The sequence below is a fragment of the Ambystoma mexicanum genome, chromosome 2q (assembly GCF_040938575.1).
Source record: "Ambystoma mexicanum isolate Mex_15411 chromosome 2q, UKY_AmexF1_1, whole genome shotgun sequence".
Classification (NCBI taxonomy): domain Eukaryota; kingdom Metazoa; phylum Chordata; class Amphibia; order Caudata; family Ambystomatidae; genus Ambystoma; species Ambystoma mexicanum.
Window position 1 is genome coordinate 709,163,306 of NC_090924.1, and position 72,089 is coordinate 709,235,394.

A 72,089-nucleotide genomic window follows, 5' to 3' on the forward strand; every position below is an offset into this window, starting at 1 on the left:
AAGCAGATTTTTTATTTTTATTTGGGGGGGCCCTCCCCAAACCCCCCATTTCTACTGCCATTTTACCCTCCCCTTAGTATCCCCATCCCTTTTAATCCCTTAACCCACAGCATATATACTTTTACTTTAAAATTAGACTTTTGACGTTATTTAGGTGTCGTTTTTAAAGTATGTCATATTTTCTTCCCCTTATAAACGCTGGATACCGACCCAAGAAGCATTGGGGGGAATGTGAAAACCAATACAGCTCGAGCCCGGCTGAAGGAAGCATACAAAGGGAATGATAAGAGAGTAATAATGGTCAGAGTGGGCAGCCTGGGGTTCACACAAAAGTCCTCGCCCACTCAAAAGTTTCTGACCCAACCAATAGTGGAAGGCCAAGCGGCTCGAGCCCGACAGGCGTAAGAGCCCTGAGAAAGGTTTGAGCCCGATGGAGGGGAACCTTATGTGATAATAGAACTGTGTGAAGCCTGACTGGGGGCTTAAGAAAAGGCCTGACTGGTTGCTTAAGGGAAAGCCTGACTGGGACTGATACCCATACTTGAGTAATGGAAGAACCTAAGGGGTCTAGAATTATTTTCTTGTTGAACTGTGTTAAAATGGCAATGTGAACCCGACGGAGGGATGCCAGGAGAACGCTAAGAGAAGTGAATCCCGCAGTGTGAGAAAACAAAGTGACCAGTGTTATTTTGGCAAATGTGAACCCGGCTGAGGGATGCCTGTGAATTAGGGTGAAGAGTAATACAACCGTGAACATTGTGATGATAAACGTGAACCCGACCGAGGGATGTCCACAGTGAATTGTTGGTCTTAGGCCGACTGAGGGAGGCTAATGTTGAGAGAAGAATCGAAGCTCAGCAGGGGGATCCGAGGGTGAAGAGTAATTGGCTGACATGAAGATTAGTAGAAGGAACTTTTATTTTGTTTTTATGGCACACCAGGCCCTCTAAAGCAAGAGACCCTGCATGAAAGAGACTTGGGTCAGACGGCCCTGATATTGAGAAAAGGAACTGTATCCTAGTGTCAGAAAAGCCCAAGAGTGTTCTGTGTTCAAGAGTCCTGTTTTGTCCTATGCTCAAGGAGAGATCCCAGGCTTAACATCCTAACTTATTATTTTGTGAACATCTCTTTCTTTTCTTGTGAACATTACCCCACAATAATTTGTAGCATATCGGTAAGGATTGGTAAACGTTTTTATTAGTATAGGCCCTTTTTTATTTGACTAGGCTCCACTAGGACTGTATTATTATGATTTGGTGATCATAGATTGCTCCCACCTTAGATTTAGGTGTAGATTGGGCGTTTACCTCACCCATTTTACAGTTTAATAAACACCCATGAGCTGTTATCACTTGTCTCTGTCTTAATTTGATACCATGCCTTCCTTACAATACACGCATTGACATTTTGTTACTCTCAGCATACTTAATAAAAACAGTTGCTTTATTACCACAAATGTGTCATCAATGATGTTAAAACATAATATCAGTTTACAAAACCTACGGGGAATGGGTTTAGGTTAGGTTAGTGGGTTTGGTTAGATATATATTCCATATGTTTTAAACATTTTCATTGGGTTACACATATTTGACGGCTCCAACTGGAAGTACCCCTACATTGATAAAGGTTAGACTACAACACCTTCACGGCAAGGGGTTTGATGGCATACTACTTGATGAGCAACATGTCTCTAAGGATTTTGATAGGTTGGCACATTGCTTACCAACCTTGGACACATGGCAGGTTTTTTGTTTATGAAACAGACATAGGCCTTCATTACACGTTAGCCGGTCCGGAAATAACGGTGCCAGTAAAACTGTATTGGCACCATTTTCTGGACCGGCTAACTACAAGTTCTGTGGCCGTGTGGTGTTACACCCGCAAGGTCTGACCTGGTGGGCGTAACGCCACTGGCCGCAGACGGACACGGAAACACTGGCACCATTACCACATGGTGCCAATGTTTCCACTTCCCCATTCCCGTGGAGTCCTATCAGGACTCCACGGGAATGGGGAAGTATAGAATGCCGGCTCTGGAATTACCGGACCACCGGGGCTGTAATGCCCCGGTGATTCCGGCAAGTCGGGAGCTGGTAAATCCCCACGGGTCCGGCAGCAGCCAGCCGGTTTTACGGGCACGGCTACCGCCGGACTCATAATGAGTGTCATAGAGTGGGGGGAGAGAGGCCATTTGAACATTCTTCCTTCAATTAAAAGTTACCATCCCTCATTCTCAGGCCATGCGACCAGGCAATTCCTTTGTACATGGCCTTGTTTGGCACCTCATGCCTATGTGTGCATTTGGGGATTACGGCAGGTGTCCTATGTGTGTTTGCTTCTAATGAATGACCAGTGTTTTCTAATTATGGGTCACGTGTGTGAGGGAGAATTTTCATTTCTGTGCTAATTCTCTTCAACCTTGGAGACCCCCAGCTCTTTTGCTTGTGACTTTTTCCACCTGAGAAAGTGGGACCTTTTTCTCACTCTCTCCTGTGTTTTTCCTGACTAGGATTTTTGTGCTTTACTGTTTTCTGGAAAACTCAATAGGCATCTGTTTTTGTATATAGTGACACAGAGCACTTTAGGTGCGGTGCCACTGAAATGTTTAAATACATTTTTCTTGGATGAACTACCATTTCCAAGAATAGTAAGATGACCCCTGTCTTTACTTTTCTCTTTGTGGGACCAGCACACGCCACCCTATGAGGAGTGCAGGGGGGTTACCTAGTGATTCCTATCCCAATTCTCATGTAACATTTTTTGTTACACTAACCTACTTTAAATGGATGGTGGCTGTGGTTTAATTTTACTACCAGTGTGCATTTACACGGCAGGCTGAACCTGCAGCTGCAGTACAGCACCGATGGGTGTCCATTTTCCCAAAAGGACCCCTGTCTGATTTTTTCACCATTTTCTGTTTGTTAGTTTCTTCTTGGATTTTACTCTGTTAGTTCATGCAGGCTTCTGCCCTGAAACACACCCAGGCTCCAGTGTGTCTGGAAAGGCAGTAAGTGAGGGAAGGTCCCGAAACTTCCCTGTCCTGTGTCTCTAGGTGTGCCTGAGTGAAACTAGTCCTGAATTGGCTGACTGACTGTCGTGAAAGGGCAGTCACCCTGCTGTGTGATTGACAGCATAGGCTGTGAATGAATGTGAAATAACATACAAAGCAAGGTTTTTGGGACTAGAGGCAGAGTTGACCACTGGAAAGGAACATCCGAAGAAGAAGACATGACAAGACGCCAGCAGCACCCTCCTGGACCACGAAGTGCCTGGTGGAGCCCTGCAGCTGTGCTGACCCTGTTTTCATATCGAATGTGAAGACCCGTTGATGTGACCAACTAGCCTCAAGGCATGCTTCCATTTGGCACATCCCCCCAACTTGCAGTGCCTCACCAGAGCTGCAGAAGCTTAATGCCAGGGCTTCTGTAACCATTGACGAGTGCATCAATTGCAAAGTCAGAACCCAGCCAAATCTTCATGGGCATCCCGAGGACCCTACAAAGACAGGAAATCTTGATCCAGAGACCCCTCATCAGAGTCCTGGACCAAAGGAGCAAGCTTCCTCCAACCAGACATATTCGTTCTTCATTGACACTCAGGAAAAGGTGCCAAAACACAGAAGTGCTGCTGAAACAAAGGAGTTCCGTAGCTGAGGAGTCCCTCTCCTGAGTACTGCTGTAGGAGCCCACCAGATGTCCTTCCTTTCATCACCACGACCAATGTCCAGGAACAAGTGTCTGCCATGCTAAAGCAAGGAGGAATCCAGTTGGAATCATTTTCTTCGAATCACAGGTACAGTGGGGCTTGGGGTGTTCACCTTTTAACCATAAGTTGTGCTTCCTATCTTGGGAAGGGGTTTTGTTCCACTTTAGAGTTGATACCAACTCTCCTGCAATGGCCTGAACAGCTTGTGCTCTCTACAAAGTAACTCGCTTGAATTACTGTGATTTATGCTGAAGTTACTAGTTTTGTCAAGACTTTACCTAAGAAGAAATGCATCAGAGCTATTGACTGACTGAATTGGTAACTGAAAATAAGTGCAATACTGACTTTAACTAAAGTCACATCCGTGTGCCGGAAAATGTGTTAGCATAAAGTATTTACCAACTGTTATTGTCTTTTACAAACTGAATCCAAACTTTGATTGAATGTTACTAGTGGATAAAACCTTTTAAACAATACTTATTTAAACCTTGTGTATATTATAAATACATATTTATATATAACTTTAAGTGTGTAAGTGCTACTTGGCTACTTGTACTTACTGATTTCAATTGTACAGCTCTACAGCTCACATTACCCCTTTTAAGATAAGCCTTGCTGCTCAGTCACACCACCAACTTGATTAGTACAGGCCTATATTAAAAGGTGGGTTACCTAATACTAAGCAGATACGTCTTGGGTAGTCCTCAACAGTTGGACTGCATTCATTCCTACCTAAAAACATGCGATGGGACCGTTTGTAATACATTTACCTTTTATTTATTGAGATTTCAGCCAATAGTAATGTGTGTGTTGTGTTCTATATTTACCACTGGGGACACTCTTGAGTTACTCTTCATGATGTCTTTTGGCTTACTGTTTTGTTGCACCTGGCTAACAAAGACTGGTTGTGCTCTTATAAAACTTTTATTAATCTGGGATTATACTGCTTGCATCATGGGAATTGCTATCTCGTGCCTTCATTCAGCTGTACCGATCCTCCCTAATTTTACTTCAACCCTGGCATTAGTTGTTAGCAACTCGCTGAGCTCTGCACGGATATGTGTTTCAGTGAATTCAGCTTTTTGAGTTTTCCTGAGGTGCTGAGGCCTGAACTCATTCAGAGACGTGCTACGGCTTCCATTCTTAATAACATGGGTGCCCAACTACACTCTTGCTTCTATGTTAGCAAGCTATTATTCGCATGTCGTTCATGTTGTATTTACCTTATACATTGATCATGTTAGTTTTCTTCATGTCTGTGGATGTTATGTTAATTTGCTTAATTTCTGAATGCATCTGTTACCTATTGTTCATGTTCTTCATGTGTAGTGCATATTTGCTTCGTGTCTAGTGCATGCTTTTCTACTGTTGCAATATTTTATTATTATTATTATTATTATCATTACTATTATTATGGTATTTATTGAGTGCGGTTTTAGCTTCAAGAATAGAACAATACAGATGCATAAAGGAGTGCTTTTCAGAGGTAACAATAGAAGATATATACAGCGGGGGGTAGGATACAGAGGGGCACAAAGGAGGGTTACAGTTGTACAGGGTGGCAGGGAGGTGAGGAGCAGATGGCGTCTAGCGAGTCAGGTGGCATGAGTGCCAGGCAATGGCCTAGGTGTTGAGGATGAGAGACTCTTTGAAGAGGTGGTTCTTCAGTTCTTTTCTACATTGAAAGCGCGTGGGGGCAAGTCTGATGCTGATGGAGAGGAGGTTCCATTGTCTTGGGGCGTATGCAGAGAAGGCTTGTTTTCTGGTCCTTTCCTTTTTGTAGCAGTGGATTTTAAGTCTACACATTTCCTGGCTTCAGGTGGTGCACTATCCACCAGACATGCCGAGTTTCTCTTCAAGGTAGCTGGGAGACTTCAGGGCAATTACCTTGTAGATGATGCAGCAAGACTTGAAGGTGATTCATGCATGCAGTGGGGACTAGTGAAGCTCAATGAGGGCCAGGGTGATGTGGTCGTATCTGCCTAGGACCTTGATGAGGCATGCAACTTCCGTGTATGACACTTCTTAGGGGCACAAAGGAGGATAACAGGAGGCCTTCTAGGAGGGTATTACCCCAATGTCAGACGGGATAGGACCAGTGCTTGAACAGTGGATATGAAGCTGTCAGGAGGGAGGAAGGGCTTGACCTTTTGCAGGAGGGAGAGCTGATACCAAGCTTTCTCAGTTTTATTAGCTATGTGTGTCTTGAAGTAGAGATGTTTGTTGATGTGGCACCCAAGGGACTCGGCACAGGAGATGAGCTCAGGTGTGAATCCCTCACAGTTCACGGTTGATATCCAGGCCTGCATGTCTGGGTACTCAGTGTTGTTGGTGAGGAGTAGGAATTCAGTCTTGGAGGGGTTGAGCTGCAAGTATGCACTGGTCATCCAAGACTGGATCAGCGAGAGGCAGGGTTTTAGCCTGTGGATGTCCTTTATGGAGTCGATCTTGAGGTAAAGCTGTGTGTCATTGGTGTATTGTTGGATGTGGATGTTTTGTGTGGCTAGGAGGGCTCCCAGCAGCTCCATGGAAAGGTTGAAGATCACTGGGGAGAGGATGGGACCCTACAGGACACCACATGTGACTGGTAAAATTAGTGACCTAGAGGAGTCCATCTCAACAAACTGCTGACTGTTGGCGAGGTAGGAAAAATTAGTTTTAATGCTTTTGCCATCTTCAGCTGACATTGTTCCCAAACCATGCTGTACCTGTGGGGGATAAGGACGGAACGACTTTCTCAGTAAGTAACATCTCTCAACTTTGTAGTGTTGATGCGAGGGAGGGGCAGACGCTGTGGATGATGTATTCATCTTCCTCTTAACACTGCCCCCTCTGGTCGAGTCCTCAACCACACTCATTCTTCAGCTCTCCCCCAAATAGGGCACTTTGGGTACCCATATTTTACTCACCCACCTCAAGCTACCTCCACGTCTCACATGTTTGTCTGGACTCCAGGTCATTTAGCAGCATCCCCCTCAGATTCAATATACATCCAGTGTTCTGTGTAATTGTGGGGGCCCGAGGATAGGAGAATGTTGACCCAGGAGGTGCAATAGGGCTCTCCATTCTATGGCTATGAAGGAATTCCTCTGTTTCTGCTTACTCATGCACATGAGTATCCAAGTCCATCCCTATTTCCATTCCTACTGCCTTTTTGGCAGTATTTTTGCATTGGTGTGTTGCTATTCTCAAGACACAGAAAGCTAGTAGTACTAGTACCAGTATGGCCACTAGTTTTTGAACGTGTTAGCCAACCAGGTGGGTGTCCATAAGAACAGGCATGTAAACCAGTCATCATCTATCTCCATCATATTTGTGTGAAATTCTTTTAAGGTGGTTATCACCTCTATGAGGGTCCCATTTTCCTTGTTGGGGGCAGGTTGGTACGTGCAGCAAGACAGTCCAATATATGAACACACTCCACCTTCCATGGCCATAATGAGGTCAAGGACATGACTGCTCTTAGCTCTTCCCTTATGGCATTAAAGTCTTTCACATTGGTATTTATTGTCTGTAGCAGTTCCCACTGTATTATTTGCATCCAGATGGCATTAGCATGTGCTTGCAAGCCGGCAGTAAAGAAGGATGAAAAGATTGTCTGGTATGGCATCATACGCATTGGATGCTTTTACTGAGGAATAGTTATCCTTCTTTGTACGTTTAAGGTTGAGGGACCTCTTATTTCTTGGGTTTTCTTTCAATCACGGGAAATTCCCAATTTGCACCTTACTCTGGGGAACTAGTAGGGATGGTGCACTTATTACAACTAGGGAGCATATGCCTCCCCAATTCAGAGAGAGCTGCATGTAGGTAGGCCCTGGAACCACAAGCCCAATAATGGTCCATTAATACTGCCATGCCTACTTTCGTTCCAGGCAAAATGAAAATGCATTTACACCCTTTATTGTCCCCTATTTTTACTGCACCCATATTTTTTATGCAATGAGTGGCATTTTTCAAGGGGACTATGTTTTTGTGGCCCTGCTTCATCCTCTACCCACATTAGCACTTTAGTATATTCAGTCCATCCTTTGAGGCACTCATTTACCTTTTGCACAACCACTCGCAGTTGCTCTACAAGCACCTCTGCTTTATAGCTGATCAGTCCTTCGGTCCAATCTTTTGTGGTAAATACCTCTCCTTATATCTGTAACTGACCTCTTTCCCAAAATGCAGGAATTTCTCATCCCCGTTTGTCAGTGTATTTCAGAAATTGTTGGTCTTCTATTATTATTTCCCCTCTTCTTGGGCCTGATATATATAATGTATTGCCTCGTGTTGTGTTTTGACATCACTCATCACGGATACTTCTTTTATGAAATGATCCTCATGTGGGGAATCTTCTTTTGTTACCCAGTACATGCAGGCACTTCTGCGCTGAAATTGCCATCTGGTCATGCATTCTGCAAGGTGGGTTAGGCAGTGTGCTACGTGTGTGGGTCTTCTGTGGGTATGAATATTCAGCAGGAACTCATGGCATAGAGTATAAGGGAACACACAAAACAGTTCTCATCAGACGTCTCTCTCGCTCTGCTCATATACACATACCACATATTATTCAAGACATGAGCAATATTATCAACATTGTGTCCCATAAAGTGTCGATCATCAATTTCACTTCTTTTTGCCTTCCTCCCTGGAGTGCTATGTTTGGGATTTATCTCAAGGGTTGTTTCATTTGGCATTACTATACGTATTGTAATGGTGTTAATATCATGGAGAATCTGAACGTCTGGTCCTTCCTTGCTGTACATGCTATAGTGTTGCACTGCTAACCAGTAAATAAAGTACAGACACAAAAAGGAGAACAATGTTGCTCCTATCATGATTGCAGGGGTATCTACATTTTGCAGATACCTATGGGTATATGATCTTCTAGGTGCTAATAGAAATGTTTCACGTCGTTCAAGGGATGCATCTTTCTATTAAGGGAAAGGTTTCTTTTGTTTTTTAAAAACACCAGTATCTAGAAGAAGAACCTTGCTAAGAATGAGAGAAAGTATGTTTTTAGAACTATACACATCTTGATGTTAGATAAAAAAAACTGTCAGGCAGATGTTCCAGGTGCCTAGAAAGTGATAAGGGTTCACAAAAAACAACAGGACAAGGAGAAATAGGATGGCTATGGGGAGCATTTGTCATTTCTCTTTTACTTCAGAAGGGCCATGCTTTATTTTTTAAATGAGCCCTTTTAAGAATTTTGGAACAGCTGTTCTTGTATTCACAGACAGGGGGGGTCTCAAATCTATACGGTTTCAGGTCACTGAGGTGGATCCACGCACATCTGCCTTTCACTTTAACTTCAGAGAGAGTGACAGCTTTTACAGTAAAATGGCCCTGAAAAAGTGTGGTCCGTTGTCAGAATGTAGCACTTTGCATACTCCCCACCTTGAAAAAACCTCATGTACAAGGAATTTTGCAGCTGATGTGGCATCTGGGTGGGTGCATGGACTGTGTTCAATCCATTGGGAAACAGGGCATACGACTACTATCATATACTTATAGCTGTTGCAAATTTGAAGTATATCCATTTAGTCGATGTGCAAATGCTGTAATGGTCTAGTATGACAGAGTATTGCTCCTCTCACTGTTCTCAAAGTGTGGCCAGCAGGGAACCTTTGACATACAAGACAATTTATAATCACATGTGCAATGTGTTCATTTAAGTTAGGGACAAACCACTCCTACGAAATCACCACTGCAAGACATTACCTTATTGTGTGTGCTAGGTAATGCAACTGTTCTAGTGCTACTTTAAGCCGCTTTAGGGAAATAACAGGCTTCCTGATGCTGTCCTGCTGCCACATTCCTTTTGTGGGTGACAATGAACACCCTCTCCTTTTCCATAATTCCTGTTCTACTGGTGGTGCCTTTCCCTGCAACTCAATAATTTGCACTATGGGTAATGTATTAAAACCCTCCTTCACCACTATGTTGCATGTATGTGTGTATTTTGTTTGGGGCAATTCCAATGTCAGATACGTCTGGGAAATATGCTGCTGTTTATGCTTCTCAATCAGCAGCCTCGTTGCCATGAGAAATAATAACTGAACCTGTTGTGTGTGCCGAGCACTTTATCACTGCGATAGCAGATGGAAGTTCAAGTGTGTCTACGAGCCTTTCCAACGTTCTAGTAATGATGCGTACTGTACTGGAGTATCGTTGGCTGGCAGGAAGCCCCTCTTTTTCCACCATGACAGCTCCGCGTGTTCTGTTGATGTCACGCAGGCTGTGTCAGAATACACCATTATAGGCTCATCCTCATGCACTTCAAGTGCCAAAATCAAAGCTACAAAGTCTGCCGCTTGTGCTGAAAAATACACTGGCAGTCTTGTGCTTGTTACTAGTTCAAAGCTGTCATTCTCTGCTGCCTTTACTACTGCTATTCCACTGTGCCTTTAACCAGAGCTCTTATCTATCATTGATGACCCATCAATGAAGAGAATTACCCCCCTCCTAGGGCATTTCTTTAACATGAGGTACATCATGATCATGTTCAGTGTAGGTAGTACAATCATGCACATAATCTCCCACCTTTGCTGAATGTGGCTGGGTTCACTACTCGACACCTGACAATTTTAATGAATGAATTTGATATAATGACTTCATAGCTTCAGGCTCTCTGTGTCGTCAATTAATTTTTGGGCATTACAAGGATGGCGAATCAAACATGTTCAACAACATATAACGTGACTGAACAGCACATAGTTATGCTGGCCGATCTCTCAATTGCAAAATATGCTGCAACAAATGCTTGCGAGGACAGCTATCATCACTACTCCACTGAATGGGAAAACAGAAAAAGTCTTCTTTGTACTCAGGTATCCCTAACACTGGAGCTGTGCTAATTGCTAGTTTCAACTCATCCAAGGCATCTATCATCTCGCCTGTTCAGGTTATATCACTTGTGTGTTTCTTGTAGTCCTTTTACGAGTGACCTGGCATATGTGCTGCAATCAAAGAACCATGCCCTACAATAATTGCAAATGTCTAGAAATTGCTGTAATTCGTTCATTGTCTCTGGCCTGCATGTTTTCATATTTGTTTCCTCTCTTTCGGGTGTCACTTTCCTCCCTTCTTTTGATATTAGCTGGCCTAAGTGTAGGACCTCTTCCTGACAATATTGTAGTTTATCTTTGTCCACTTTGTACCCTTTTTTCTACTAGTTCTGTCAACAATTTCACTGAGTCTTTCCTCTGTGGTGCTGCAGACTAAGATGTCATCAACACATTGGATGACCACACTGCCAAGTTGTACATTTTCTAGGTCTATCTGAAGCACCCTGTTGAAGACTGAGGGTGATTCAAAGTACCCCTGAGGTAAACAAGAATGTTGCAATTGGATCCCTTGATAAATGAACATGGTGAAATATTGTGATTCTTCATGTAAGGGAATTAAAAAAAAGAATTCTTTAAATCATTCACTGTAAAAAATTTAGCTGTGGACTGGATATTATATCATATTGTGGCTGGATTAGGCACTAATGGAAATTCTGCCTCAACAACATTTTTTAGGTGGCATAGATCCAGTATAAATCTCCAAGACCCCTTTGTCGTCTTCTTAATCGGGTACACTGCTGTGTTGCATGACTGTTCTGAAGGCACTTATATTCTCTGCTGCACTAGGGCAGTGTGGTTTCATAGAAACACTCATCAGCTTCTTTTGACATGGGATTTCCTCACTAGTGACATCCTCTGGGGGTTCTCCCTGTCCTTAATTTGCAACTGATATGTGAGACTGATCTTCACCTCATCATCTGAATCCTCATCTGTAAACAATTCTTCATCTGTCAAGTCAGTCAGTTTGTTTACTGAGTTGAGCGTTATTGCTGTGTGCCAATTCACCCTTCATCATCTAGTCCATGTAAAATCACTTTGTCCTCTCTTACGATTGCTGCTTCTAGCTCAGTTGCAATTATTTGCCCTTCCATCTTGTCTGTGGGTACTTCTGGTCTGAAGAGAAAACCCTGCTGGTAACCTCAATTCTTTGTCTCGTATTCGTGGAAGACATGCCAATAGCACATGTACTCCATAAAGGAATACTTCTGGATTTAGTGACGCCTCTCTCTGTGCTCTCTTATTTTAAAATGCTGTTATTAATTATTGTGCAATTACATAACAGATCCCTGGGGTAGAATCCCCTTTTCAGTAAATGAGATTGTGATGTTTAGTTTACTCAAGTCTCTCCCGAATACATTAACTGGTGTCTTGTGAGAATATAACAATGGCATAGACATGTTGTGTTCTCATATGGTGATAGGTCATTTGTCTGTAAAAGGTACTGCAGTCATTGCCACAGAAAATGCATGTAAATGCCTGACACTGGGAATTTTTTAACATAAGATCAAGTTAACCCTCTGTCTACTAGAAAGGAACATGCCTTGTCACCTATGGTCACCTTGCAACTCAGTTCCTCTTGGGCCTCTGGTGTAATCAATAGGATGGAGCAGATCAGGGTTTTCTGTAGGCTGTCCTATTGTGGATACGTATTCAATCCTGTAGCAGTGAAAGGATTCCTTCATAGCCCCTATTTTAGGCATAGGTGTCTGCAGTAATATGTTTGCCTCCCACGGTTCACCTGTGTTCTGTTATGCTGGTACCTGTGCCTGCACTGTGCTTGCTGTGTCTGAGGTTCCATTGCCTTTTTCATCTGCTGTATTCATGGTGCTGGTGTCTGATACTGCGTGTTACCTTGGGGATAATATTTCTGTGGTGCTGTGCTATATGGTGGGGCATGCTGGCCCCCTTCTTGGATCTACTGGTTGGCAATTCTGTCACATTTCTCCCCTACTTCTCCATATACTTGAAATGTGCCCCATATCCCGACATGTCCATCACTGTTGTGGGGGTTCTCCAAATTGTGGTTGCCCTCCATTAAACCCTACTGCTTGAGGAGCTTGGAATCCAAACCCTCTTCCTCTGGGTGCAAACCCCGATTCCCAGGGATAATAATGATACTCTCCTCTTCCTACAAGTGTTCTGTTCATTCCTGTCTGTGCTTGTTGTGCTCCTTGTGCTTTATAACTTTCTCACCCCCTTGTCAACACTGCTCCTTCGTCTGGTAAATTCGCTCTGAACCAACTTTTCTTCCTCAATCTTTCTGTCTTGCACTTTCTTACTATCCATCTCTTGCTTTAGCTGACAATGGCGAACAATAGTCAGTTGTATTTCTGCACATGCTTTTGCTTCCATTCCCACCATTTATCTCAGCTGTCTCTGCACTTCTTCAGGAAGTCCTTGACATAAAATGCAGTAAAACTTAGTTATATTTTTCTCACACGGTTCACTAGTCTCTAGTTTCCATTTCTCTTGAATGTGCTGTGAAATTCGTCTGGTCCCATTTTACGGATCATAATTGTGCTGTTATCTGATGAATCTGCATAGTGTACCCTAAGTGCTCCCCATATGTGACCTTCACAATTATTGAAAAGCACTCTGTCATGTTTGGTATTTTGTGCAGTCACCCCAGTATACCATGCTTGCCTCCAAATGTCGTCTGATTGCCCTCCCAATATGGCAGCAAACAGGCTTTGCATGTTGCCTATGGCTAATGTCATCCCAGCAGTCATCCTTTCCAACTCATGAATCTATTTGCCTGCTCCTGATGTGAGTGATGGTAGCTTCCAAATTAAATTATTTGTATCATTTGTGGCCATTGGATATATTGTGGCAGTCTTCCCCCTTTCTCTAAAAAGGGGAATTGGATAACCTGGTGCTGCATCCAAGCCCTGCTGCCCCCTTTGTCTTTGTGATCACATCTGTCATGCTAACTCTCTTGCGCCCTGGTAGATTTCTCATTCTATTCACATTTGGGCGTCTTCTGGCCGTATTGCTGGTTCCTCCATCTCTGCCCATGCTATGTCTTTCCCCATCTGTGTACACATGGATTGTGCCACCTCCTCCTCAATCACCTCTCCCTCTTTGTCTTCAAACATTTTATCCTCACTGTCTTCATCCTCTTCATCCTCTCTATCCTCAAAGTCCACTCATTACTTCTTCCAATACCCCTGCCTTCATCTGGCGGGACCCTTATCCTACTCTCCCTTATGTTGGTTCCATTTCTACTACTCCTGTAAAACATTTTGAGCCTCCTTTGTATAGTTCCTTCCTCTTCGCGGTGTGGAAGCGTATGTTTGTTAATAATGTCATCAATTTACTTTCGGCACCTCTCCCTACTTCTTTCCTCATCTCATTGGCTCTTTCTCTGCCTTTCTTCTTCTTCTTTTCTTTCTGTTTCCCTCTCTGCATCTCTTCATTTATTTCTTTTCCTTTCTTCTTCTCCTCTCTTCTCCCTCTCGTCTCTTTTCCTTCTCTGTTTCTTCTTCATTCATTTTCTCCTTCTCTCTTTCTTCTCTTCTTTACTCTTTCTCTTTCCTCCTCCACCACTTTCTCTTCTTCTTTCTCTTTTCTTTCTCTGACATCCCTTCATTTCTCTCTAGAATCATTGATGCCTTTTCCATCGAGTTTGACCATTATTTGCCCTCCTATTCATTCATTTGACACAATTGCTGTCTCATTCCTGTTGTCTTGCCTGCCTCTTTCTCTCTCAAACCGTTCCTCGTCTTCTGTTAACTTCGCTTGTAAGCCGTAGTGCTTGTCATATTCTACGTGTGTGGAATTTGGTTGTTGTTTGCTTATTTTCTTTCCACTTATAATGTCTTCACTGCCGTATGTGGGGGGGGGGCACATCCGTGGGATTCCTGTACCCTACATCTGCTTTTAATGCTTGTAATGGATACAATCTTTGTGTAGTTGAGGACCGAGTGTTCTGTGGAGGAGGAGGAGCAGTGTGTGTCATAAACCCTTCATCATGCTGGTGGAGCATCCATACTTTGATATCTGGTTCACCATATCTTCCTGAACATTTCCATATCTATGGGGTCATTACGACCCAGGCGGTAAGTACACCAACTTTACCACAATGGTGTAAACTATGTTTACACCATGGTGGATGGCGGATTTACCGCCCCATTCCAAGGTGAGTGGGGCGGTAAATCCCCATTTCCCATTTACCCTTCCCCATTCCCATTTTTGCCCCATAGGGCATAATGGGAGTGGGGAAGGCGCTAATTACGGCACCGTAAATTACGGTGCCGTAATTAACACCAAGGCGGTTTAGCGCCATGGATTTTAACGCCTGCTAAAAGCAGCCATTGAAATTGGAATCAGGCGTTAAGGGTTAACGACGGCGTTAACCCTTAACGCCTGAGTTGTAATGAGGCCCCTAGTCTATTCTTTAACTGTTTGCCCTTATAAGCAGCATGTACAAAGGTGCACATGTTGCAGTACTGTCTTTGAATGAGTGCCTTCTTGTGGCCACGGAGCAAACACTTTGTGTCTTTAACCCATTCTGTATGGTACTTAACTATTTTCTCCTTATATTGGGGCAATGACTTGCATAATGAATGATTGGGGTGTCTCCCATGATAATAACTCAAAAACACAATTTACAATTGAGCACCAAACTTCAATTTTCGCTCACCTTTTTTTTACTCCTTTGAGCATCCTTACTGACAATATTTCCCCACTAATTAACACAACCTTTGTCTCCAAGACCATGCCTCCTGCTTCTCTCAACCCTTCTGAATGATACCACAAATGCCACTCATGCTCAGAGCAGCCCAACCTCGCTGCTACCACACCGGACCACACTCCTCGGTCCATACCACCACATGACATCTGCCACAATTTCAAAGAAAATCACGTATATAATCCTAAACTATCTCACAACATATTTATTTTATTTATTTATTGTGCATTCGTTAGGCGCTTATACAGTAAGTCAATTCTGTTTCAAAGCGCCCACATTACAGCAGGGAGCGAACATGGGATTGAAATTAATGATTACAGTGGAAGATAAAAGACGGACCTACTATGCCTTGTGAGTATTCAGAACATGCATGTGCAGTATGAAGAGGGGAACTGGGCGCACTGGGGTGATTGGGTAAGGGAGGCCAGGTCCCCGAAGGGATACATAAGGGCCCAGGCCACCAATCACAGTGACTGTGAGATTTGCAGAGGAGTGACTAGGGGAAGGAGGAGGTGTAGAGGAAAGTCTTCAGGAGGTTCCGGAATTTGAGGAATTCCTACTCAAGACAAAGAAAATGGGGGAGTCTGTTCCATAAGAAGGAGCCAGCTGAAGAAAGTCATTGGCCTACAGCACTGTTTAGCAAAATGCTTTACAAAACAGAGATTTGGTGTCAGAGGGCCGCAGAGGTCTAGAAGGAGAGAATTTAGTAAGAGAAAGTTGCAGATAGCGTGATCCCAGGCCCCAGACAGCCTTGTGGATGATGCAGAGAGAGAGATTTGAATTTAATCTGTGCCACACACGGGAGCCAGTGAAAAGCTTTTAGGGGAGGAGAGATGCAGTGTCTGGGCTTAAGGCCATGGATAAATCTTGCTGCCCTATTCTGGATTAGCTGGAGGGGTCGTAAAGTGGAAGAAGGTAGGTTCAGGAGAAGGCTATTTCAGTAGTCAAGCCTAGAGAGAACGAGGGCTTGGGTAACATTGAGCTTCTGGGGGAAAGTGAGAAAGGGAGAATTCCTTTGAGAAGGAAGAGTTGAAAGTGGGACTTCTAGGCAATGTCCTGAGTGTGAGGGAGTAAGGAGAGAGAGGAGTCAAAGATGAAACCAAGGTTTCTGACTTCAGACGAAGGAGCAGGGGTGATTGAGGACAAAAGAGGGAGCAGGTGTCCCAATGTGAATGATCTCAGTATTGTTGGTATTGAGGCAGATATCATAGAAAGTACACCAGGACTGGATTACAGCTAGGCAGTCAAGGATGATGGAAGATGCCAGAGGGTCAGGCAGAAGTTTGAAGAAGAGCTGTGTGTCATCTGCATAGCACTTTCAGTTGGTGGAGAAAGAGGAAATTAGGTGTGTTAGCTGAGCAAGGTAGCTGTTGAAGAGCGAGGGGGAGAGGTTTGAGCCCTGGGGGATACCACAGGTGGAGCAGGACGTAGGTGAGCAGAAGGAGCCCAAGATGCCTTTGGATGAACAGTCAGTTAGGAAGGAGGTAAGCCAATTCAGTGCCAGCACCGAGATACCAGGGGTATCATGGAGCTGTTTGTTGAACATGGAACTGGTTAAGTGTATTGAAGGCAGAGAGAGATCGAGCAGGATGAGGACAGGTGGAGAGTTAGAGTCCAGAGATGCAAGCAATTCTTCACAGGTGTTCAGAAGGGTAGTTTACGGGCCTGTGGATGTTCAGAATCCAGATTGATGGTCATGGAGACCACCAACAAGTTCAGTGTGTGAGGTAAGTTGTGGAAAGGCCAGCTTCTCCAGCAGCATATAATCTTGATCTGGAAGCAGTTGGAAATTCCCACCCCATTACCAATGTTCCCTTTATCCTCAAGATTCTAGAAAAAATAGCATATATGCAGTATCAAACGTTTGTTGAAAGCCAGGATATACTAGCAGTTCATCAGTCTGGGTTTCGTCCCAATCACGGGACTGAGGCAGCTCTGATAGATTTGAAGTCGCATATTATATATATTGAAGAGGGCAATGCAGCATTGCTTCTGTTATTAGATCTATCCACTGCTTTTGATCTTGTGGATCATTGTCCCTTGGTGGATAGACTATCTACTGTAGGTAGATGTACTACCTCTGCAACAGCATGGTTTAAATCCTGTCTTGGTCCAGGAAGCATGAATGTTGTAAAGGACACTGCACTTTCTAACAGGACTGTTCTCACCTGTGGTGTATCCCAGGGGTTGTGCCTGTCGCCCCTGCTCTTTAATGTCTATTCAAGACTTCTCTGTGACCTCCTGTCCACTTTGGGGGTATATTTTGTGAATTATGCTGATGATACACAGAACATTCTGAGGTTGTCAGGCATATACACAGACAATTCTGTGCAGATTAATAACATTTTCACTGTGATATAAAAATGGATGGCAATTAATTCACTAGCTCTGAACAACTCAAAGACGGAGCTTCTCATCTTGGGCACCCAACACAAGCTGAAAAAGCTTCAATCTGACTATGACAATTTCACGATTGCCCATCATGTGATCCCTTTTTCTAAAACAGTGAAGACATTGAGATTCTTTTTTGACCCCCAACTATCTTTTAACCATCAGGTTAGCCATCTCAAGTCCACATGTAATTATTATACTCAACTATTATGGCATATTCACCCTTTTCTAGCTGAAGCTAATACAGCGATGATCACATCTGCTATTATTAATTCAAAATTGGATTATTGTAACAGTTTACTGATAGGAACCTCGCAGATCAATGTTAAAAATCGTCAGGTTATTCAGAACTGTGCCTTACGCACCGTCTGTGAATCTCACAGTAGTTTACATTGGCTGCCCATTCGTCAGAAGTTACAGTTTAAAGGCTTAGTTACAGTTTTTAAATGCCTCCATGATGAGGCACTGCTCTATTTGAAAACTAGAAATAACAAAGAATCCCATTCTACGTACCTTATCTTCTAATGACCTTATTTGTTTGAGTCAACAGCGCATCGTCCTGAAGAAAATTGGGGGAGCTAGTTTCAACTCCTGGGCTCCTGCTCCTGCTCTGTGGAATCCTCTCCCAAAACATCTTGCAGATAGTGACTCTACTATGCTTTTCTAGAAACATCTGAACACTTTTCTTTTTGATGGTGAACTTGGTTAAATGATTTGAAAACATTTTAAATATCTTTACATACCAATATCTCAATACTATTTTCTCAGTTTTGGTCTGGCTTTGGTATGTTTTTCTTTGTAAGCACTCTGAGGCCTATGGGTTAGTGGCGCTATAAAATAATGCAGATAGATAGATAGATAGATATATAGATAAGGGTGGTAGTTGGCTGGACAGGTAGGGTCAGCTGTTTGTTTTTTCAGGAGGGGGCACAGAAGGGAGTGTTTGAGGGAGAATGAGAAAGATCCTGTGGCAACTGAATGGTTGCAGAGATCAGCGAGTGCAGGGGCAAGAGAGTCAATGTTGTCCTTAATGGTTCTGGAGGAGCAAGGGGAAACCTGTTTGGAAGAGACATTCATGAAGCAGACGTTTCTGGTGATTTCTTCAGGTGTGACAGGGGAGAGAGAGGAGAGAGATGCAAGGGAGGGAGGGAATTGGGGGGAGGGTAGCAATGGTGCTCAGGATGTCCACAGCTTTAGTTGTGAAGTGTGTGGCCAGTGAGTTGTATAGGGCCTAGGACGGAAGAGGGGAGGAGTAGACTGTGGAAGGGTTGGCTAGTTCTCTGCAGAATTAAAAAAGTTCAGCTGTGTTGTTGGATGCACCCGATACTGGACCCGGGATGTGGGCCCTTTTCTTGGTACGGATAAAGAGTCTGTATTGCCTTTGGAGCATGCAGCAGGCCACTTTGTGAGAGGGTGAGCCTGAGTTTAGCCACTTCTGCTCCACAGCTCTGCACTTACGTTTCAGGTCTGCAATATCAGTCATACCAGGTGTTATGTTTGTAGGCGGGTTTCAGGTGGATCTTCACGACTGGGGCAAGAATTTCAAGGGTCTTGGTAATGGCCAAGTAGAGGTTGTTCAGAGCAGATTCGGTGGTAGAGTCTGACAATGGGCGAGAGGAGGGCTGTAGGTGAATGTGAAGGCAGCAGCTGACACACATTTCATTGGACGGATGTTCATGAACAAAGTTGGCTGGGTTTTTGGAGAGGCGGTCAGGAGCCAAGAGGACCTAGGTGCGAGGAGAGGAGAGAATGGTCTGACCAAGAGAGTGGAGTGACCAGAAGGAGGGAGAGATAGAGGTCAGATTGGCTGATGGTGTCCAGAGTGTGTCCAGCCGAGTGGGTTGGGCCAGATTTAAGAATGGAGAGGGAAAGGGATGTCCAGCCGAGTGGGTTGGGCCAGATGGAAGCATGGAGAGGGAAAGGGATGTACAGAGGTCAAATTAAGAGAGTGGATGCTATGACAGGGGAGTCCAATTGGATGTTGAACTCGCCCATCAGTAGGAGATTAGAGATGGTTGAGAGCAGAGAGGAGCATAAATCAGCCTATTCAGAGAGGAACAGGGTGGTAGCGCTAGGACGCCTGTAGATGGTAGCGATGGTCAGAGAGGAGGAGTGAGAGATGACAAGCTTGCAGACCAGGCTCTCCAAGGAAGAATGGAGCTGGGTGAGTATGATGAAAGAAGGAACACAGGGACATAGTATACCAGTCAGACAGGAGGATAGAGAGAGTGGTGTGGGGAGAAGCAGGTGAAGGAAGGAAGTTAATGAGAGATGGCAGGTGCTGGTCAAAGAGGAGGAGGTTGAGGACCCTGAACCAAGATGGTGCCTGTGTGTTAGTCATTAATGATGCAGCGTGAGGATGAGAAACCGGCCAAGAGGTGCCACTTGATGCCACCATTAATGAGAGAGGATGTGGAAGAGCGGAGAGTGGAGATGAGGAGTCCATAAATCTGGAGAAGAGACAGAGAAGAAGATATCATTGAAGACCTGTCTGGTAGTTGCGCTGACGTAGGTGTCTGTGATGGGTAGACCAGGGTTCATGGAAATGATGACTTTTTTGTGTTTTTTCCTTCCAAATTTCAGGAGGGAGGATAGGTGATAGTGTAGCAGTTAGAGAAGATGGGTAAGATAGTCAGAGCCATATGGGCGGCAGAAGTTAGTAAAGTAATGAAAGAAAAGTGGCTGCACAGCACAGTTCTAGCTAAACTCACCATGTGGTGTAATAGACACAAAAGACAAAATGCAATCCAAAAGGATATTTGAATTTCAGAAATAGTGGCATAAATGCAATGCAAATAGGGTCCACAGATACAAAAGCACCCACAGCCTAAATTGGAATTTCAAAAATAGTGGCACAAATTTAAATGTTAAGAGGGTGCAGAGATTTAAAAGCACACAAAACCTAAATTGGAATTTCATAAATGGTGGCACAAATGCAATGCAAAGAGGGTGCAGTGATGTAAAAGCACACACAGCCTATAATGGAATTTCAAAAATGGTGGCACAAATGCAATGCAAAGAGGGTGCAGAGATGTAAAAGCACACATAGCCTAAATTGGAATTTCAAAAAATGGTGGTATTTGTAAGAATTTTGGTTCCCAAAAAAGGTGCTCATAACAATATTAGAACTGGCAGTAGTGCAATATGACTGTGCTGAATGCGTCAATAAATAGATGAAACTTGTAAAAATAAAACGTTCAATCATAAACACCAATGCAAAGGCACAAACTGAATATTTAATTTCATAAGTGCATCGGACTATAAATGTAACTAGCAACACGTGTTTCGACTTATGGGTCGTCTTCAGGGTGCTTAGAGTATTCAAATACTACTAAATTCTGCTTCCCAATGGAACTCAAACAACAAGAATTACCATTGTATTTCGGAAAATCAATAGATATTCAAACTTGCTACAGAACATGTCATTAAAGCGTCTCTGTCCAAGCACGCAGCCTCAATGGATGAGCTACAGCATTCTGTAGGAGCTTGTCTCACAAAATAAGGCTGGTGCCAGCAATAATTACACCAATAAAATAGAGCTGTCTTCTCAACTCCCAGTGGGGTATCCATCTCCTATTACTGCCCCTTAACAAGGCATACCACATAATATTTCCAAACTCTTGTCGGGAGATATTTCTTGTTCACTTTCTTATTTCTTCACAAAACCCGCAATATACAACAAACCCCCTCCCTTGTTTTGCCATGCCTATGTTATACTTACATCCATGAATCTGCCAAAGGTCTTTGGTGTCGAATCTCCCCTGTCAGCCTTCTGTCCTCCATGCCCTGCGGGGACAGGACAGGTCTTTTCTTCAAAGGGGGCTCCTGTTGACCTCTCTCTGTTGCACATAATCCCGCTCTCCACAGGTTGCCTGCACATTCCTTGGGGAAAGGCGGGGGCTCCTCGACCATCTGAAGACACTTAGCTGACCATCCTCTGCTATCATGTATTAAGGTGGGCCATAGGTCCCAGGTAAACCCAGAGGAAACAGAGTCAGTCCAAACCACACTCAATGATGGAATAGACCAAGTGCACAGCAAAACCCAACTTTATCCACATTAAAACAAAGCTGGGACAGCATAAAAGCATTAATGTTGTGTTGCTCTCAACATGCTTATCAAAGAACAGTTGCTTTAGTACCACAAATGTGTCATCAATGATGTCTTAAAATAATATCAATTTTCAAAACCTATGGGGACCTGAGATAGATTAGTGGGTTTACTACATGTACATTCCATAAGTGTTAAGCATTTTCATTGCGTTACAACTATCTGATTGCTCCACCAGGAACCACGTCGATATTGATAAAGGTTAGACTACATCATCTTCAAGGCAAGGGGTTGGTTGGCATTCTACTGGATTGGTAGCATGTCTCTAAGATGTTTGATTGGTTGTCACATTGCCTACCAACCTTGAATACTTGGCAGGTCATCAGGATATGAACCAGACATAGAGTAGGGGAGAGAGGCCCATTGAACATTCTTCCTTCAATAAAAATGTGCCACCCCTCATTCTCAGGCCATGAGACTGGACAATCCCTTTGTACCTATCCTTGTGTGGCACCTCAGGTTTACGTGTGCATTTCAGAAGTACAAAAGGTGCCCTATACGTGTTTGATATCAATGAATGCCCAGTGTTTTAAAATTATGGGTCATGTGAGATGGGACCGTGTTTGGAAAAGATTTACCTTCTATTTATTGAGATTTCAGCTATTATTAATGTGTGTGTCGTGTTCGCTATTACCACTGAGGACACTCTTGAGTTACTCTTCATGGAGTCTTTTGGCTTATTCTTTTGTTGTACATGGCTAACAAAGGCTGGCTGTGCTTTTATTAAACTTTAATCTGGGTGTATACTGCTTGCGTCCTGGGATTTGCTAACTTGTGCCTTCGTTCAGCCGTACTGATATTGCCTAATTGTTCTTGGCATTAGTTGTTAGCCACTGTCTGCGCATCACATGGAGAAGTATTTCTGTGGATTCAGCCTTTTGGGTTTTCCTGAGGCTTTGAGGGCTGTGCTCATTCAGAGACATGCTACGGCTTACATTTTTCATAAGGTGGCTGACCAATTACACTATTGCTTCTATGTTGGCTACTTACATTGGTTCCATGTCTCACAATCATGGCAAAAATGGCTGTGTATACAAAATATCATGGCAAAAATGCTGTGGTTTTGTCGCTACAATCATGTAGAGGATGCGGGGGACACACCGCAACCCCCGCTCCCATTAAATGGTATAATGGGGTACACCTTTACTGGGTCAAACCACATAGTTTTTGCCGCAATTTATTTTACCTGCAACATTTTTTGCCACGGTTTTATTACCTAATACCCTTATATTTGCATGCCGTTCATGTTGTATTCACATTATACATTGGTCATGTTAGAGCTCTCATGCAAAGTGTGTCTAATAACTTCATTGTATCAAAGTTGAATTTAGAAGTATGCCAGTAGCGCAACTGTGGTCTAGTTCAATTTGGAAAGTGTGTCTAATAACCTCAATTTATCAAAGTTGAATTTAGAAGTAAACCAGTAATGTAACTGTGGTCTAGTTCAATTTACAAAGTGTGTCTAATAACCTCATTGTACCAAAGTTAAATTTAGAAAGTGTGTCTAATAACCTCACTGTGTCAAAATAGAATTTAGAAAGTGTGCCAGTAGCATAGCTGTGGGCTAGTTCAATTTAGAAAGTGTGTCTAATAACCTTACTGTGTCAAAATTGAATTTAGAAGTGTCCCTAATAGCGTAACTGTGGTCTAGTTCAATTTAGAGAGTGTACCAAATAGCATAACTGTGGTCTAGTTCAATTTCGAAAGTGTGTCTAATAACCACATTGTGGCTAAGTTGAATTTAGAAAGTGTGCCAGTAGCGTAGCCGTGGGCTAGCTCAATTTAGTGAGTGTACCTAATAGCATAACTGTGGTCTAGTTCAATTTAAAGAGTGTACCAGATAGCATAACTTTGGACTACCTCAGTTTGGAAAGTGTGTCTAATAACCTCACTGTGTCAAAGTTGAATTTAGAAGTGTCCCTAATAGCGTAACTGTGGTCTAGTTCAATTTAGAGAGTGTACCTCATAGCATAACTGTGGTCTAGTTCAATTTAGAGAGTGCACCAAATAGCATAACTGTGGTCTAGTTCAATTTAGAAAGTGTGTCTAATAACCTCATTGTTCATTGTGGCTAAGTTGGATTTAGAAAGTGTGCCAGTAGCTTAGCTGTGGGCTAGTTCAAATCAGAGAGTGTACCTAATAGCGTAACTGTGGTCTAGTTCAATTTAGAGACTGTACCAAATATCATAACTATGGTCTAGCTCATTTTAGAAATTGTGCCTAATAACTACATTGTGCAAAAGTTGATTTTAGAAGTATGCCTAAAATAGCGTAACTGGGGTCTAGTTCAATTAGAGAGTGTGTCTAATAACCTCATTATGTCAAAGTTGAATTTAGAAGTATGCCAGTAGCATAACTGTGGTCTAGTTCAATTTAGAGAGTGTACCTAACAGCATAACTGTGGTCTAGTTCAATTTATAAAGTGTGACTAATAACCTCAGTGTATCAAAGTTGAATTTAGAATTCTGCCTAATAGCGTAACTGTGGTTTAGTTCAATTTAGAATGTGTGAATAAAGTGTGAACAACACCACCCTATGGTAAAATTGAACCTAGAAAGTGTAAATAACATCATCCTGTGGTATAATTGCCCTTTAAAGTGTGAATAATATCTTCCTGTGCTGCTGCCGAATTAGAATGTGTACCTAACTACGGTATAGGTAAACTCAGAAAGTGTGAATAATATCTTCCTGTGGTTCAGTTGAACTTAGAAACTGTCCAAAACTGTGGTATAGGTAAACTTAGAGTGAATAATATCTTGCTGTGGTTTACATTGAACCTCGAAACTATTCCTTACTGTAGTACAGGTAAACATAGAAAGTGTGAACAATTAACATCCGGTGGTATAGTTGAACTTGGAATGTGTGAACAAAATCATCCTATGCCAACTGTAACACAGTTCAAACTTAACCACGCCATGAGTCCAACCAACCCACCAAGGTCTGCCGAAAGAGAGCTGCTCGCGCCCGCCTCCTTTCCCTCTCGCCCTACTTCCCATCCCCCTCCCCAAACCACCCGCCCTCCAGCACATCCTCAGCCCACTCCCTATCCAACTCCCAAGACAGAAGAACTGACCCATCCCACCCCAATCCAGCACACCCTCCCCCTTACCCCCACCCCATCCCCTATCCAAACACCAAGCCAGAGGAGCCTGATGGTGAACTGACCACCCTAAAACGGCTGTTCCTCCCATCCCCTACACCCAACTATCATCATACCCACACCCCTGGCCCCTCCAACTATTGCCCTGCCCAGCCTCCCAGGCACACCCAGCCCCGGAACCACCCCCCCGCTCTTCCCCTCATCAACTCCCACCAACATCCTCCTCCGCCCCCACTCTTTCCCCTCCCTAAAAACTGCACGTCTCACCCTGGCAAGAACAGTAGCCGCATCCCTTTCAACCTCCGACCCCCCTACCCTCTCTCACACACCAACTGCAACAAAAGCCCTGAAGAGAAAACGTACCTGGTCTCAGTAAGAACATGTATGGGGTTTTTATTGCCAGCATATAATATATAGCATTTTTTGCCAGCATATAATATATAGCATTATTGCCAGTGTACACAATACAGGATTTTATTGCCAGCACACAATGTATAGTAGAGAAACACAGCCAGGCCCAGTTTGAAACTGCAGGCATTCAGAGCACAATTTATATTCAATGCTTCATGTGTGAAGACTACATGGGAATACATAACTGATTAACATTACTAACACTACTAAAGTGCTAATTTCTAAAATGCAAATGCAGTCTATGCACAATGAGGTACAATCCATGTTTTGGGTGCACTGTTTAAAATTCATTTTCCTCCATGAGGAAACGCACATTAGCATTTTCTTTTCAGCTAGTGGAGAGCAGAAATATGCAGGAAGCAAAAGGAAACAGTTGCTCTGGAAATGTATTGAAAACGAAGGCTGGCACAGGGCACATTATTTTTATTCTGATTGGTGGAAATTGTAGGCAGACAAGCCACGTCAACAAAGGGCTGAATCAGAGTTTACCTAAAGAAGAAAAGTGAGGAGGGTTGGCAGTTCGTGCTGGGTTCAGGAGACAGATGGACGGTGCTGTTTCAGAGGGTCGAGCGTTAACTTTCAATCTAATCAGTTGCCTCTCCCCACACACATACAGAGGAATTTCGCACTGAGAGTGGGACTGTGAAACCCAGCGAGGTCGTGCATGGACTTCAAAGATTACTGGCCTTGGTTAGAGATTTGTGCCAAGTGAGGAACAAAAATAATAATAAAGTATGCCATATGTGTGTGGCTAGGATTTATTGCAGTCCAGGGAGGTTAGGAATATTATATGTTTATTTCTATGTCTATATTCAAAGTGTGGGAACATTAATTCATGTTGGCAAAATACCTGCTTGTCCTGTTTTGTTCTTTTATCTTGCAGGTGATGCTGTAAATATCATGTGGTAAGATTTCATGGTCTGTAAATATAATGTAACACAAAGTGCAGATAAAAAAAACAGAGACTTTGGTGTCATTCATGTATCTGTGAATCATTTATATATGAAGTGCAAAAATGATGTTTATACCAGTGCAGTAGTGCATTTACCAATTTTTCGTTGTAGCTAAAATAGTAAATAAGAGAAAGTCAGTGATATACATATACAAACAGAGAGTTGTGTGATCAGTGATTCCTTCCTTGCATGCTGATGGGAAGGGGTGCCTAATCTGGCACATAGGTTACTGGATGTACACAAGCCACTAATGCCTAATCTGGCACATAGGTTACTGGATGTACATAAGCCAGTAATGCCAGCCACAAACTATAGGTGGCGCCTTGAATACATTCATTGGGTTCTCTGAAGTGTTCTAAGTCTGGGGCTCTCTACAGGTGACTAGAAGGCATTCTACTAGAAAGGAAAAGTTTGTTTTATGATTGGGTTATAGTAATAAAAAAACATGCTCACCACTATACCACAGGAATAAGATCATTCTGAAAATAATGCAAGGCAAGATAGCACTAAAATTACCGCCAATACAAGCTAATAAGATATGGTCACTAAAATAGAGTGACACCAAACCCACTCTAAATGTAAGGCTAGTTTACCACAAAATTACCACCAATATTTTTACGGTAAGAAAATACCACCACATCCTGAATTTACCCCTATAAAACAAAATCTCTTACAAATAATGGTGTGTTGGCTGGGAGAATATACTGTAGAGCATCTACTGGGCGTGGCAAGTGTGCCTAACACTAGCATACATGCATTAAAGGGAACCCATTTTATGAAAGCAGTGTGACACTGGAAGTGAATCTCAGACTGTCTCAAATGGAGGCCACATTCCCAGAGTTGGTGCAATATCTTGAGGCAAAATTATATTCACCTGGAACATGGTCATCAAATAACACCACAGAGTGGCATGACCGTATCTATGGGGATGTTCAGAAAGAGCCATTGGACAACATTTTTGAAGAAGGTAGCATAATTCAGGTCTGTCTTCTGAGATTATTAAATGCTGCTGATAAACATGCAGAGAAAGAATGTCTGATACGGCTATGTGCTAAAACATGGTTCATATTAAATAGGTCCCTGCGAATGCAAACAAATGATGCCAAGTTGATTAGCAGACTAAAAGTTGAATTAGATGGAGCTAGTGAACAGGAGAAAAAGTTAAGAGCAGAATTGGAGGTATGTCAAAAGGACATGCAGTCAAAGTGTAAAGAACTCGACACTCAATTGTCCCAAAGGAAGAAACAGTTTGAGGATAGTGAGCAAGTATTAAAACACTTGAAAGGATTGGTAGATCATATTAGACAAGATAAAGACGAGGTTATTTTGGAAATGCAAATTTTACAAAATTAACATTTCGAGAAAGAAGGTGATCTTCAAAATGCTGAACAAGAGATAGCAAAAAATGTTTCAAGGAAGAGACAAGCGAGACAAAGAGTTTAATGAATGCCAAATGCAAATGAGCGATATGCAAAATGTGATTAATAAGATGGGTGATGAAATCAAAAAGTGCAAGGATATGGAACAGCAAATATGCACTTTCAGGTCCCAGGACAAACGACAGGAATTGAGGTGAATTCCATCCCTACACAGGGAGATAGTGCTCCAGTGGTTGTGCCGGTGTCTGAGTTTGGTTGCAGCGCCTTTAGGGGGTTTGACACACCCATTGGGGGCTGCCACCAATCCCATACGCCTGAAACAAAGGTTGAATCAGAATGTAGTGTAATCCCAAACAGCGCCAAGTAGTCCTATCAAGATAATGAAATCAATCAAGGCTCTGATCAAACCATTCAAAAAAGGAGGGGAGTGCTGTATAGAGGACCACTTAGAAGAGGTGGACAATATATTCAAAGCACTCCATATACCTAAGGAACAATATAAACAATACTTTCACTTAACTCTGGATGCCCGCACGGCAAGCATCATCAGAGGATTAAATGAACAGCAGAACATGACATGGGCGCAGAATTTGAAAAAGAGATTAGACGTCATTTTTCTCCATTCCAGTCATTACAGGAGGCAAAAAAGGTTGCATACACGATTACAGCTTGGCCAAATACATCCCCTCACCAATTTTTGCATGATTTAAAAAGAGCTTTTTCTCATTTTGATGTATCTTTTGATCCCAATTCTAATGAGTTTAAAACTGCCTATTTCTATGGGTTGCAGAAAGACATTATATCAAAGTTACTCCGCAAAATTTGATCGTGAAAAGTCCCTTGAAAGGATTGTGCACCAAAGTACAAAACTATATGAAGTGCTCTACTGTCAGGATAGAGAAAGTGATAAAATGAAAGATACCAGATCAAAGTCTAAAGAATCCTCGGCAACAGTAATGGAGATCAGGTCAGCCAAAATGTCACTTGAGTCCGCTCAAAGTCCTGGCACAAATAATGTGACACCGGAACAGAGGGGTATTTCACAGAGGTTGCCGCCCTCTGCACCGTTGTTTCAGTCACATGATCCTAGAAATAGGGAGAGCTACATTAGCCCTAGGTGCTTAGGAGACAGACCCCGGGCAGGATACCGGCCTAATATGTCAGGTATGAACAATAATCCAATACAAAACCAGGACCAAAAAAGTAATGGTCCCTACCAGATATTGGGGACACAGAGCAGATTTGACCACAACACCATGATAATGGTAATCAGGACAGACCCAGGTATGTGGATCGATTTACTGAAAATGGGAATCAGCATAGGAGACAATACTCATAAAATGAGAGACAGGACATGAGGCAGAGTATGAATTATGCTCCACATCAATACAATCAGTCACTGCCACCAGGGGATTGCAACCAAAGAATAGGTACACCCCGCTCCCCGCCCCACATAAATCAAGAGTTCAGAAACAACTCCAATTGGAATCACTCTCCTGAGAGATACCAGAATAGATTTAATCAGGGGGAAAATAATCAATATTGGCATAGGCCGCAAAGAGAAGATTCTAGAGAGATGGAAAGATTCTAGTGTCTCGAGGCCCAAGTAAAAATGTTGGCTGAACAAATAGAAAGCTATGTAAAACTCAAAAACAGTCATCAAAGGAGGGCGCAGAAGGCCATAGAAGCGACCTGGTGGCCTCTGATAATAAGTGACTAAATATTCATGACACATGCAATGATAAAAAGACAGATCCCCTGATCCGGTTTTGCATAATGACTCTGAGCTGTGTAATGATTTAAAAACGAAAATACCTGCAAATGAACATGACGCAGAAATTGCAGATACATCTAAAAAAGAAGTTTGGTTTAACCTGGAGTTGAATCAAACGTTGGAAATGTGCACAAATGAAAAAGGAAAACGAGAAAAAACATGAAATTCCAAAAGAACAAAGAAACAGATGTAAGAAAGACAACTCATGCATGGATCAAATAATTGATCAGGGAATAAGTGTGGATGTTAAAACGCCCTCCCTAGACAATCAAGATGCTAATAAAATACAGGCAGGAGGAATAAATGCTAAAAAATCGGGTACAGATCAATCACCAGAAGAGTTCTTTGAGCCAAAGTTTTTGAGGAATATATAAGACTGGTATCATGCCAAATACCTACAAATGCCCAGGATTAGAAAATAACAACTTATCAGATGATGTTTATACGCATATTCAGTTGGAGAATTGCAGTGTGAACTCTAATGACCCCCGGATGGAAGGGTGAACAGTGGCCACACCCCAAAGGACCTCTGAATATGGGGAGATGAGTAAGGTTTCTCAAATGGAAATGGACAAAAAGGAGGGAAAAATGTCCTTTCATTTACCGATGTGCTTAGCCAAAAGTGAGAAGGGTCTGAGAAAAGTGAATCCTGAAATCAGTAAGAATTCACACTTTTTGTGTGTATTAGAGGAAGTTCAAGACAGATATTATGCTCCCATTACCGTGGAAGAGAAGGGCAATACATTTGCCATGATTGACACAGGTGCCCAGGTCACAATTATGTCCAATGAATTGGTAAAAAGTATCAATGAAGGGAGATCTCCACAGAATCAGATCAAAGTGAGGCAGATTGAAGGCCCAGTACAAAACTTTAACGGTGAGGACGTGCCTATCAAGGGTGTCACCGAGGTTGACATAAAGATAGGAAAACACAGAATGAAACAGGAAGTATTGATCACATCTATTTGTGAAATTCCATTCCTGATGGGAACAGATTGCCTGAAAAGATTGTTTCCTCTCATTGATGGGGTAAATGGGGTACTGTGGTCTTTAACCAAAAAACCATTAAGGCCTAAGAAAATAAAGTCACAAAACAGCAGTGTAAATGAATGCCATACTGTTGCCAAATCGAATAATGGAGTGGAGGTGTACCTCGAGAATAGCTGTGTACCTAGTGTCACTCTCATTTTTATGAGTCAGGACAAAATGCAAAGTGAAAAAGAAAAACAATCTGTGCAGATTTATTTGGATCCTAGGAAGAAATGGCAAACTGAAATAGATGAACACACATTGCGCTTCTATTTAAAAGAGAAGAAATGCAAACAGGACACTATTCCTAAAGCAGACACAGAAAAACACATCACCACCCTTGCTGAAATACACATGGAAGATGAGCAGCCATGGATTCACATTGGTATAAATGGCCATTCTAAAATGATAAAAGCCACTTCGGCGCTTGAACAGGAAAGGAGTTTTATTAATGAGAAACTACTGCAGGTAATAATGGAAAGGGAGGAGATCCCGAAATTTAGAATTAAAAACCAATATATCTCTGGTTTAGACAAGCCAGATTTTGAAAAGTGAATTGCAGGAAGGTGCATGCTAAAGGTTAATGTTGGACAAAAAATCATCTACCACAATGTGTGGATAGTGAGTGGAACACAAAAAGATTTTTATTTGGGCAATGATATCATGCACAGGATGTGCATGGTGTTCGATTTTCTTAACCAAAAAATATGGTCCCGGCTGTGCCCGAATTTGAAGACAAGAGAAAGGCTTGTCTTTTTGCACAATTGGTCCCATATGCAATTGGATTACAGGTGAAGAAGGATACTACTATCCCTGCATTCACTTAGCAGGTTGCTATAACACTAAAGTGTAAGAATGGACAGCAAATGAAGGATTCTGATGTATTTGTGTGTTTGAATGAGTCCATGAAACAGCAAGGCCTGGATTATGAATATACCCCATTGATAGATATTGGCGAGGCGTCCGTCAAAATTATGGTAGATAATAAAGGATGTTAGGATATTCATTTAGAAGATAATTCCTTATTAGGAATGGCCATACAAAAATCACATTATACTGCAGATTTCAATAACATGGTGATTGGAAATAGCCCTGAGAGATATGTAGATGCACAGGGGGTGCTGCCAGAGTATCTGGATTCTCAGCCCAAAGGGAGCTTCAAAATTCAATCTGTGTACCCTTATCATTCTAATGAGACAGTGTGCTGTCACCAGGAGAATTGTATAGTATTTGACTTAAATGAAAATGAAACAGAAAATCAGCACATTGAAATGGAAGCTGATATGCCAAAATATTTAAAAGTGGCAGCGTTACAGACAGATACAGCCACACAGTTGGAAGAAAGCACAGAGGTTCCTCCACTGGAGGATTTCCCAGAATTTTCAAAAATGGTAGAGGAGCAGATTCTGTGATTCTGTTAGCAGATGCATGTGATAGCGAAGAGGATAAGAATGAATTGAGAACAATATTTATGGAATTTAAAGAAGTTTTTGCTAGAGACGCATATTATTGCGGCCTAACTGATTTACATGTTGCCGCAGGGGTGTGGTAGAAATCCAGTATTTGTGTGCCAATATCCATTGCCACTGGCATGCTTAGAGTCATTGGCAGAGATAATTAAAAACTTGGAGTCTAGGGGAATTATCAGACCCATTCATAGTACCGCCAACACTCCTATTTTGGGTGTATTAAAGCCAAATAGTCAATGGCATCTGTGTGCAGACTTGAGGGAATTAAATAAAAGAGTACCAGTGTCTAGATGGCCGCTGCCATTCATTGATCAATTTCTTGCTCAGGTGCATGGGTCAAAGGTATTTACCACATTAGATCTTATATTTGTTTACTGGTGTGTGCCATTGGTGGAGGACATTCAGAATGTATTCGCATTTTCATTTGATAAAACGCAATACGCTTGGTCTAGAACACCATTTCGGTATGTCAATAATGGAAGCGAATTTGGCATATTGTTGAGAAAAGCTATGCCAATGCAGCGGAAAGAGGAACCATATTTTATGTAGATGATGTACTGATAAAAAATGAAAACATAAAAAGTAATTTTGATGAAATTAGACATGTACTTGACCAATTACAAAAGGCGGATGCCAAAATATCCTTAAAGAAAGCCCAATGGTGTAAGAAAAAAGTGAATTTCCAAGGCCATGAGGTAACTGAACATGGGCTAAATCCACAAAAGAAAAAGGTGGAGGCCATACAGAAACATAAAGATCCTAGAAATGTGAAAGGTTTAAAATGTTTATTAGGAATGACGGGATATAACGGAATTTACTGACAATTATGCTGAAATCACTCAACCATTGACTAAACTATTGAAGGTGAATACGCCCTGGAAATGGGAAAGGAGCAATCTGAGGCAGTTGCTAAATTGAAGGAATGTCTCATAAAGGCAGCATGCTTGGCGTATCCCATAAAAAACAGGGATTTCTTTATAGAAATAGGGTTCACTGAGCATTTTATGTCGGTAGTGTTATCTCAAAAACATGATTTGTACCACAAAACTATTGCTTATGCGAGTAAGGCATTTTCTCAGGTTGAAATTAAATTCAGTGAATGTGAAAAGGCTCTTCTGACCACTGTGTGGGCATTGCAACATTTTCGCTCCATTGTTCAAGGGGAAAAGGTGATTATTGAGACAAATCATCAACCATTGCAGTTTTTACAGAGTGAAAGGATTAGATCGGGCAATCTAGCACAGTCCAGAATTACTTCATGGACGTTGACATTGCAGGGCTCTCCTGTAGAAGTGAGATATGGCCAGAATAAAAAGAGCCCAATTGCTCAAGGGCTGGCAGACCTACATGACTGTGCAACTGAATGTGTATCAGATGAAGTAGAGGTCGAGTCCAGGTTACAGGAGTTTGAACGATCACCACACAAAGCTTTTGATGAAAATACATGCAAGATTTTACCAACTGTATATGTGAATGGATGTGCTTTTCACATTGAAAATGACAGCAATAAACAGTTGGTGTCAGGGATAGGAAATGTCTGGTTGAAATGTGAGGACATTCCTACTATAGGAATGAGAATTGGGGCTAGAAGTAGCCAGGTAGCAGAATTATGAGCCATTTATAAAGCAATCACTACTGCAGTTGATAACAAATTCAGTGAAATTGTCCTGGTGACTGATTCTGATTATGCACAAAATAGCTTTTTTAGAATATTTGCCTAGCTGGAAAGCAAGCAAGGGGTATTCTTACATATAACAAAAAGCCCCTCAAGCATGGGAAAATGATACAAACTATAGACAAATTAGTGTCAGAGAATGATTTAACAGTATACTGGAGGAAAATTCGTGGACATTTGAAAACACCAGGAGAGGATAAAGAGGGAAATGATAAAGCAGATCAATTAGCCAAGATTGGGGCTGTTATGGGAGAGTTATTGCCCATTGAACACTTGATTGGTGAAATACAAATAGATGCAGTTAGACGCTCTAAAGCTCCAAAAGAGGTAGAACAACCAGTAGTGCAATGGAGTTATGGTACACCAGATCAAGATCTGATTAAGGTGCAAAAAGATGATCCAGTATTGGGGATCTATTATAATTATTTGATGGTTCCTGAAAAAAATCCTTTAACTGAAAATGATTGTACAGGAAAAGAAGAGTTGAGGGTGTTATTAAAGAATAAAAAATGGATTAGACTACAGGATGGACTTCAGGGAATCCATAACAGGACACATACAGTAGGTGGTACCTTTTTCATTCAGAGGGCTACTGCTACACCATGCACATGATGCATAAACTGCAGGACACAGAGGTTCACAAAAGACTTTAGAGATACTGAAATATTATGCTTACTGGCCACACATGTCCCAAGATGTGGAATTATATACCAGGGGTGCCTGGTGTGCACAATTTAAACCTGATTCACCAATGCATAGAGCTCCACTGATGAAAAGAGGTTTAACTCTTCCATGGTCACATTTACAAATTGACTATGTAGGGCCTGTAAAGAGGTCGAGTAGGGGAAACCGCTTTCTTTTGACCATGGCTTGTTTGATGTCGAGATGGGTAGAGTGTATTCCTGCACCAGATTGTAGTGCGCAAACAGCAGCTACGTTTCTGGCAAATTATATATTTTCAAGATTTGGATTACCACAAAGAATAGAGTCAGACAGAGGAAGTCATTTCACAAGCACCTTAATGAGTAAGGTGTGGCAGATATTGGGGGTGAAAAGGAAACTGCATATTGCATACCGGCCCGCCTCTTCTGGAAATACTGAACGTTGCAACAGGTCTGTTGTGGAGATATTAAAGAAGTTTGTAACGGAGGCAGGTTCCAGTTGGGATTTACGATTACACCTGGTATTGATGGCAATTAGATCGACTCCTGCTAAAGCGACAGGTATCAGTCCTCATGAGGTGTTAACAGGAAGGAAAATGGTACTGCCACAACATTTATTATATAGAACACATGAGCAGACGCTTGTGAGTGCATCTACAGTTCACGAATATGTGGAAGAACTGAGGAAGCATTTACAACATGTATTTGCATTTGTGCAGCGAAATTTGGAAACAGCTGCTGATAGTGCAAAGTCATATTATGATAAAAAGAAATCTGTGAAAGAGTATAATGTAGGTGATCGGGTATATAAGTTTCATTTTGGAAAAGGTAAACATAAAATTTCTTGCGGCCTGGCAAGGGCCATTTCAGATAGTGGATCAAGTGTCCCCGGTAGTTCACAAGATATTAAACACAGAGGGTGAAATGGTGACAGAACTATTTGTTCATGTTAACCAAATTAAGCCATGTCACCCTAAACATGAAATCAGGAGGCTTGAGCAGGAAGAGACAGGTTAAGTGCCCTGAGTACATGGAAAAGAAAGATACAGTGACTATTTTCATAGTGTCTCACGCCATAAAAAACTAGATATAATGTTTAGTGTGGAGATAAATGCAGATGAAAATACCACATTTGAGAAAGGTGCGGTAATCAATATTGATAGAAGGTGCTGAATCAGGTTAACTTACTATGGTACAATACTGAAATGTTTTACATAAAAATTGTTTTGATGTATGATAATGTCATATGTATATTATTGTTTTCTCTCCAACATGTGCTTAGTTGCAGATATCGGAAGAGTCAATCGTCATGTTTTGGACCACATTTTGTTTTTGGCAAAGTGGTAGAAAGGGTAAAATTGGTATTGTGCTATGTACTTAACTTGTCCCTTTTCTATTTAATTTAGAAAGCTAACTGACATTTGGTTGGGGTTGGAGGTCGCAGGACCGGAGGACGCAAGCGATGATGGATTCCTGGAGTCCACAGGATGAAGCCCAAGTAAAGCCTCCGGACTGAAGTATGGAGGTGAAGACAAAGGGACTGGGATGCCAAAAGAGATGATTTCTGTGGAAAAGCACCCAAGAGCGCCAGGATGAAAGAATTCCATCAAACAACGTAATGAAAAATCGGTGATCAGGACATCTCAGAGGTGCGGTCATAAAGATGTTGAATGCCATCAAGGGAACAGTAGTGAGTGGAACTTAATTCTGCAGCGTTCCTGATGAAGCATAGTATTATCCTATGTGACTGAAAATAAGAGTGATAGGGACTCACATGTTTGTTATTTTAATTATTTGTTTTAGTTAGTTATTTATTTTATCTATTTATTTTATTTTATTATTTTGTTATCATATATGACATGTTGATTTCACATGCACGTAAAGACTACGATTGAAAGGACATTCAAACATATGTGGACACTTTGGTTGGAAAGAAACGTGTACAATATTTCTATGAGAATGTATGGACCCATTTGGGATCTGTTTTATTTTTGTCATGATTAATCAGTGCTTTGTTGTGAAATGTCTAAATGTTCATTTTATTAAGTTGCTATTATTTCAATTGTGATTCACATGATGGAAAAAGAGAGATGTACATTATAAGAAGTTTCCTCGAATTATGGGATTGGAGGCCAAAATTGTCGGAAAAATGAGAGAAAAGTAAGGACATGTATGGGGTTTTTATTGCCAGCATATAATATATAGCATTTCTGCCAGCATATAATGTATAGCATTATTGCCAGCGTACAAAATACAGGATTTTATTGCTAGCACACAATGTATAGTAGAGAAACACAGCCACGCCGAGCTTGAAACTGCAGGCATTCAGAGCACACATAACAAAAAAAAACTTAGTGTGCTGCCAGGTTAAAATAATGAGGTGCACAATTTATATTGGATGCTTCATGTGTGAAGACTACATGGGAATACATAACTGATTAACATCACTAACAGTACTAAAGTTCTGATTTCTAACATGATAATGAAGTCTATGCACAATGAGGTACAATCCATGTTTTGGGTGCACTGTTTAAAATTCATTTTTCTCCATGAGGAAACGCACATTAGCGTTTTTGTTTTCAGCTAGTGGAGAGCAGAAATATGCAGGGAGCAAAAGGAAACAGTTGCTCTGGAAATCAAGTCTTCATTGTATTGAAAACGAAGGCTGGCACATGGCACATTCTTTTTATTCTGATTGGTAGAAATTGTAGGCAGACAAGCCACGTCAACAAAGGGCTGAGTTTTCCTAAAGAATAAAAGTGTGGAGAGTTGGCAGTTCATGCTGGGTTCAGGAGACAGACGGACAGTGCTGTTTCAGAGGGTCGAGCTCTAACTTTGAATCTAATCAGTTGGTGCTCCCCACACACGTACGGAGGAATTTAGCACTGAGAGTGGGACTGCGAAACCCAGCAAGGTCGTGCAGGGACTTCAAAGATTACTGGCCTTGGTTAGAGATTTGTGCCAAGAGAGGAAAAAAAAAGTATGCCGTACGTGTGTGGCTAGGATTTATTGCAGTGCAGGGAGGTTAGGAATATTATATGTTTATTTCTCTCTCTATATTCAAAGTGTGGGAACATTAATTCATGTTTGCAAAATACCTGCTTGTCCTGTTTTGTTCTTTTATCTTGCAGGTGATGGTCACGATCCATGCTCCTGACCCCCTCAGGTTTAACAGCCCCCTGGCAGCGGTGGGGCTAAAGCCCTTCACACTGGCCCCAAGGGCCTTAAAACTCCATCAGAAACATACATGGAGACAGTCCTGGCGTCTTTGGCACCAGGCTCATTATCAGGAATAAAGCAATACCAGTTTTGGACCTTAATCCAACATGGAGGCCTATTACACTGCTCAGTTCTTTAGAACAAAGCCATGCAGTCTAGTGTTTTGGGTGTGGCTGAGCCTGGAACTACTTGGCCTGGAACTACTTTACCTTGGCTATTTAAACCACACCCAAACAGCAGAACACGCTTCGAGTTATTCTGCACTCCTGCAGCGTAACGCTCACCGTGTCCAGCACCTGCTCATTTGCTTCTCTGGTGGTCTGATCCTGAAGCCCTAGATCCGGATTCCATTAATAACCTGGAAGAACAAGAACAGCATTAGCAAGCAAGAACACTTACATGTGAAGTCACCGGCCTTGAATCCATCCTGCGCTTCGCTTACCTCGCCCATCTCCGGAGTTCGCCGCAACCTGCAAAGGTAAAGAAACAAGGACAGCATTAATAACAATTCTTACCTGGGCAAGCAGCGAGTCCTGGCAGCACCCTGTGCTTCTCTTACCTCGCCCATCTCCAGGTTTCACTGCAACCTGCAAGGGAGAAGGAGCAAGGTCAGCATTAACAGAGCACTTTCCTGGGCAAGCAGCGATTCGATCGCTCATCACTCCGGGACATCACTGCAACCTGTACAAAGAAGAGAAGAGAACATAGGTTAGCAATTAACAACAATAAACAGCGCAGTGCCCCACACATCAATAACTCACCGTGGTCTTTGCCATCGGCGCGTCAACGCTGAGATTGCAACCATCCCTGTGAAAACAAAAAGAGACATTGTTAGGGAACAGTGTAGTGGAGCAAGACACCGAGAAGACAGAGAAAACAGAGGGAAAGAAAGAGACAGAATAAAGTTGGAAAAGACATTATAACTCACCTGGAAGACAGCAAGCAGAGTCGGAGACATAGCCGGTCTGGACCCGACATAAGGGCACACAGACCAGTGAAGCAACTAGGTCCATGGAACGCCCGCACCAACCACACACCCCTGCACGGAGATGCAGGACAGAGAGTTCAATGCACAAAAATCTAAGGTGAGCAATAACCCTAAGGGAGGAAATTTGGACCAGAAGGAGGTGGGAGTCCACCCATCACAGAACCAGTATCTTAACCCTCCATTCTCCTGTTATAGGCGCTACCCAAAGTCTGGCACATAACCAAGCAGAGAGTGATCCGGGATAGCGCTTAGACCTCCATCCAGTATTGTGTGGCACCCACATGGATACCAGGTGAGCGTAACTGTGATGCTGTTAATCACATGTGGTAAGATTTCATGGTCTGTAAATATAATGTCACACAAAGTGCAGATAAAAAAACTGAGACTTTGGTGTCATTCATGCATCTGTGAATCATTTATATATGAATGGCAAACATGATGTTTATACCAGTGCAGTAGTGTATTCACCAATGTATATTTGTAGCTAAAATAGTAAAGGAGAGAACGTCAGTGATAGACATCTACAAGCAGAGAGTTGTGTGCAATGTGATGAGTGATTCCTTCCTTGCATGCTGATGGGAAGGGGTGCCTAATCCGGCATATAGGTTACTGGATGTACATAAGCCAGTAATGCCAGCCACAAACTATAGGTGGCGTCTTGAATACATTCATTGGGTTTTCCAAAGTGTTCTAAGTCTGGAGCTCTCTACAGGTGACTAGAAGACATTCTAATAGAAAGGAAAGGTTTCTTTTATGATGTGGCGATAGTTAAAAAAAATATGCTCACCACTATACCTCAGGAATAAGATAATTCAGAAAATTCCACAAGGTTAGATACCAATAAAATTACTGCCAATACAAGCTAATAAGATATGGTCACTAAAATAGAGTGATAACAAACCCACTCTAAATGAAAGCCTAGTTTACCACAGAATTACCACCAATATTTTTACGGTAAGAACATACTGCCAAATCCCAAATTTACCCCAATAAGACAAAATCTCTTACATCTCCCTCAATCGCTCAGTACTCCTCACCACTCCTGTCATGACCGACCACCTCAATCTCCCAACCTCGATCATCACTAAGCTCCTCCCCCTGCCTCACCCTGCCTGAAACCCCTCTCCCTTGAATTCTCACCAACCACAACTGAAACTCCTAACTCCCTACACCCCACCTTCAAGTCCCCTGACCCAAAACCAACAAACCCTACACACCCGTCCAACACCTCCCCCCACACCCACCACCTCAACCACCTGCCTACTCTTCCCATCGACCACCCCCGTCTTTCACCCCAGTTTCCACTCTCTCTCCTCACCCGCCTCCACTCATCGCCCCCACCACTCATCCAACCCATTGCCCCTCCCCTCCCATCCTCCACACCTCCCCAGCTCTCAAAATCTGCACCGGCTCGCGGTTGGCTGAAGGGTGACCTCCAAAACCTTATGCATCTCGCACCGAGCAATGCATAAAACCGGACCTCAATATCTACAGGACAAACTAAGCCCCTACCATCCTCCACGCACTCTAAGATCAAGCTCTGCCCGCCTCCTAGTGATATCAAGAACCAACTCAGTTAGGTTAGGTTGATCATCATTATCAGCCCTGGCCCCCACTCTGTGGAACTCACTTCCACCCCACATCTCACTGAAGACCTCATGTCTTCTGCAAATTACTGAAAACGTGGCTCTTCCCCTAAAAATTGACTCTCAACACAAACATTATAAACAGCAACAATAAACAGTAACCCAAGGTTGCTGAATCAAAAAAAGCATCGAGACCCGATTGTGAAAAATGGAAAACTAAATCTGCCAGTGTAAATTAAAACGGATAAACTAAACATAATCGAATGAAGTGGATGAAAGAAATTAAATGGATGGAAGGGATGAAGTGGATGGAAGGGATGAAGTGGATGGAAGTGGATGAAGTGGATGGAAGGGATGGAAGGGATGGAACGGATAGAACGGATGGAACGGGTGGATGAAGTGTATGGAACGGATGAAGCGGATGGAATGAACACATCAAATGGATAGAACGGATGCAATGGATATGACGGATCCAGTAGACATTACCGTTGGATTTGATGAAACAAATGGGGCAGAGGGAACAGATGGAGTGGATCGATCTGATGGAGTAGATGGAACAGATGAAGTGGGTGGAACAGGTAGAGTGGACGAAACAGGTAAAATGGATGGAACAGATGGAGTGGATGGAATAGATGGAGTGGATGGAACAGATGGAGTAGATGAACAGATGGAGTGGATGAACAGATGGAATGGATGGAACTGATGGAATGGATGGAACTGATGGACTGGATGGAACTGATGGAGTGGATGGAACTGAAAGAGTGGATGAAACTGAAGTAGTGGATGGAACCGAAGGAGTGGATGGAACCGAAGGAGTGGATGGAACAGAAGGAGTGGATGGAACAGAAGGAGGTGAACGAAAAGTTGGAATGGATAGAATGGATAGAACGGATGGAATGAATGGAGCGGATTGGAGTGGATGGAACAAATGTAGTAGATTGAGTAGATGGATCAGGTGAAGTGGATAGAACAGATTGAGTGGATGGAACGGATAGAACAGGTGGAATTAACACAGAGGATGGAACAGATGGAGTAGATGGAACACATGGAGTGGCTGGAACAGATGGAATGGATGGAACGGATGGAGTAGGTGGAATGAATAGAGCAGATGGAACAGATTGAGTGGATAGATCGGATGGAGTGGATGCAGTGGATGGAAAGTATAGAGTGGATGGAACGGATGGAGTTGATGGAGTGGATGGATTGGATGGAGTGGATGGATCGGATGGATCGGATAGAGTGGATGGATCGGTTGGAGTTGATGGATTGGATGGATTGGATGGATTGGATGGAGTGGATGGATCGGATGGATCGGATAGAGTGGATGGATTGGATGGAGTGGATGGATCAGATGGAGTGGATGAATTGGATGGAGTGGATGGAACGAATGGAGTTGATGGAGTGGATGGAACGGATAGAGTGGATAGAACAAATGGAGCACATGGAACAGATAGAGTGCACACAATGGACGGAACGGATGGAGTGGATGGAACGGATGGAGTGGATGGAATGGCCTTACTGAAAACCACCATATCACACTACCACACTTACTCTCTCCTATACTCCACCACTCAACTAGAACACAGCAATACTATGACACATTTGGTAAAGCTGTTCTCATACTAACACCTGCCTCAACATCCTAATTAAGCACAGCTAGCTGAGCACACACCGCTAGCCTAAGCCTCTCCTCAGGCCTAACACAGCCAGAAATCAGTCTGGGTGTCAACCCTCCAGAATGAACACATATTCCTGACCTCCCAACCACCACACCTACCGCTAAGAAGCAGCTATCATGCAAGTGCCACACCAGCTGCACACATATCCAGTGCACCCACGCACCTTACGACTCTCTCTCTCTCTCTCTCTCTCTCTCTCTCTCTCTCTCTCTCAACTGACTTGAACTACGGTTCCCGAGGGCATTCAACCTACCAGTGCTTTGAGATCATACCAATGATACATAAGGCTCTATATAAATGCAAAGTAACATAACATAATGTGCCTCTGAGTGGCATGCTAATTTTCTTCATGTCTAAATGCATATATTACCTATTGTTCATGTTATTCATGTGGTGTGCATATTTGCTTCTTGTCTAGTGCATGCTTGTCTTCATTTACAATGTTAGTTTAAATACTTTTGCCATCTTCAGCTCACATTGTTCCCAAGACCTGCAGTACCTGTGGGGGATACGGGCAGAACGGCTTTCTCAGTAAGTAAAGTCTCTCACCTTTGAAGTGTTAATGGGTGGGAGGGGCAGACGCTAGAGATGACATATTCATCTGCCTGCCAACAAGGTGGTTTTCATGGGGGGCAGCAGGGCGTGGCCAAGCCGAGAGATGGAAGCTCTGTGACCTTGTCGGGATGATGGGCCCGCCACCATTCCACATCCCATGATCCTTGCTCTCCTGGGACCTTAGGGTTTTAAAGGTCTCTGGATCATGCCACTGGCCTTCATTCATGCTTCCCGACCCCCAACGCTGCACACAGAGCCACTTTACCGGTGCTTCACTTGACTCCAAGATGGCACCAACTGTTGTGCCTGGGAGTTGGAGGCGGTTGGAGGGCTCCTCCGAAGGTCGCTGATTTCTCCCTTGCGGACTGCAGGGCTCTCTCTCCTTGTTCCTCCACACTCAGTCGAGTTACCCGCTGTACTTGAGAAGTGAGTGGGGCACTAAAGATCCATGCATATGACAACAAAGTCAGACTGAAGAGCAGGTCATTTGCAATACAATACTTATCCTTAGCCTCGGTAAAGAGGACATGTGTGATTATGATAGGGAAAGACACCCCCTTATTTTCCAAAGGGTGTCCAGAGGGAACCTGATGGATGGTTCCTCCTACTTAAAGGTACCTTGCTTGAGTTAATCGGGCCGGCTCAACAACAATCAGCACACGTTCCTGAAGTCCTTGCTCCTCAACCTTGTGGCATTTGCTGAGGGGGAACTGATAATCAGCAGGGATTTCAATTTGATTCTAGATCCCATGCCATGATAAGATTCTGCCTCCATCCTCCATGGTCTATAAGACTATAAGAATGCTTTAGCCCTTCCGCATGTCCTGCGCAAGCTCGGCTTGGTTGATTTGTGGAGGCTGCTCCATGGGACAGATAGGGAATACGTGATTTATTTGCATGTGCACAAGGGCATCTAACTGATTCACATTCACTTGTTTTTGTCCACCTTGTTGCCTTTTGCCTCTGAGTACAATGTAGGACCCAGGTTGTTCTCGGACCATTCCATAGTATCGGTTTAGTTGCAGATTAATAGACTGCACCTGTCTGGTAGACGTATGTGGAGACATGTGATCCTCTGATTCAGGGGGCTGCTTTTCGTGTGGACATATCAACAGCCATAGAACAGTATTTCTTGGATAATAATGTGGAGGGGATTTCTCCCAGAACTGTGTGGGGTGCTATGAAGACAATCACCCAGAGAAAATTGTCAGCCAGTCGGCTGCCTTTTTTAAATCTAGGAAGCAAACTAAAGCACACATTGAATCGCAGGTGCCGACTTGCGAACTGGCCCATGCGCAGACATGTTCTCCGAAGGCCCCCGGGAATTGCAACTGGACAGCTCTAGCTTGGAAGCCCTCATGGCATTAGAAACAGCTAACTCACTTCTGCAAAAATAGCTATTTTGTTACACTGTAGTGCTAAAGCACAAGAAAGAGCTAAGATCAACATGGCACCGGCACATGGGTATTTGGACATTCACTTCCATTACCGCGATGAAAGCCTACATTTTCAGTAAACGTGTATTTCTGCAGCAGAAGCAAGGTCACATAATAATGATGTAAAATAAACTAACTGTGGAGAATAGCTGTTGTATTTTCTGCTGAAGGATGAGCCAGAAAGGAAGTTGGAGCACTCTGCAGGTGCAGTGATAAGGGGTAAAGGGAACGAAGGCAAGGAAGGGCAGCTGGGATTTTCCACTTCTAGCTGGATTTTTCCACTCTGTACTCCTTATGCCTGTGATCTGCTCTTCGGCCGAGGCCATTCATAACCAAGAGGGGCAGGGATTCCCCCATAAAGAGAAGAGGTATTCCTCTTGGAAAAGCAGTTAGAATTTGGACGTTCTGCTCCAGATCCCTTTAGCACGAGTGATATCTCTGCCTACCTGCTCTGGGACTAAGCAGTGTTGAGGTGGCCGAGATGAAGGTGTCTTCTGCAACCATTATAACAGTGATGATTTTTCTTTATGTTTTTGTATAAATGATTATATGTTATGTGTTGCTTATGTGTGTATGTATAAGGTGTGAATAAAAGGCCTATAACGAGCCATTTTCTTTTCTCATAACCATTGGTCTAAGTGTGATTTCTTACCTACATGAGTCCAATAACTCGTTTTCTTAGAGTCTAGGGGGATGTAGGTTCGAGGTCCCTCCACGTGGCCAAGCAAAAGCAACACATACACCCACAATAATACATCTAGCAAATGATTAGCCAATAAGTTTAGGACACAAAAATGTACAAACTATATCGTGATCATGAGGGTTAGGGACATTACCTTTACATTTTACGGTGGAGTCGGTACTTGAAATCCTCTTTGACTTCTACAGGAACTACTGGCTGATAAGAGGCCTGACCTCGAGCCACAGGACTTCTATCCGATTTGATCTGCACTTCCCATCTTTGTACAATAACAAGAGAGAAAAACTGATGCGATTGCCCTGCAGCTTAATCAAAATGCTCCGGTCCCAGATGGGTTCACCCTGCTCTTTTATGAAACTTTCAAAGCCCAAATCTGGCCTCATTAACAAACTTACTCAATTCCTTTCTCGATTCGGGCAAAGTTTCTGATTCTATGGAGGAGGCACTATTGTTGCTCCTTCTAAAACCTGGTAAAGATGCCACTTGTTGTGGCTCCTACCGTCCAATCTCCCTCTTAAACAGGGATGCCAAGATATCCTCCAAAATTCTTGCCACCAGGTTGATGGAATCCCTTCCTTCCATTGTCCACCAAACCGGATTTATTGTGGGCTGTAGCACGCATGATAGTATCAGGCAAGTCATCCATATGGTAGAGATTGGTAACAGGGGTGGGATCCCGATGATTCTTCTGGAACTAGACACTAACAGGGTTGAATGGCGATTTCTCCAATTGACATAGCAGACATTTAGGTTTGGCCACATGCTCATTGCATCAATCATGACTTACTATAATTCTATTCGGTCCAGGATCTGTATTAACAGAAATTGTTCATGTCCCATATCCATTTTGCAGGGCAGGCTGCAGGGCAGTCCCCATCCCCTCGAATCTTCGCCCTGATAATAGAGCTCCTGATGGCTCAAATTCACTCCAACACGGATATTAAAGTTGGTTCTGTGATTGTGGTAGAACATGAAGTGGCCCTTTATACCAACAACATTTTGTTGATGATGCCCTGCAGCCAAATAACCCTAGCAGCCCTTCTGAGCAGATTTGGGAGGTTTGAGTGGGTTTCCAGCTGCCTCATTAACTATGACAAATTATGACAAGTCCATAGGGTTACACATTTTGGACAGAATGGGCAGAATTCAGTGGGAGATCCCACGCCTGTGTACTTGGAATCAAACTGATACCATCATTTTCAGGCATGTACGGGCTAAATTTCCACCCTTCCTAAAAATCTTTGGGTGATGACCTGCTGCGGGCAGAGATTTCCTTGTTATTTATTTATTTTGCATTTTTAAAGCGCACACACAGCCCGCGGGCATCGAGGCGCTGTTGCAGGAATTGTTTTTTTGTTTTGTTGTCGTCTTAGTTGTGTATTTATAATCCGCTTAAACACCCAGAGGTTTCTAAGCGCAGACACGGGGATCGAACCTGTGTTGTTTCGTGTCGTCTTGCTTCCAAGGCGCGCACGTTGCCGTTAAGCTATCCTGTTAGGCTGCATAACCGTCGTCAAGATGAATGTCCTCCCTAGACTCTGTATCATGCACTGGCTCTTTCGGTCCAAATATTGCATCCCACCCTCCAAGGCCTGAAAAAGAACATTCTTAATTAATAAGCAAGCCCTGCACTTGGAAAAACAAGGTGGAGGGTTGGATCTTCTTATTTTTCAAAATTAAATAATGATACCTCAGATCCTGCATTGCTGACCTGCCAAGTCAACTCTGGTGAGGCCTTTTGTATGTCTATCGGACAATCCACTACTAACTAGTCTTTATTGGATTTGCTTCATCTGAATGGTGCCCACAGACACACAGGGGAGCGTCTTGCTGTCCTCTACTATGGTGTACTTGGTTTACTGGGATATGGCCTTCAAATTGTGAACGGATTGAGGAGCATTGACTCCCTAAACCCTGTTCTCGACAACCCATGATTCTCCCATGTACGCACCAGTGACAAAATGTGTGCATCACTTACAGGCAACTTGCTACGCTTGCATCAACTATACCATGACAACACTCCCCTCACTTATGATAGATGTAAGGAGGCATTTCAGATTCCTACGGCTGAACGCTTTGGAACTGTCAGCTTCAATACTGGATATCTCATCCGGAAACTCTCTGACTGGGACTCACCCACTTACTGCACTTGAGCTCACCGTATAGGAAAGTCAGAACCCTTGCATAGACTGTTTTACATGCTGCAGCAGGTGAAGGATCTTGGGTGCCCTGTCTCGGTCTGAAGGTGCCCTTGACTGCCCTGTCTCAGTCTGAAGAACTTTTGGGAAATGATATTGGCGAATGCTGCCACCATATCTAGCATATAAAATATTGTATAAAATATTGTTTGGGTGGTATCTGTTCCCAAACTGGCTTCAACAAATCAATGCTACCCTTTGACCCCATGGTGGTTTTATTGGGCGAGGAACTAGAGTCCGTCTATCCAATGAGGGGTTCCACGGCTAGGCTGATCTCCCACCAGTTGTTAGCTACACACATCGTATTGGCTAGGAGTTGGAGGGCGGAGGAAGAACCGCAGCTCAATGTCTGGTGGTACAAGATCTTAGAAATTGCGACAATCCAAGTGGACTCCATGGAATGGGGATTTTAAAGCCATTGCTGTTACCTGTAATATCCTGGTAATGCTGAGATAGCATCCCTATGTTTTCCCGAGCACAGAAACTGTTAAAATGATACATTAAGTTGATTACATTAATGCTGAACTTCCTAACACATGTTATGGTGGGTGGGCAAATGGGGAACATGCCCAGGCCCCCACCTTTGGTGGGGCCCACCTGCTGCCCAACTTGGAGGGGAGTGGGGTGGCACTGCTTGGGGTGGGGGTCCAGACCTTTATTGTGTGTGGCCAAGTCATGAGGCCAGAACAATTATTGCATTCTTTATTTCTTTCTCTCATTTACATCATCATTTAGACACTGAAAAGAACATAAGCTTTGTGCATGCATGTCTGCAAGCACATTTGATAAACAAAAAAACATCATTGGCAATGCCAACAGTTTGGGCTTTTGTGTAGGCATGGGAACAGTACTTGCTAGGTACTGATTCAGTGGTATTAACTGGCTATTGATGGTAGCAGGTGCAAAATGGTGTGACTACCTGGGCGTATATTGCCAGTGCCTGTAAATGCCTAATACTTATACATGAGACAAAACTGTTGGCTTTTCCAATGCTTGTTTTAACATGCCTTCAGTGAAGGACACACATAGTGCTTATAAATCGAGTGGCTGAAGGCAGACCTGGTTTAGACATTTTTATTACACCAATAGCACGTTTATTACTCCAATTAAGTCATTACATCTCAGAAGACTGCTTTGAGAAAACACTGGCAGGTGCTTAGAGGGCAAAGTTTGATGGTAAGGCTTGTTTAAAGTGAGTTAAAAGAGTTCCAATGAGGAGGTGCTTTGGGCCGGGAGGGGCAGTAACTGGGTGCAAATGGCCATAGGGATTAGCGTGACGATGGGCAGTCAATTGTGTGGCAAATAACTAAACAATACCTGCAAGCCGTGTGTCCCTCCTCATATGTCATTTCTCCTTATGTGCACTCGAATGCAATAGTTTCAGCCCCAAAGTGAAAAACAGTAATGATGACTGACATGAAGGTGCTCCTGTTGTCTGATGACTCCACCACTCCTTGCAGGGAGCCAATCATTTGTCACTGTTCTCTCTGACTTTCCTGACTGCTTGGTGTTGCTGTGTGTTCAAAAGCGAGTGAGCATGACTACATGAGCCTCAGAACCAAGCAGCACAAGGGCCCATGCTTTGAGAGGCAGCAGGCCCTGACTTCTATCCTGATACCTGCATGCCTTGGAATGGATGCTTCCCCTACTCCTGTGCAGGTGGTACACTGCATCATCTTGTCAGAGGTGGCTGCACTGCCTATGTCATCCCTTGGTGTGTGGTGTAGCAGGTCACCACCACTGTTGCTGTTTGTCTGCCCCCCACTGATCAGCACTTTTACATAATTGCCCACAGCCTGACTGTTAGAGAAGGACAGCTGGCCAGGAGCCTGAGGAGGTTTCCCTTGAGTTGCTCCTACTCGAGGCTTGTGGCGAGGGAGACGAATGGTCATCAAATTGGGGAAGGTATGTACATTCAATGCCCAAGAAGGCCTGTCACAAGAAGGTGCTAGTAAGAGGGGCTAATTGCCTTGGACCTCATGGGGCAGTGCAACCAGTGGCGTGGAGTTTCCTCATGTGTTGTGTTGTGGGTTATTATTTGCATAGCAATTCGGGCACCTGCAGCCAAGTCTTAGTGATGACAAATTGGGATGTGTGGCCTAGTGTCCACATTACTGAGCTTAGCATGCAGACACTTGGGTTTAAATCCTAGCTTCCATAACGGATCAGCACAGTGCTATTCTGGACCATCTCTGCATCTCCTTGTGTCAAAAAGTGCAATTATGTGGAATGTGATGTGAACTGTAGCCGCCAGCTGCTGTGCTGCTTTGTGCTAATATCATCCCATCACTTATAGGATTCTTTAATCTGGCTTCCACGGCCCCAGATTGTTATGCCTGCAGTAGTGCATAGTTGTGTGGGCTCTGCCGCCATCTATCTCAAACATCAGCTTTTATCCAGCAGTACAGGAGACTGGCAGTAAGAGTTCAACTTGGATTGGTAATAACCTGCTCGATTACAACAAGTATACACAATGTAAGAAAAGGAAATGGGGCACTAAGCTCTGTAACCTGCAAGACACCGTTTCTGAAACCCATCAGGGATGACTCAGCCTTTCATCCTTTCAGAGGTAGATACAATGAGTACCATTTAGCTGAGCATTGAAACCCCTGGTTACTTAAGCACCAGGGTAGTTTAAAGTGCCCAAAATAATATGACGCATAGATTAAAAGAAAATGCTTGTTTGAGGAAGAAATGCAGTCATCACATTGTGGGCAGGAGCCTGAAGAGGGCATTGGCAGGCCTTCACTTTAGTGGAAAGTATTTCCAGCATAGCAGCTCCTGCCGAGCCCTTGATTCTGCAAAACACACTGTGAGGGTGCTCCTCAATCAACAGGGTTTGTAAATAAGTGTATGGTTACAGAAAGCTGGGATGAATAGCCTGAGAGGGCAACAATTCTGAAAGCAACTGAGTATAATTTTCACACAGCATGCTGTAAGAGCTAAATCATGGCTTTGGGCCTCTTTAAGAAGTCCTAGGTTCAGTAAAAATGCTGGAGGAATTGCCAGTAATACCGGCACTGGCATTTTAACTGGACAGGGTAAATCCGAGTTTGCAAATGGGGGCTCTGATCTACTGGCAGGCCTGCCCTGCTGATAGATCAGGCCCCTATCCACAAAGAAATGCAGTTACTACTGGTGCCAGTTATTCCGGCAATCCCTCTGTGGAATGTGAACTTACTGCCATCTCCCGTGCCCAGGATATCAGGTGGCGGGGACAGTAGGGGCAGTATCCCGGTATCCTGCTGGAATTAGAGGCGGGATACCGGGAAACTTGAAATAAAATTGTTTGTATAGCGCCTTTCTCCAAGAGAAAACAAAAGCCGGCAACAGATAGGCTGCATCCTCAGATATAACAGGAAAGAAATGCGCAATAATTATGTTTTGGTGTGTGAAGGATCCATTGAGAATATTTTCTGTGGCAATTATGTGCGTGTCAAACTGTAGTCGGAGGAGATGTACAAATTAGAATAAACAGACATCGGATGCACTTTAGCCTTAGTCCCTGCCGCTTATGGTTGGCAATCATTTTGAAAAACCAAAAACATGGACATGCTTACTTCTCTGCAAGTGTGCTTACTTCTCAGCACACCTGTTACATTAGATCTTTGTTGCAGGGCTGGCATCCACTACCTATCCATTAGCACCTTGTAAATCTCAATCATCAGCACCTAGCTAAGGTGATGGCTGACAACAAAAGGAGAGTGGTAATAGTCAGGACAAGTGTGATCCAATTGTCTGCATACACTGAGATGTTGCACTGTGGGCGTGGCCTCCACCTGGCCCCAGCAAAGAAGTTCTTACACTTTTCTTAAAGACTTTAACACATCATGATAATGCATAGTGTGCTGATGAGGTATTGCAACCAAGTTCAGATCAGATCCACTCAACCTCTAAATGCCCAGTTTGTGCATTCACTTAAGCACAACCTTTGTGGCAATTCCATCTTTATTTGGGGAATATATTAATAAAATGAAATAATCCAAGTTGAAATGAATATTGATAAGATTGAGTTCCACCATGGTGAAGAAGATAGCTCAGTGAATTAAGCACTTAATGCAGAGATCTGTGTTCCTGTGCTGTGGTTCAAATTTGTGTATATATATGGTGTTGACAGGAACACTTGCTGTGCTACTTAACAACATACCTGCACTAAAAAAGAACAAGTTATGTAAACTAACATATCGTTATTATGGTACAGGCCAAGTTAGTGGTGGTGCGTGTCTTTCCTCACACCAATATTCTTTATAGCAAGATCAACATTGCAAGATCAATGATAGCTGCTACATTTCTCACTGCCACCCATCTACTAGTGTATGCAAAATGTGCAGTGGGAAGTGATGTTACCATTTCTCAAAGCCCCCTTATAATTACCCTCTTTATCTCTTCTTTACTTTACTTTCATTCATGCTTTCTTTGAGACACATCTTTCATATTATGTGCACCATCTGATCAATGTCCAGTTTTTTTTCTAATCAGTTCCTTAGCAAGACATATGTCACATTTGAGAATGTACACAGTGTGAAGAATTGCCATCTGCCAAGGATGCAAAGCCCTTTCTTTTTTTTAAAATGTGTGTTAATTCATAAAATGAAGCAAGGTAATTCCATCTCCAAAATGGTACTCTGGTAAGCATAGTATACTTGTGCTCTGCTACATCAGTAGCCTGATCCGCAGTGCCTGCTCTGCTTGTGACGTAGAGCAAATTCAAATTCACAAGATGCCCACCCAACAGCGGCAGCAACAGAAATGTTTTTGCAAGATAAGGTTGGCATTTAAGATATGCACCCCGCCCCCCATGTACAAAAACTAAGATGATCATGAGTAACCCATGCTGGTTTGCAGGGTAAATAAAGCTATGCCTGATTTTAGGCATGGTGCATGTACTACATATGATCATGGCCGGTATCCAGTTAATATGTCGAAAAAATAATTTCGAATGACAAAAATGTTGAAAAAATGATACCTACATTTTTTTTTTAAATGTCTTATTTTTTAATTTACATGTTTTTTTTGTTACGCGAGTAAAAAACATTAAAAAAAGGTGGCTTGGGGGGGATCCCCCCCATTTAAAAAATAAAATAAAAAAAAAATGTTTTTTTAGGTATCATTTTTTCAACATTTTGGCATTTGGAATTATGTAATTCGAAATAGTCACTATAAACCATCATGGCCACCACATCCCAATTGATATCACACATGTGCCAGCTCCTGTGTGTCAGCTCTGCTGTGGAAGGCGATGTGTCTTCTGGCCAGCACGGTGAGAACTGCCAAATGGCAGGACACAAACCTGGAGGACCAGATCTTTCTTTGATCTCTTTGTGAGGGCATCAACGGAGTACACCCATTCAAAAGGAGTAGCCTCAGATCAGGGTGCTGCATCTCTAAGGGCCTTTCTTCTTAGTGAGAAGTGATGGGGTGGGGTTAGAGTAGGCACGAGGCCCTGGCCATTGGAAGAAGACTTCCACCATCTTGTTTCTCTCTGTCTCTCTTTCTCTTTCCTATCCCCTCCACTTCCTCTGGAGAAAAGCACTTTGGGTGTGACATCCGAATGGCAAAGTCGACTCCATTCAAGGACAGGGATTGGACCAATAAATCAGGCTAGCTTTACTACAATCACCTGGGGACTTTCGCCTTTAAAAGAAGGGTTCTCCCACCGCTTCTTTAGATTCTCTCAGACCCTCTCGGATCTTCTCAAGACACAAAGATTCACCTGCAAAAAACTCAATGGATTTCCTTTGGGAAAGTTGTGCTTTCCAAAGCCCTCAGCCCGAGGTGAAGAAGGAGCCATCTAAGGCGGAAGGAAGGTCTGCCCCCTAGACACTCCCAGGGCACAATCGGGAGTGACCTTTTTCGGTGAACCAGGACCTAACATTCTGTGCCAGAATTTCCTGAATCTTAGAGAGCAGACCCTGAATGGAACCATCCTGTCCTTGAGTGCCCCTGATCAGGCTTCACAGTAGCTGGAGGCAGTGGCGTAACACAAAATGTGGGGGCCCCCCTGCGAGCCATGCTGAGGGGGCTCCGCCCCAACTCAGCAACAAATCACGGGTTGTGCCACAATCTGGGCCGGCTTAGATTGTCACGCTTATGCAATATACATACGTGCTGCTGAAGGGGTATGCCACACACTGCACTAGGAGAACGATATAAATATGTATTTTATGCAATATACAGCACACGTTCTGAGAAAAATTGGCTTTAAATCCACAGTGTTTGTAATTGTTTTGTAGGGTAACACCAATCCAATGCATGTAAGTCCCAAATAGTGCACAGGAACATTAATGCTTTGCTATTAAAAATGCCATGCCACAATGAAAACATGTCCAACTGGCTGCACAATTTAGACCAGTGTAGACACATAATAACATTACAGTAAAGCATGCCAGGCCACATTTAGACATACCTAGACTGGTTGCACCAAAATGCCAGTCAAAGCAATAACACTCATCAAGAAGAGAGTACACATTAAAGCCTGCGTCTCCATGGCCTCTACCAACATGGCCGAGCTCTTTAGAATCTGCAAGGAACTGGTCAATCCTGTTGTGGTCTATACCTCTTCTGTTCCCTCCCATGCCCTCTGTATGGCTCTGGCCTCTCACTTCTCTGCTAAATCTCAGGACGTCATGTCCTCTATCTCCTCTTCCTCTCCCTCTTCCTCTCTTGGCACCTTTGGCAATCTCTACCTCTCCCCCTCCTTTTTCCCCTTTCTCTCTGACCACACCTGACTAGGTTTCTAGACAAGTCTGATCAATGAAAGCGTCATCCAAACAGGTGCTCCCCTGCTCCTCCAGAACCATCAAGGACATATTTACATCCTTGCTCCAGCCTTGGCCGATTTATTTAATTACTCTTTAGCCACTGGAACATTCCCCTCTCCCCTTAAGCACTCCCTTGGGTACCCACTCCTCAAGAAGCCGTCTGCTGATCCTACCTGCCTGGAAAACTATTGCCCAATCTCCATCACCCCTTTCTTGGGCAAACTCTTGGAAAAGCTTGATTTCCACACTGAATCTGTTGGTTGTCTCCATGACCATCATTCTGGCTTCAGAGCTGCCAGAGGCATGGAAACTGTTGTCCTGAACACCCATGAAGATCTGCTCTCTAACCTTGATTCCAGCATTCCTTCTGACCTCGCCCACCTTCTTTCCTCTGCTTTTGACACGGTCAACAACGCCATCCTGTTCAATCGATTCTGTCAAAACCTGGGCATCATGGATCAGGCCCTGGAGTGACTGATCTCCTTCCTCTTGGACCCCCCACGCCCTCAGGTCCAACCTGGTCCCAATCTCTCTGCCACCTCTCTCTACCTGTGGCGTTACCCAGGGCTCTATACTCTCACCCTGGTTTTTCAACCTCTAATTGGCCCCTTTGGCCCACCTGATTTCTACCAACTCCTCTAACTGACTGTCTATCCATGATTCAGGATTGGTGCACTTCCAACAATCTCTGCCTGAATGCCAGTAAGACAGAAATCCTTTACATTGGGACCCTGGCACCAGCTTTCCCTCTCTCACTCTGAACGTCGACCTTGGGCCTTCTTCCTTCACCTTCCTGCGAGGCAAAAAACCTTGGTGTCATCTTCTTTGCCACTCTCTCTTTCTCTCCTCACATCTCGGATGTCACCAAGAGGTTCCACTACCAGCTGCTCCTCCTCAAAGGGACTCTTCCCTTTCTCACTTTCCACCAGAAGCTCACTGTCTCTAGAGCCCTGGTTCCCTCTAGGCTGGACTACTGCAACAGCTCCTTTCTCATTCTGCCATCCTCTACTCTTCGTCATCTGCAACTAATCCAGAACAGGTCTGCAAGACTAAACCTTGGCCTCAAGCCCGCGGATCATATCTCTCCAGCCCTGAAATCTCTCCACTATCTCCCGGTGGCTGCAAGGATTAAGGTCAAGACTCTTTGCATTGTCCACAAGGCGTTCTGGGGTCGAAGCCCGCACTACATCCAACGCTCTCTTCCAAAATACCTTCCTTCTCGAGGTCTTCGCTCAGATGCCTCCAACTCTCTAAGGGTTAGACGCTTCTCCAAGCAGAGAGTGGGGGGTAGATCTTTCTCCTCTGCTGGTGCCTCCCTCTGGAATGGCCTCTCTGCCCTTTCAAACTTGAGCTGGACTATTTGAAGTTTCTGAAGCAGCTCAAAACTTTCATTTTCTCCTCTGCTTTCTCTCTCTCCCACCCTGCTGACGGTATACCTACAAAATATCCCCACCAAAAATATTGCCGTACATGTGGCCATTTGTCTCGCCATAGGCAATATTTTTGGGGGGATATTTTGTGGGAGCAGGGGTTGCAGGGGTGTCCCCCGCACATTTTAAAATAATGGAGGGCTTGCAGTGGTGTCCCCCGTAGGGTCCATGGGTCAATATCGCCACAAAAATATGGCGATATTTTTGTATCGCAATATTTTTGCGGGGATATTAACACATGGAACCTGCTGACGTACCTGTCTGCTGTACCGACCGGTTGATTGGATACCCTCAGAGTCTCTCTGAGTCCAGGCTCTTTCTTGATCGGTCACCCTTGCACTGTCTCCATGCCTACCATGCTACCATGCACTTAGGGGCTGTAACTGTAACCCTGCAGCCCCTTGTTCTCCTTGCACTACCCATAGCCACGCTGTCCTGGCTGCACTTACTCAGAGCATTGCTGCCCTGTTTTCCCCTCCCCCCTCCCTTGCACTTCTCCCCTCCCTTTCCTCATTGAACCTCTCGTTCTCACAATGACACAAGGCCTAGTGAGAATGTTTGTCTTGTCCTCCATCTTCCCTCCCTTGTGTTTTCGCTCATAGAAACACTTGTGTACAGGAGCGCTTTAAATAACTTTTGTCATATCATTTTATCACAGATGCCCTGAAAAATATACAATGCCGCAGTAAGAAATGGCTAGACTGGCAGCACACAAATGCCAATCTAGCCAGGTGATTACACTTATCAGAAATGCTTTATCAGAAATTCTCAGTTAAAAGAAAGGCATACCAAACTGAGGAATGACTACACTGGATGCACCAAAATGCCTCTCTAGCCACTAATACCACATATCATGCCTGTTTAGCCTGGACATGGACAACCATTATGATTTATTGCGCAATCCCACCCCCACACATCCCCTCTTCCTCCCACCCTCTACCCCAACCTCCAAAATCAGCTCCTTGGCCAAGAATTAACTGCACATCCTTCTTCCTTGTACCAGAGTTTACGTATGAGGCTCCTTGCCTCATAGGTAAGTACTGGGATGAGGAAGAGTGGGACTAGGAGTAATGATGAGAACAGGTAGCTAAGTCAGGCATTACCTCCATGTACCTCTACCTCATCCCAGTACTTGTGTATGAGGCAGAGTACACAAGTACTGCCTCATACATAAGTACTGGGAAGAGGAAGAATAGGGCTAGGAGTAATCAAAGCATTAAACACAAGTAGTGGCACAACACCATTGAGTTGACTGGGCTTCAGCACTCCCCCACCCCTTGACATTTTGTGCTATGTTGACTCAACCTTGCTGACCTTTAGAGCAGTTGCCTGAAAGAACAGGACACAGATGTTAAACGGCACCTGGGTTTTGCTGTTAATAAGGGCCCAGCAATTACCAACGTAAAGCATTTCACTGCTAGTACCTGTATTCAAATGCCACATTTTGTAGGCAGTTGAAATCGCGATGTGGGTCTAGTACGTGCATGCCAGGGGAGTGATTGGAAGGGTAGAGAGGAATAGGAGACTTAAAGGAGAGAGTTAACTGCTTGTAACATTGAAGCTGCACTTGAATAGTTTCATTAAAACACATAAAGAAGTTAGATTCCCCCACACAAATAAGTTTGCCCCTCCTCACCACCCATGAAGTTAGTGCCTCTCCTGATATTTGAAGGGTTAGCCCCCCGAAATGTAGGTTTTTTTGTGTCCCTGTACACAAGCACACACACCATTCACCATAGACACACCCAGCCATCCATACATTTAAGTGTGCACCCTTTCACCATACAGGCACACTTAGGCAGCCACCTGTATATTTAAGTGTGCAACCTTTCAACATACAGGCACACCCAGGCAAGCCACCCATACATTTAAGTGTGCACCCTTTCACTGTACACGCACACACGCACACCCAGCCACCCATACATTTAATTGTGAACCCTTTCACCATACACTCACACAGGCAGCCACCTATACATTTAAGTGTTCACCCTTTCACCATACACTCACACACGCACACATCATGGGGTTGAGGGGAGCCCTATTACTTAGAAAATAAATGGTTTCTTTTTGAAGTCACTCCGACTTCATAAAGACATTATTTCCAATAAGGACCGAACCATAATGGAAATAACTTCTTTATGAAGGCAGAGTGACTTCAAAAAGAAACAATTTATTTTTGAAGTCATAGAGTTACCCCACCCATGACATAGAGGCCTCCAGCCTAGAGTCTTCCATGTCATTGGGTTGGGGGAGCCCTTTGACTTCAAAAATAAATTGTTTCTTTTTGTAGTCACTCTGCCTTCATAAAGAAATTATTTCCATTATGGTTTGGTCCTTTAATTTTTATTCCAAGGGGGCCCCTCTCCCAGGGCATGTGTTGGCAGGGCCCTAAGCACCGCAGACAGTGCGGGGGCCCCATTAGGCCATGCCTTCATGCCTTACATGTTCGTTTTGCAGCAAGTGATGCATTTCGACCTATCAATACACACATAACCTTTCTGCAGACTAAGGTGGTTATGCACTCCTGCTTCCTCTACTGCTACACAGCTCCCTTCCCAGTTGCATTTTCTAAGATAGAGACACCCTAATTGTATGCATAAACCATCATGGTCTCATTTTAAAGTTGATACAGTGAGGTGCATACCAGCGTAAATTCAGTCCATGTAATTTTGATTGCGTGGCAGCCTCTCGCTGCAGCTAATTACAGCACTGGCCTGGGATCAAGCTTAGAGCAGGGGAAGCAATCTGATATAAAGTATTGTACTATTTCAGTTTCCTTGTTTTGCATTCTGTGGGGGAACTACCTGACACAATTCAATGTCTTCTGCATTGTGGGCGATGTTGTGAGATTGTATTGGCTGTGGAGGGAGGACAAATATGTACATAAAAATTAAGAGGGAGTGAGTGCATGAGTGAGTGGGACCTATTGTATAATAAAACACTGCAAAGTCAGTTGCTTTTTTGAACTGACCAGCACTGCCTGGGGTGGGGTGGAGGGTGCAGGGCTGCCAGTATCAGTCTTTGAAGCTGAGCAAAGGAGACTTGAGATGGGCGCAGAGGCTGAGATGGCAGGGGTCTAGCTTGATAGAAGCTACAGATGTGCTCATTGTAGAACCTACACCCTACTGAGAACCAGAAACAGCCTTGGGAAAAGCTTCTGACCTTGCTCACTGGGAGAAAGGGGAGCAGACAATATCAGATGATATGCAGAGTCACTTACATCAAGATATATATATTCAATGAAAAAACTTTGTTATAGGGACTTATGATTACAAGTAAAACCGAAAAATCTCAGCAGTTCACCAGTAATGGTAGGCTAGGCAACCATAAGATCGCGCCACCTCCGTGCATTGCTAAGACTAACACCCAGGACATGAAAGATGACATCACAAATGTCATTGATGACATCTCTGATGACATCACATATTAATTTAAATTAATTTTAATAAACAGTCCCTACAAGGGGTTGAGTTTATAATGTTGGAAACAAGATGTTAGGAGAGATTGGGAGGACTATCATGTATTAAAGAATGTACTCATGCAAACAAATCATTGTATTCTAGTGTTGTTGTTAGTAGAGGAACCTAATCATACATACATATAGGCAATGGTTGCAGCATGCACCATAGAAGTACAGTCATTTTAATATGGTAATTTCCGATAGTAAAATAATAAATGCTACCTCATGAGAGTGTTGACTAATGTTAAACATGGAATAAATAAGTAACAATTGAAAACATACCACGCAATTGTCTTAGTAGAAAAAAATACATATATAACGCATGATGCATACAAATTAGAGGCCCATACAGGGAAGCTACAGCACCAGAAAATGACAATAACATTACAGTTAATCATCATGTGCACAAATTAATTGCGTGTTTGTGGTGTGCTTATTGCTCCATGTATGTGCATTATGAGTTCAGATTAAACTCTAAAGAAAAGTACTTTTAGAACATATAAAAAGGGTAAGCTGTAAATATATAGCACCTGTTAACTTTTGGAAATTCTCATTGTCAGCAAAAAAACAAAAAAACTAGCCTAATCATGTCAGTAAACAAAAACAAGTGGTCCAGATATGTAGGTCCAGATATGTAATGTCATCAGTGATTTCATCAATGACATTTGTGATGTCATCTTTCATATCCTGGGTGTTCGTCTTAGTAGTGCCCGGTGGTGGCTTGCATTATGGTCACTTGGCTTTTCATAACTGATGAATTTCTGAGGTTTTTCGGATTTACTTGTAACCATAATGTCCCTTCTACCTTTTTTTATTGAATTTCATAGGTTTTTATCAGTGCAACTTAACAATAACTTTAACAATGTTGTTTCATTGAATTTCATAGGTTTTTATCAGAGCATTTTGACCATAACATCGCTTTAACAAAGATTTTTCACTGAATTCCACAGGTTTTTATTGACCAGAATGTCCCTTTAACAAAGTTTTTTCAGTGAATTTCAGGCTTTTTACCAGTACACTCTCATTTCCTACAACTTACTAATATCATACTTACCCCAATATAGCAACATTTGTGTCCAATGTACAATGTTTCACCTTAAACCTCTACCATTCCCCACTTCTAGCATAATTTGTACCACTTCTGTACCCTGTTCTGTACCCTGTTTGCAACTTCTTCCACTGTTTTTGTGTTTGTTGATGTCCGCGAACATCTGATATCATTGCAGACCTTCCGGATAGTTTCATGTGACCACGCGCTTGCACGCTGCATGATGACATGTCCACAGACGCGTACGCACTTCACGAATGGGTCTGTGCTTCGTGAACAGTTCGGAACTGCATTTTCTGGTGATCTAGGAACTTTCAAACTCAGAATTTACCCTTGCACAGCTCCTTCACCCATTCTTACTCATTATACATTAACAATCTGGCACAAAAGACATACTTGGAAGAATATTAGCTGAACTGGTATTTACCATTAAAATGGCATCTCTGCTCCCCAAGAGCCACCACCACCAGCAGTACTTCAAAAAACAATGAAGAGGATCAAGAAGATGAAGTAGAGGAAGTGCCTACCTCTAGCACCCTGAGAGATTCATGGTTGTGGCAGTTCTTTACCACTGTTGGGAATGTACCAAAGGCTAAAACAACCAAAGTGAAATGCACTTGGACAGTACTCTTACGAGACCACCGCCATGCTTCACTACACCAAATCCAATCACTGCAATGCCCTCAGTAAGGTTGTTCCTTTCGTAGGAAGTAGTAGGCTATATTCCTCCACCTCATCTTCCTCAACCAATACTGGGCCCACAAAGCCTAATTCTGTGGGACACAAAATCCCACCATTTACCTTGATCCATATCTTTCTATACTGCAACACACCACTCTGCAGGGGGGAGACATTTTGAAGTGCTTTTGAAGTGGTAATCAAGTAGCATGAGAAACACTGCCACCTACCTTAGATGTAACAAATGCACAACATCTTCCCCTGTCCCCCTGCCCCTCCATATTTGTGGTTGGTGCCACTTCCCTCATTTCCCTCCCCAAGTTTCTTTCTGACCTCTCCTGCAAAAAAATTAAAACCCCAAAAAAGGTTCCCTTAGAAACCACCTTTCACAGTTAATAAATAGAACTAAAACAAAATTGTATGGACTATATCTATTTTACATTTCTCAGTAAAGTAGTTAGACTCAATATGATTCTCCAAAATTTCCATTAGCATTTTATTTTATGCTAATGGGAATAATGGACAATTGTATACTAGAGACAAATATATAAGGACAGAAACAATTTTCTGTGCCAAATACTTTTCTCTAGCATACAATAAGGACCGTAATCGATGGACATTTATAACTATCTGCGGTCTCCGCGGTCCACTTTCCAGGCCATGGAGCATTAAAAGACCCGTATGCCATGTGCACATCATCAAACAGGGCAGCCCTTCTACCCTTTTTGATTTTATATTTGTAACACTCCCACACAATGCCTGCTTTCAAACAGCCACCCATACATCCACCAGTCACTTCCAAAAACTGTACATATAATCCTACGACCATATAAAGCTTCCACACACCAACTGCCACTTAACAATTCTCTAAAAATCGTTTTCATCTGCATTTCTCTTAATTATACGATGAAATTATACACATTGCTCCTATAAATGCATATATGCATTGTGCAGTGAGAGAAGTGCATAAATAGAAGGGGCAGTATGGATGGGCAAGTGATCATGAGAAACGAGGAGGGAAATGCCAAGGGATGCCAAGGTGGGATGTCACTGGCTGACTACTGGAGCAGAGGAGTCCCAAGGAAGGGATGCATCTTAACTGTAACATCCCTTTAACAAAGTATTATCTATCAATTTAATAGGTTTTATAAGTGAGCATTTTTCATTGTGTTACATCACTGTATATAGGTTATTAATAATTTATTTTTTCATATATATTAAAGAACTATAAACCTCCTTTAAGAAACCTATTTTTTGCAACACATACTTAGGTCTGTCGTTATCAGCAGCGCATGCTGGGGATGCAAATCATTGTTAAATTTCCTGCAGCATGAGCCTCAGCCATAACCCCAGCCCAACCAAACCACGCCTATTACTCACTGCACGTACCCTGCTTCCTAGCTCAGCGTTCACTATACCTTAATAATGTAACCAATGGCCAGTGCTGATGGCTTGCAGCCATGGCTATTCTCCAAATCCATAGGGCATGGGCTTTGCCCATGATGCATTCCCCAATAAGCAAATCAGAGTACACATTTGCGTTTGGCGAGGGCCAGGCCCACTACCCAGACACCAAATGTATATCACTATTTTTTCTACTTACATTCTTATACTTTGGATACATAAAACACAAGACATATTTTCAAAATCATGCTTTTAGGTCCTTGCTAATGCTCGTCGTGCAAGTTTGTTGTAATCTGGCCCACCACTGCAGGCTATAACCTCATGCAGAATATCTTTCCCATTCAAACCTACCTCTTTGCCCAAAGCTGTATGCCCCAATAAGCAAATTATAGTACACATTTCTCCTTGTTGACAGCCATGCCCATTGCCCAGACACCAATGTTATATCACTGTTTTGTGTACTTATATTTTCACACTTTCAAAAAAAATAGAATACAGGACATATTTGCAAAACCATGTTTTGAAGTTCTTGCTGACATTCCTCATGCATATCTGCTGAAATTCCATCCAGCATTTCAACCTGTACCCACAAGCAGAATTTCTTTCACATTCAAACCTATCCCAATTTCGAAAAACTTTACCACATTGCCGGTCCCTGGCGGCCATGCCCACTTCAACCCCATTGCTAGTCCCTCGTGGCCATGGCCAGTAGGCAGGATGTCCGGGTCATGGCATTAGTCCATGACCCGGACAATCTGGCAAATGTCCATGACACAGGCTATACATCAGTCATCAAAGGTATATCACTTTTTGTGTACCTACATTATGACACTTAAAAAATGAAACACGGACACACTTGCAAAACCATATTTTCAGGTCCTTGCCAATGCTCTTTGCACGAGTTTGCTGCAAATCCACCCATGTTATATTTTTTGAAACTTGTCAAAATGATTCATACCTAAAACATTCATATCTAAGTCTAAAAATTTTTATGCAAACTTTTTCCCATATTCGTCAAATAGCACCACATTTGTAAGTCTTTAAAATATTTTGGGACCCCCACCTCTAATCTTGTTCCCTCTTGGCAAAACAGCACCACATTATGCAGAACCATTCAGAGACATAGAATGAAATTCCAAAATTTCATGCAGTTTTGTTGAGTGGCGCCAAAGTCATTACCCATCCAAAAACTGCTTTTCACTAACCCTGGAATGCAGAAATAGGCATAGATGTCCAGAACATTTCAGATGTTTGGGAACATCACAGGACTGCCCCAGACATATGGACTGTTGGCGGAGTTGAGGAGCCACCCATTTTTTGGGCTTTTTAAGGGCATATCCCATCCCATCCTCAGCACCGCTCACATCCTCAGAGATTGTTTCATTAGTTTGACAAGTGCAATATTGTTTTTTTAATATGTTCCTACCGTGGTGTTCACGGACTGTCCGCGAATCCAACATTGTAGGCGTTTCCAAAAATCTGACACACCTCAAATGTTTTATTGACCAATCAGCCAGTGCGCCCGATGTTCGCAGACAACATGCCACCCTCTGGACCAATCGGAGGCCCGTCCGCGAACCATACAAGGAAGTGAGTATGCAGACCAAACCCAGATATTAGTAATTTCTTTACCTAACTTTTGGTTGTTTTAATAAAACATCACTGGACAGATTTACACCAACATAACAAAAGCACGCTTTCGGGACCAAGCCACCACTCCTGCCACAAATTTGGTGCAAATCCATCCATCGGTTTGGGCTGTAGGCGTGAGCAAACTTTTTCCCATTGCGGCAATTATGGGACCTTCCCTATAACTTTACCCCGCCTTTCACGAAACCTCTCCAAACTGACAGGCCATATACTTTTATTGGGAAGTTTTGTGAGGATTAGTCTGGGGGGTGTGGGTTGAAGTTATAAGCCGCCTGAATAGTGTACTTCCTATGGGTTGAGCAACTTATCCGTAACTACAGTGCTGCTACTGCAGGCTCTGTAATATATTTATATATATGTGTAAATATAATCTGGGTTAAGGTAAAAGTGAGCGGTCACCCAGGAGTATTCATTTAGTAGTGAAAAGGATTTTAAAGAATCATTTGGCTCATCTCAAGTCAGTGAAGACATACATAGCCAGGTAATATGCTGGTGTCCTCAAGGAGTCCCAACACTGCATGCACTTCAGCGTTCGTTGCAACTTGGAGCTTGGGGATCAATTGAATATGGAGGTCTGTGTAAAGGGTTTTAACCTAGTGAAGCCATGAGTTGACAAAGTCATCCTCGGCCACTGCTCTGTCCTCCATAAAGATAAAATGGAGTATGTCTCGCAATAGTTTCAGTTGAAAGACACAGTCTTTGTTGACCTTCGTGAGCTGGGATGAGAGTGACATGGCTGAGTCCATAACAATGTTCGTATTATGTAAAGGATGGGCAGCTATGCAGATGCTAGATAAGAGTAATGGTTGAGGAACATTCCTAGATGTCCACTGGGTCATAGTGGTGGGACACATCAGTAAAATCCCCATTTTCTCTTGGTTCAAAAGGGGCCTAATGCTGGAAACCCAATTCTGGGTGGCTTCATGGGAAAGATCAAGCTCACTGGGCTGAGCCAACAGATTGGAAATATGAATACAGTGCTGTGTATCTGTATCAGCATAAAAGTGGTATAGATACTGGACAGCTGAATGAGTAAGAAGAGAAGAGGAATATAGGGACTGGACAGTAGACTAGAGCGGCACATTGAGTACACTGTAGGGAGTAGATGCAAGAGAAGAAAAGAACCGGTCATAATAACCTGTTGGAAATTCCCATGTTACAAGGGAGAGGCGAACAAGGAAAAGTAAGCACTGATGGAAAACGGGTCCGCTAGTGTTTTGTTGTCCCTCGTATCGAATTCAAGAGAAGAGCCTAAATGGCCAATGAGCCCATGCACTCTGAGTGGTTGTGTCTAGAGCATCATCACACAACAAAGCACTGTTTCTGTCGTATAGCCAAGGTCTGAACCATGACGGGCAGATGCCCAGGCCAGAATGTTACTTTCCCAGATAACGTCTTGAATCAGAAGAATGACTAAGGGCTTCGAGATTTTAGATGCCAGAGGGAAGATAATGATAGGGTTATATTTGGAAGTATAATCATCATCAAATACGTTTCTTTTCTAAGAGGGGAAATGGGGCATGATTAAGGCACGATGAATCCATACCTTGATGCTGCTGCAGAGGGCATGGGAAAAGAGGTTCAATAATGCATGCACTACCAATGAAGGAATGGGGCAAACATGGGAGTTTGATGTTCTATTGGACCAGAAGCATGGGAAGACATAATTTAATGACACTGGGGAGAAATAGAAAGAATTAATAGCAGAATAGGAAGTTCTTATTCCAAAAATAATTTTGAAAAATGCAATAAAAAGGTTTTTAAAGAGAAGAGGACTGCGATTAGTGGATTTGACCATCGCAGATATTAAGATGAGCTCTGGAAATATTTAGCAGAATTGTTTACCTTTGCTGGTATGATCCTGGAAATCATTAGAATAAAAGCATGCTTGGCTTGGAAGGTGCCTGTATGGTATGGGAAAAAGAGCTGTTCATAGGTGATTTTCTCCAACCTCATAATAATGCTTGCACAATTTGGATGTCAGGGCTATGGTGCAGGATTTCTGTTTTTTTTTTTACAGAATCCGTGAACCAATGAGGAAATGTAGTCTTTAAAGGAAAAGTCAAGACAAGCTACATCACATCCTGGCACTTCCTGCGGTCCCCTTCAAGGGGCGAAGGTGGGACCCAGTGAATTAAGTGGTTAGAAATGGTACTGTTCCTCCTTCCCAAGTTGCACTACCTTTTTTCTCCCTTGGGTGGCGGTATCATGCATACCATACCGAAGTCAGGACAAGCTACATCACTATCCTGGCTCTTCCTCTGGTCCGCTTCAAGAGGCGAAGGTGGGGCCAGGTGAATTAAGTGGTTAGAAATGGCACTGTTCCTCCTTCCGCAAGTTGCACTCCCTTTTTCACCCCTTGGTAGCGTTATCATGTATACCACTGGATGAAGATGCTGCCACCTGCTGTGATTCTTTAATGGTGCTCGGTCAGTCCCCCTCCACACAGCACTAAGTGGCCTTCCCCGTCCGAGGGGACACTGCAAGGAGGTGTATCGAAAGTGAGCGTCTGGAGTGTCCACGTGGACCACAACTTGGACATTACTACACAAGACAGCACTCGTCTATCCTAGGCACCGTCTCATTTTAAGTGGAAGCCCCCAGGTGTCTGAAAACAGACAACATACGAAGGATGTGGTCTTCTGTGGACGCATTTAATTATGCATTGCACAGGAAAAGCGGTGCTTGGCGTTGCCAGTAAACGATTCATGTCAGCAATGTTGTGGGGCCGGCGGCGGTCACGCGGCTGGCCTCATTGGTGCTGGGGAGCCCAGCACCATGCTGTTATGCCGGGGTCACCCGGACTTACTTGTTACTGCGGGGCAGGCACAGCCTGGGTGCCAGAGCACTGTGGATGCCTGGAGCATCCAGGATGGTGGGTGCCTTGGCTGGATCCAGGTCAGCAGTCTGGTCTGGGGGGCCCAGACCAGCAAGGACCTGCAGGGCTGTGGTCACACAGTGTGGGGCCTGCATGCCAGGGCCGCAGGGCCGTGATCACACGGGGTGGGCCTGCGGGCCACAATGAGAGACAGACACAGAAGTTCCATAGTTGGAGTCTTCAGCTATTCTGCTGCACGTGCCTGAAGGGGCTCCTTTTATTAGCTTGGGCCATCTTAAAGGGGCAATACACGTGGGAGGGACACATACCCTTAAAGGGGTAATACACAGGGGATGGTCATACATAACAAGCAAGGCACTTCACCCTGAAAATGAACAGGAAACTCAACTTTGCAGAGGAAGTGCCATCGTGCTGGTTGCCATGATGCTTTTGAAAGGCTAGAATATTCATGGACAACCTACACTGTCAACTCGTTTTACTCGAAATCCCGTGAGGATAAGGTGCTGCTGTATCAGAGTTAAACCACCACCACTGTTTAGATTTAAGCTTCCCCAGTAGGACTCAGTAGCTCATATTGTGAGGAAATGAAGCATGTGGTCCACCTATTCTTTTGCAGGTGATTTATAATTATCAAAAGATTTAATTTCCTATCCAAACGCTATGCCTTCTATTAAGATTTTACGACTGAGCAAGGCATGCATTTATTAATTCATTCTCCTGTACTTTGACTGATTTTAGACACAAAAAGGTTATTACTAATGATTTATAGAAGAAATTCCGGAGAGTGCATTTTATGGGTAATCGTCGTAAATGATGTTTTGCATCAATAGGAGATTAATGTGCATATATAAACCGAAAAAGAAAACAAGACAAATACCATTAAATTCCATAGTGCTCTAAGCGTACGGTTATTAGCTGAGATGAGAAAAACACTGTACGTTTTAATCACACATTGATCAGTCCTGCACCTATCGACCCTTTTTCCAGAATTGCATATTTCACAAAATTATTTTCAGAGTGGACTTACAATATGGTTTTGTCACTGCTTAGTGGTCAAGCATGAACAGGGAACGATGCAAGTGCCTTAACACGATGCTGGGGTGCTGGGCAGGCCTGCTTTTACCGGTACTGCCCTCTTTCATCCCTCCACTTCAGGAGAAATCAGCTCCGTTTCTAAAAACGTGAAAAATGGTCTCCATTATTACTCACTGCAAAGCCAGCAGACATATGTTTCTATCCGTTTTAATGGGATTGCAAGAGAAGGATTTTTCAGTTGATAGCACACGTGGGGGCCTCTGCAGACTGTAAAGGTAAACAACTGTTCAGACTTCTCCACTTTCAAACGGTGATGCCTGAATTCCTGCAGAGACGACTAAACAATTAAGCATATGTCACCAGGGGATGATGTATCCCGCAAGGTGAGCCAGGGACACGCCAAGAAGCCTTTCCTTTCCTTCAGGAGGTGACTTTGAAACTCTGTCTATTTTCACGGAGAGGTGTTGTGTTGTTCCCCCATACCTATTCTGAAAGACAACCAGGGAAGCGTGCAGTTATCATGATAACCCCGCCTCCCCAAAAAAATACATGAACAATAAATACAACATATTATAACATCTGAATGTCAAGTTAAGCATTGTCATTTACACATTTGAATTTACAGTATATATAAGGACAGAATTAAACAAAATCGCAGCACAATCGTGTAATCCACATACACCAAGCTTGCAAGTGTTTTTCAGTCATGTGTGTCTACTTGGGCCAATCCTGGCTTTTCACATTGCATTCTGGGTCTTGAAAGACCACGCTTACAATGGGAAACATGAAATTATACATCTCAGCGTGAAAGGTGTCATCCATGGCATGGCGCCATCTGACCCTTATGCATACACATAGAGGAGGAACCAGGACATCTATGCCATGGCATGGACTGTCTGAAGGCCATCCATCTCAGGATGCACGATCTTTGCCTGTGCCTCAAGGCACTGAACATAGATGCAGAATCTGAAGCGTCTTTGGATGGGCCCTCCTACATGGCTGGCACCTTTGCTGCAAATTTGCAACCTGGGGATCATGTTGGATGAGATTCATTCCTCCAGAAGTTCAATAATCTGACAACAAATGCATTAATTTACTTTATGTGTCTTCTCCTGCAGTTTCCTGCCATTACCTCTATTGCCACTTCGCATTGCCCTGCTCCACATAATCATCATCTCCAGGAATGCTTACTCAAAATGTGTCTATTGTGATCTTCCAAACAACATAATCCAGGAAGGATCAAATATGCACCGCACTATATGGCCTGCCTAACCCTCTGCCTAAAGCTGACGTATCTCCTGAACCCAGCACTGAAGAACTCCGATGAATGCAGGGATTGTAATTCAGATCACCGTCGGGACCATGGATATCTGGTCAAAATGGCACATTCCCCCGCTCACAAGATAGCCTTGTAGAGGTCAACGGCCCAAAGGCTGAGACCCACACCTTTGAAACAAGATCTTTTCACCGTCAAATCTCCTCGCCATTGAGTTATGAAAAGACAAGATCCATCTCACAATGTGATGCATTACTGCTTCTAGTTTAAATGTCCTATGCCTCTCTCCTTCCACCTCTAGTGTGAGAGCTCAGAGACCTCCAGAAACCTAGCTGACAGCCCACTTGTGAAAGGATTTGGCCACTGAATGCTGTACTTGCCACTCTGTCCCAGGAAGCTCCCTATGTTCTGCCACTTGCTGCTCCAAGTTGAAATGTACCTCCGGATCAGCACTTCCAGTAAAGTCCCGAAAGCCAGTGGAGTACCCATGATGCAACAGACGTTTGGCAGTGTCCATTTTTCTTGCTGCGAAAGTAAACGTGTACTCTCTGGAACACGACAGGTGGAACATCATAAGAACAAGAGAGGCACCAATATAAATCCATGCATGGTCTATCATTACAGGTGAGCCCCAAAACCCTGGGGGAAGGCGGACAGTTGTAGAAGACGGGGTCAGGACCTCTCCAGTCTCCTTACAGAGCTCACCCAATGCTTTCTCCTCAAGAGCGTAAGAGGTGAGGGAACTCCAAAGTGAGCCAGGCCGAGAAGTAATAACAGGTTATAAATAAGCAGAATGAGCCACAGAGACTTAGAGCTAGTCGACTGGCCCCACTCTTTAGGGGTTCATCGTAGAACATCACAAAGGAGGTGATTCCCTATGAAATTGTAGGCGTAACTTTGAGTTACCCCGAGAGAGAGCGACATGATTTGAATCACAAAGAAGTTAGATGGATTATCTGTCAACTGTTCCTTATTTATTGGTCACTTTCCAGGAGTAAATCAGGACTAAGTCAGAGCTACTCCTGGTAACATTTAAATTATTTAACAAGTCTCTCTCCAGGGCAAAGTCCAGACCAAATCAGAGTAGCCACAGGTAGCTTCTTTGTGAATCATCCACTTAACGTCAGATGCACTGTTATAAACCCAACTTCCTGGTATCACTTCATAGCAGCCCAAAAAGGAAATCATAACACATGCAAAAACGAAGCTTCCAGTTGTCCTATCATGGAATGCCAAACCTCACAGTAACATATTTAAAAGAAATAATCTAAACAGTGTGTCTGAATGTGTTGTGCACTTTCTGGAGTTAAAAGTGCACCTATGTTGACGATATTGGGCACAATCAAGTTTGAGGAGACAAGAGTCTTAGCAATGGAGCTGTAGGAATTACATAGTTAGGGGACATGGAAACACAACCGTTCGATAGGGAAGTACACAACTAACAATGTTCCAGGTCAGGAAATAGAAAAAGGCAGCTATACAGGTCATTTGATTGAAATAATTATCATAAAGAAATTGTTGCTTAATAAGATAAGTAACCAGGCATAGATGGATGCCCAGCCTCTCAAAAATGTACTTGACATAGACAAGCTGAACTCAAAGATGGAGTGGTCACAGCACAACAGTGCGGTGTGAGGCCAGTGTGTTAGGTGTTGCAGGTGGTCCGCGATGAACACTGCTTTCATTTACTGTCTCTGGAAGCCTGCAGTCTGCTTTCACCTTTGCTGCCAGGAGGGGGACCTAAACACATTCATAAATACTGTGCCTGTGCAGAGCGCGGCGCTGTGTGAGGGCAGTGTGTTAGGTGTTCTGAGTTTGGTTTTCCGTGGAATGTGAACGGTGCCGCGCTGGGCAAGAAGAGCTCTTCGAGGTCGTCGATATCCCTTTGGAAACTTTTGGCCCAGTTCACGTGAGTCTCTGCTTTGAAAGGAACACTTCTCCTCAGTGACTGCTGTCTTTTTCTATTTTTCAAGTACTGTTATGTCGGCTTGCAAGAAATATTGCTATGGGCTGCGCAGTGCAGTTTTTTTGAGTGGGTCATGCGCATGGGGTGCTTTTGCGGGAAAACGTAAACACTCCGCCCCTCAGGCTGTACTTAAGGGGAAAAGAGGTAAAGAGGCATCTGGCTGTGCAGTGCAACTAGATATCACTCGCTTTTTCGACAAATCTGGGATAACAGCACCCAAGGAATTGCCTCCCTGTGTTCCCCAGGAAAACCTTGTTGAAAATGGAAACCAAGAGGGGTTCGGCCCTCTGACCAAGTTGACTTTCTTGGAAACTCAAATACTATTGATAACAGTTGCTCTCGCTTGAATGTATGCCTCTTGAGGAGAACCATCTCCGGTTCCGGAAGCACCTCAAAACCTTCCTCTTCGCTTCTGCCTTCTCTCTCCCTCTCCCCTGCTAAACCTGCTTAACTCCCCACTGAATTCAGCACTAAACCTGCATCTGGGCCACTCTCAGCAACCTCGGTCCAGAGCCCAGCCACTCTCCACTTGCACTGCCTCCCTGGCTCCCCCTGCACTGTGGGACTGTCACTGTACCCTACAGCCCCCTTCCCAGCACTTGCTCTGCACTTACCTCGCACTTGCCACCAGCTGGCCCTTTTTATTTATTATTTATTAATTATTATTTTTTACGCTACTTACCTTGTACTGCACTTTCCCCCCCATCTCCTCCCCCTGCACTTCCTCCTTTTCCCCTTACCTCTGCACTTGCGCGATCTGAATGACACCTGGCCTAGTAGGATCGTTTGTCTGTCTTCCCCTTGTTTCCCTCCCTCCCTGCCTCGTCGCGCCTTGAAACACTTGTGTATAGGCGCGTTACAAATACCATATCATATCATATCTCAGTAAAAAGGAACCTTTTGGGCCCTTCCTGCAACAAGTTTAGCAGGGACCTGCCTACCAATATTTCTGCCTCCCCGGACTTGGATAAATACATGTCCTCTTCTGAGGACACCAGTACAGCCAGTGAAGATGGAGAGTGTATTTTGTGCACTGTTTCAGGGGGTCACAAGCTCTCTCCTCTTTCTATTGCTGGCTTTATGCAGCATATAGAGGGTAAGGTACACTCCTTGTTACAGCTATGCTCCAGCCTGGCAATAGGTCAGACTGACATTAAAAACAGTGGTGCCAGCTGATAACTCAAGTGACTGGCATTACTGCTTCTGGTGACCAGTTAAATCAGGGCACTATTGGGGATACCATTGACAATCAGAGTGGATGGGGCGTGAGAAGTTCGACCCCCCCCCCCACAAGGTGTTTCCCTCAAATCAGTATGATACTGTGCACATTACTGCCTCTATGGAGGACCAAGCTCTGGATGCACTTTGTGTGGATTCTATGCTGGATAGCCCTCTGTCTTTGCGCGAAGAGCCTACTAAAGCTCTTAGTTCGAAACAGCCTCTACCTAGCATCCAGGAACACACAAGGGCAAGCCGAAAGAAATCCTCTAAGGCCCTAAATGCAGAGAGCGAGCCTGCCCCCCCTTCTGCCCCGCCTGTGGGCCATTAAACCATCACTAAAAAGGGGGGTGATGGCACGGTACGGCCCGTTCTTTTGTACGGTCCTTTCGACAAATGGTTGGGGGAAGGCAGCCTTCAGGTGATAACCCAATTGCCTACTCTTGCCAAATTTAGCAAAGAATCCTTGTGATGTGCAGCCTTCTGCGCAGTTAAATATTAAATGTGGCAATACATGGGATGGCTTGTCAAAAACTGCTAAGCAAAAGAGTGTAGTGAGAAAGGACTTACATCCTCCCAGTCTTCAAGAGAGCTATGAATAGATAGCTTGTTCTACATCACCCGCTGAACCTCAGAGATCCGGAAAGAAAGCCACTGCAGAACCCTTGATCCCTGTGCCTATGGTGGCGGAGGGCCCTGAGTCTTTGGGGCAAAAACCCAATACACATTTAACCATGATAACTTGCTCGCCCATGTAAACGCTACTAGAAATGCTA